The sequence below is a fragment of the Aquarana catesbeiana genome, linkage group LG13 (genome assembly GCF_042186555.1).
Source record: "Aquarana catesbeiana isolate 2022-GZ linkage group LG13, ASM4218655v1, whole genome shotgun sequence".
NCBI lineage: Eukaryota > Metazoa > Chordata > Amphibia > Anura > Ranidae > Aquarana > Aquarana catesbeiana.
Genome location: NC_133336.1, coordinates 198,858,479 through 198,925,283, shown reverse-complemented (window position 1 = coordinate 198,925,283; position 66,805 = coordinate 198,858,479). Strand labels below are relative to the sequence as shown.

General features: G+C 43.5%; 1 protein-coding gene across 1 annotated transcript; it reads right to left on the bottom strand.

Annotated features, from left to right (window-relative positions):
• Window positions 1–19,893: 19,893 nt before the first annotated feature.
• On the bottom strand, window positions 19,894–61,595 carry LOC141116649 (uncharacterized). Its single transcript, XM_073609041.1, has 5 exons — window positions 61,496–61,595; window positions 35,284–35,592; window positions 33,556–33,873; window positions 28,206–28,271; window positions 19,894–20,069 (listed from the first exon to the last, which is right to left on the bottom strand). The coding sequence occupies exons 1-5, from the start codon at window positions 61,593–61,595 to the stop codon at window positions 19,894–19,896; spliced, it is 969 nt and encodes a 322-aa protein (XP_073465142.1).
• Between the last annotated feature and the right edge of the window lie 5,210 nt (window positions 61,596–66,805).

Genomic DNA, 66,805 nt, shown 5'->3' with positions numbered 1-66,805 from the left:
TACCTTGGTTGGAGGCTGAGCTGACGAGAGGGCTTCCCCTGTGGCCAGTGGCGGGCCGTGCACTGTAGGCGCATGGGTGCCGCCCCCCCCCATCCATGCGCCCCCTTTCAAGATGCTGGATGCATGGATTCCTATGGCAAGGGGTGGGAGGGGGTGGTAGTTTTCGTAGCACCTGATTAGAGCCAGAGGCTCTAATAGGCTTCAAAATAGGGTGGGCTCAGGGTGCAGAGAGTGCGCCCTGATCCCACCCAATCGTGCGACCATAGCAAATGAATTTTCGCTATTTTCACACTAACCTTCCTCCCCGCCAATCAGGAGGCAGGGAGTCAGACCTGTTTCCTGATTGGCCAAAGCGCCAGGCCACCCTATTGGATGCCTGGCGCTTAGGAAGAGGAGTGGAGGAGACACACTGGAGCAGAGGTCGGTAAGTCCCTTCTGTCAGAGCCGCACGCGCAGGGGGGTTTGGGGTGTCATGTCAGAGCAGCACGCACAGGGGGGTTGGGGGTGTCATGTCAGAGCTGCACGCAGGGTGGACGATAGTCACAGTGGCTGCATATACTGGGCAAGTCCCTTCTGTCAGAGCTGCACGTGCGGGGGGGGGTTGGGGTGTCATATCAGAGCTGCACGCACGGGGGGGTTGGGGGTGTCATGTCAGAGCCGCGTGCACGGGGGGTTGGGGGTGTCATGTCAGAGCCATGGAGGGGGTCGGTAGTCACAGTGGCTGCATATACTGGGCAAGTCCCTTCTGTCAGAGCTGCACACGCTGGGGGGTTTGGGGTGTCATGTCAGAGCCGCACGCACGCGCGGGGGGGGGGGGGGGCGGTAGTTACAGTGGCTGCATATACTGGGCACAAGTGGCTGCATGTAATAGGCACAAGTGGCTGCATGTGATAGGCACAAGTGGCTGCATGTGATAGGCACAAGTGGCTGCATGTGACGGGCACAAGTGGCTGCATTTGACGGGCACAAGTGGCTGCATTTGACGGGCACAAGTGGCTGCATTTGACGGGCACAAGTGGCTGCATATGACGGCCACAAGTGGCTGCATATGACGGGCACAAGTGGCTGCATATGACGGGCACAAGTGGCTGCATTTGACGGGCACAAGTGGCTGCATTTGACGGGCACAAGTGGCTGCATTTAATGGGCACAAGTGGCTGCATATGATGGGCACAGTGGCTGCATATGATGGGCACAATAGCGACAATTAATGGGCACAGTGGCTGCATTTGATGGGCACAGTGGTTGCATTTGATGAGCACAGTGAGGCTGCAATTGATGGGGGGGGTTCAGTATTTTTCCGTTTGTTTGCGAGAATTTGGAGTACCAGCCGCCACTGCTTGCGGCTCTGTTCCGAGCACCCCTGAATATGGTGACAGAAGTACAAGGCTCAAAGAAGCACGGGTGCTGGTAGCTTGGTAGCGGGTGACTGCCAAGGATAGAGACATAGTCAGGATTAGCCTGGGTTTTACACGGTGAGACAGAAGCATGGTCAGATAGCAGGCCCAGGTGAGTACCAGTGAAGCAGGCAGAGCAAGATCCAGTAGCAGGCCAAGGTCAGCACCAGAGAAGCAGGCAAAGAGTAGTCAGAGGCAAGCCAAGGTCAGTATCCAAATTCAAGAGAGCAAGGTCAGGAACTAGCCAGGTCAGCAACCGGAGATCAGTTAGCAAAAGCAGGAACACAGGAACTTAAAGTAATTGTAAGGGTTCGTTTTAAAAAAATAAAAATAACAAACATATCATTCTTATCTCCACTGCGCAGCTCGTTTTGCACAGAGTGGCCCCAAACCTGCTCTTCTGGGGTTCCTCAGTGGCTCCTGCAGCTCCTCCCCACATCAGATAGCCCCCTAGGAGAAGCGCTCTCCCGGGGGGGTTACCTTGCGGGCGTGCTCCCGAGTCCAGCATTCAGCGTACATAGAGGCCAAATGCAGGACTCGGCCCCACCCTCCAGCGCCCTTGTCATTGGATTTGATTGACAGCAGCAATGGCTGCGCTGCTATCAATCTATCCAATCAAGAGCCGATAACCCCGGGCAGAGAGACAGCGCATCCCCGCCGGGTCAAGTTCGTTGGTTCAGGTAAGTAAAATGGGGGGGCTGGGGGGTCGGTTACTGCCAGGTGTTTTTTCACATTAATGCATAGGATGCATTAAGATGAAAAAACATGAAGGTTTACAACCCCTTTTAAGTCATGGGGAAGCTGAAGAACATCCAGTGATTAGCACACACCAGGGTCTCTTTTAAATAGGTTGCGCCAATGCGTGCAGAGGTGTGTACGGATGCGCGCTGGCACACACAGATGTGTCGACGTGCCAGTGTACGCTGGATACTAGCCCAAGCTCATCTGTGGCATTAGCATTAGCTGCACAAATATTGGTTCCCTGACAGTAAGCTCACATAGCAGGAGTCCTCTCTCCTATTGTTCCTTGCTATTCCAATATTTTGCTAAACAACTGTGTATCATTAGAGTATGCATGTATAGTATTACCTGCACTAGCTTCTCTTCCTATCCCTGTTACTTTCTACATTGATTGCACTATATCAACTATAACCAGTGGCGTTGCTAGGGGGTGGCTTTTGGGGCTATAGCCCCGAATCTTGGACCCATAGCCCCGAGTCTCTGCAGGGGTCCCCAATGGGAGGGGAGGGGAGGAGAGGCTCTCTGGGGACCCTGATGTAAGTGGGGGGGCTCTCTGGGGACCCTGATTTTAAGGGAGAGACTCTCTGGGGACCCTGATTTAAGGGGAGCTCTCTGGAAACCCTGATGTAAGGAGGAGGCTCTCTGGGGACCCTGATGTAATGGGGGGCTCTCTGGGGACCCTGATGTAAGGGGGGCTCTCTGGGGACCCTGATGTAAGTGGGGGGCTCTCTGGGAATATATACACACACACGTATATTACTGTATCTACATGTGAATGCCTGCCCAAGCGTATGACTTTCTTTACTACGCTTCTATGGGCTCTAGCCCCAGATCTTTTGTAGACCTAGCAATGCCCCTGACTATAACAATATCAATACTACAAGTTCTATCACTGATCATCGTGGCTCCCTCTGTAAAGGGTCCAAGTAACCATAATATTACTTAAAATGAGGCATTCAAGGAAGATCAATGTAAGAAGGTACCATGATAGCTGCTGGTTCAGCTGTATTATCCTACAGGATCTCACTCTTCTTGTCTATCCTGGAGAAAACTCCAACATAGAATGAGCCACATTCAAGTTATCTGGGGGGACATTCCCAAGTTAACCCTGAAGATTACTCAACAAGACGCATCATTTCTGCATCAACATGCCAACAACCAGAAGCTCCAAATCCTACTGAGGACTACGATGTGGAGCAGGAGCCCTCCCTAAGCCTGGTATCTGAACTGGCCTTAGTGGTGACCACCAATAGAAAATGTCCTTGGAAAAATTGATGAATTTAGGGTGTACTCACTCGTAAGCCAATGGAAAAATACAATCTAGCCAAACAATTATATCAAGATAGGCCTCGAGCTTTGATCTTTTAAAAATCCAAGCTTAACTGTAGCCATGTTGGATGGCATGGGGAAGAGGTCCAATTTTTAGCAGGTTTAATTTCTGTGTGTGACACCACTGAGAAGATTTTCTCTTGCTTGCTGTCCGTGTGACTCCCGTACAATTAATAGGTGGGGTAGGCCACAGCAGGACAGCAAGGCAGAGAGTATTAGAAATGTTGTTCAAAGGTTTAACTCTTCTACACTCTACACAAGATGTAAATTTCCCATCATTTCCTGTCCTGTTTGTAAAAAAAAATCACCGTTATAGAGCTATGTACAAGGTGTCATCATGCCAAGCGTGAGCCCCTTTGTGAACCATGCTAGCAGTGATTTCTTCTCTCTTTGGAAGCACATATTGGACAATTTGAGAGTGCATATTTGGAGCCTTACCCTGGGATGTGCAATACCTACTTTCTAAGAAACTGAAGTTGGGTGATGTACTGTTGTGTGATATTGTGCGGAATCTTTTTGTTTTATGTCTGACAAGTATGTCTGACTTGGACATTTTTTGCCTTAACAATAGGTGAGTAATGATATAAAAATTGGATTTATTACTTTTTTTACTTGCTTGTAAGTATTTTTAATACTCTTTATTTTGGCACCTAATAAAGATATTTATTTTATACAATCCCTGTGTGTTATAGATAGTGGGTGTTTAATGATCTAATGTCGATATTTTCATTATAGTTTAAGCAAACCTGACAAGTCACTTCTATATACAGGTAAAAGGATCATTCCAGGCAGTTCAGTGACAAGGTCATCCAGTGCCCAGGGAAAGGAAGATGCCAAACCGCCCAGCTTTGTAACAGAAGGAAGGCACCCCCATCCCTACAGTAAACCATTGCACCCAGGGCAGCCACCCCCTTTTGCCCACCCCTTGTCCCAGCCCTGATTTCAGGTGCCACAAATCGAACAAAATCCATAGGTCAACCTCCATGACTAAGCCCCATGGGTGCAGCATTACTCATGGGGGGCTGGCCTGGCTAGAGTCTGCCTGAGGCTCCTTCCTAGCCTGCACCCCCCAATGGCTTTTCACAGCACTTGGACCGACAGGAGCATGGAGCGGCACCCTATGTCTTTTTTGTGTGGGTTCAAAGCAATGCATAAGTAGGTCAAAGTACATCCATACCTTTTTAGCACCTACCCAGTACTTGAAGGGAGCGCAATGCATCTAATAGGTAAGGGGCAAACCAGCTTGCTTATTAACCTCTTGCCACCCATGTAATGCATGTGTTTAGCAGCAAAGAGGGTGGGCCTTAACGCCCCATAATGCACTGCGAGATCGCAGTGCATTGCTGTATGATGATTCTCCAAAGCATGCACCTGACCTGCATGCTTTGGCCAATCCCAATGCCCTCTGATAAGAGAGCCATAATTGGCCAAAAGCAGAGTGCCTTTGGCCAATCATGGTTCAGAGGGACTAAGTCCATGCCCCACACTATATAAGGCTGCTTTCACGGCGGCCCTGTGTAGTGTTGTTGGTGTGGCTGGACAGATAGCTTGATTTAGATTAAGCAGGCAGGTTATTCAGTTAGTGGCAGTGTATTTGATATATATGTACAGTCAGTCTAGTATATATATACTCTGCATCCAGTGTAGCCTATATCTACAGTGCATTCCGTGGTGGACTGTTTCTAATAAACTTCAGGCGGCGTCTTAATATATATATATATATATATACTGTGTATATACTCTGCATCCAGTGTAGGCTATATCTACAGTGCATTCTGTGGTGTACTGTTTCTACTACACTTTTGGTGGTGTACACAATACAGTGCAGCCGTAGTGCAATTTTTGATCTAATTTTTCACAACAGGGCCTGTTCCTGTGCCCAGCACGAGTATCTGTGAGGGGTTACAGTATTGTGGCACCACCACCACCAAAGGCCCAATTTTTCTGCCCCTGTTTAACGGGGGCATGTTATTAGAATTTTTGATATAGTATTTTTACAGCAGGGCCCATTCCTGCACTCACCAAGAGTAACTGTGAGGGCTTACAGTGTTCTGGTACCACCAACATCCAAGGCCCAATTTTCTGCAGAGTATATAGGGCAGGCCGTATAGTATATATACTTCTGTTCAGAGTATGTAGTGCCTGGGGGACCCCCACGCCATTTTTTAAAAAGATTTTAGTGCGGGGATCCCCTTAATATCCACACCAGACCCAAAGGACCTGGTAATGGACTGCAGGGGGGGGGGGGGACCCATGCCGTTTTTCTCAATGATTTTCATGTATATTGCTGGGACCCGACATTACATTACAGCCGCAAGCAGTATTGAATGACTTTTTTTCCCTTAGAAATGTCATTTTGCTGTGGTATTGTTTTACACACGGAAAAAATGCGGCACTTTACAGGCATACTATAGACACCCCCCAGGCACAATATTTAAAGGAATATTTCATTTTTATTGTTTCCTTTTAAGCATTATTAAAATCACTACTCCTGAAAAACGTCCCTTTTTAAAACTTTTTTTTGCATTGATACGTGTCCCCTGGGGCAGGACCCAGGTCTCCAAACACTTTTTATACTTATACTTTACCGAAATGTATTTGTGCAGAAGTAGCACTGTCACAGAAGATTGCTGGGAAAGCCACCATTTAGAATATCAGGCTAGCGCACAGAAAGTAACAAGCACACTGGATACATGACAGAATTAACATGACCTTTTTCTGTACCTTACCTAAAAAAAGGAAAACTAGCCATATACTACATGATTTTTTTAAATTCAGCCTGTGGCCCAAACAAAAAAATCAGCATACCCCTTCAAATTTCCCCCCAATTTTTGAAAGGCACATGACCTGGTCTGGTACAAGGGCGGGCACATACTCACTGTCCTCCCTTTCTTGGCCGTCCATGCTGAATGCCTGAGTAAGGGTCTGGGTGGAAATTCAAGGGCAGCCCCATGCCACTTTTTTTCCTGTTTTTTTTTATTTAATGCCACTGACTACATCATACTGTTCTGTAGCACCATGTACAGCTTGTACAGTGATTATAAAGTCTCGTTTAAAAAAAAATAATAATTAAAATAAATATATAAAATACATAATTATACTTACCTCTGCTCTGTAATCGGTTTTGCACAGAGCAGCCCGGATCCTCCTCTTCTTGGGTGCCTCTTCAGTGCTCCTGGCCCCTCCTTCCTGTTGAGTGACCCCCACAGTAAGCAGCTTGCTATGGTGGCACCCGAGCCAAGCTGCAGCTCCGTCGGTCCATTCAGACAGGGAGCTGCAAGTCAGCCTTGCCACCTCTCTACCCTGATTGGCTAACTGACTTTGATCGACAGCAGCGTGAGCCAATGGTGCCGTTGCTGTGTCTCAGCCAATCAGGAGGGAGAGTCCCGGGGTGGCTGAGGGACTCATGGACACCACTGGATAGAGATGAGGCTCATGTAAGTATTAGGGGGGCTGAGAGGGGAGCTGCTTTTTATCTAAACAATTAAGATCTGAACAAATTAATGGGGTGGGCAACTACATGGCAAATGAGGTTTAATGTAGAAAAATGTAAAATAATGCATTTGGGTGTCAAAAATATGAATGCAATCTATACACTGGGGGAGAACCTCTGGGGGAATCTAGGATGGAAATGGACCTGGGGGTTCTAGTAGATGATAGGCTCAGCAATAGCATGCAATGCCAAGCTGCTGCTAACAAAGCAAACAGAATATTGGCATGCATTAAAAAGGGGATCAACTCCAGAGATAAAACAATAATTCTCCCACTCTACAAGACTCTGGCCTGGCCGTACCTGGAGTATGCTGTCCAGTTCCGGGCACCAGTCCTCAGGAAGGTTGTACTGGAAATGGAGCGAGTACAAAGAAGGGCAACAAAGCTAATAAAGGGTCTGGAGGATATTAATTATGAGGAAAGGTTGCGAGCACTGAACTTATTCTCTCTGGAGAAGAGACGCTTGAGAGGGGATATGATTGCAATATACAAATACCGTACTGGTGACCCCACAATAGGGATAAAACTTTTGCGCAGAAGGGAGTTTAACAAGACACGTGGCCACTCATTAAAATTAGAAGAAAAGAGCCTTAAACCACGTTGAGGGTTCTTTAGTGAGCGCCAAGAAACTATTAGATAAGCCCCTGAACGACCACAACATACAGGGATATACAATGTAATACTGACATATAATCACACACATGGGTTGGTCTTGATGGACTTGTGTCTTTTTTCAACCTCACCTACTATGTAATCTTAATCCATAGATAAAAAACCTTCTGCCTTTACAACTCCTTTCAGTCATCTCATATGCAAAGGATTTGTGTATCGTCAACGATTACCTTCAAGTCTAATGCCGCGTACACACGACCGGACTTTAAGGCAGACTTTGTCCGGCGGACTTTTCTACCGACTTTCCGAAGGACTTTCCGAATGAATGGACTTGCCTACACACAATCAACCAAAGTCCGATGGATTTGTACGGAATGACGTACGATCGCACTAAAACAAGGAAGTTCATAGCCAGTAGCCAATAGCTGCCCTAGTGTCTATTTTTGTCCGTCGGACTAGCATACAGACGAGCGGACTTTTCGACCGGACTCGAGTCCGTCGGACAGATTTGAAACATGTTTCAAATCTAAGTCCGTCAAACTTTTGAGAAAAAAAAGTCAGCTGGAGCCCACACACGATCGAATTGTCCGACGGACTCCGGTATGCCGGACCAAGTATGCCGGCAAGTACGCTCGTGTGTACGCGGCATAAGAAAGACTATTTCCCTGCTGAACAGTATTTGTAAAAGATCATTTTTGCATTGGTACATGTCACCCATGGCAGTGCTCAGCTTCCCTTGTCATTTTTCAACAATAGCAGAAGTGTTGCGCTAAACAAAAAAAGTATATATAAATATACATATAAATATAAATGTAAAACAATGAGTCCATGTGTCTTCCAACTGACATCAATATAATGCCTTCACTTTTGATAAAAAGTGCATGAACGATTGTTCATTCAATTCTTCCACCCTGTGATAACCACCACCATAATAAAGGATGTACTCTTATCAGAGTGTATTGACCAACTATTATGGGGGGGGGGTATCAAATAAGGCTTGTGTATCTTATATGTTTCATCCACACTTGCTGTTCCACATCAAAGAACAAGAGGAATCGTCCAGCGGTCACCTCTGAGCGATACTCCTCCGGTCCCAAAGCAAGATGTCCAGTGGGATGTGTCAAAATAAAGATAAACCTTTATTTATGTATTTATGTGTATTTTGAGAAATGTTTTGTATTTTTATGAATGATTTGCAGATTGTCTGGTAAAAGTATGTAAGAATTTTTGATCTGTAAAAACTTAATAAAAACAATTTAATCATAAAATAAAGATAAACGCCAATAGTGTAAAATCCTTAAAAATCGGCTTTATTTAAGTAATGCATAGCATGCCATTACATGGGTACAATCTTCCTCGGTCCAAAGATAAGGACGTTGGTTCAATTCAAAAGCGATGACAGGAGACAAACCTTTAAAAGGTGTTTTTTTTTTCTTATTTATTTTATTTTATTTTTTTACACTGTCTCTTTAAATTTTTTTGATCACTTTTATTACTGTCACAAGGAATATAAACATCCCTTGTGACAGCAATAGTCACGTGTCAGGTATTTTTTTTGAGAGATAGGGGGTTTATAAGACCCCCAAATCCCTGCTTTGCACTTAAAAGCATTCAAAACGCCAAGTTTGGCTGTTTTTAATACTGACATTTTTTTAAATTTAGTGCCTTTAAGGTTCCAGTAGACCGCAATTGGTGTCATGACATCGCTTCATGGTTACTTGCCGGCTGTTCGCTTGGGCCTCTCGGTGGGACAGAAGGCGGCGGGAGGGACGGGAAGGGGGGGAACATATCCTCCCGCTGCTTGTAATAACGATCAAGAGGCTGTTTAGACACATCGGTTGTTATTACAAGAAAGCCGACCGTCAGCTCTAAAAAACGGTACTGGGGTGAAGCCCGTAGCTGCAGGCATTATCCCGGTACAACCACTTGAAGCAAAATCATGTACAGGTATGTGATTTTGCACCAAGTGGTTTTTAGACGAAATCTCTCTAAAACTGAGCTGATGATAATCTCCCCCGCCCATGCTCCCCTCCGTGACTTTTCCCATCAAGATCAATAATGCAACCATCGTTCTGTCCACCAGATGTCTTGCTGATTATTTGTACTTGTGTTGTTAAATTTACATGCAAAATGTGTAATTCACTTAAGATAATCATATGTGGTGTGCAGGCTCCATCTAGTGTTCTTTTTTAGTATTGCTGCAGTTCTGTTTATTTGTTTTACTGTATGTGTAATTAAGGAAGTTGTCAGCAAGCAGGGAATTCTGGGTAGAATCTTAACAGGAAGTGAACCAGCCACCATTCTTTTCAACATATTGCAGGAAGCAAGACATGTCTTTCTCAATCTATCGCCATCACCCCTTAGAGAACCTAAAAAGTAAGTTTTTATTATCTCATCTTGTACTGTATATCGTTGTTTCTGCAATGTATGCTGTATTGTACACAATATTGTACTTATTGAAGTCTATTTCTGTTATTTGTAGTTTCACCTGGCTTGTTCTAATAAAACTGAGATCAAAGAAATATTGTATCTGAAGTTATTGGGACAAGCAGGTTTAGCTATCTGCTCCTTGAGACAGAACAATGAAATTTTTAAGCTGACCTCTAAAGGAAGAAAAGCTGACTTCGGAAGTCTGTACAGCCCGGGGCTATGCAGTATCCATACAGTCAGAAGCCTTAAACATACAGTCCTGCGGCAGGCGAAGCAAGCAGCCACGCTACACAGAGACGCACTCTGTCAAGCAGCATCGACACTAGAACAGTCTCTATACAGCAAGACAGCTTCTTCCCCGCAGCCATGTCTCACAGTGGGACATCTTGTTGCAAAACACGTTCACGAGCAAGCTCATCTAAGTCATCTGTCGCAAATGCAGCAGCTGTCGCCTGTGCAAAAGCTGAAGCAGCAAAAGCCAGGGCCGCATTCGCAGACCAAGAGTTGCAGATGAAAAAAGAAAGGGCCCACCTTGATGCAGAAAAGGTGAGACAGGAACAAGAGAGAGAGAAGGAAAGAGTACGCTGGGAGCAAGAGAAAGAACAAGAAAGAGTACGCATGGAGCAAGAGAGAGAGAAGGAAAGAATACGCCTGGAGGAAGAGCTAGCCCAGCAGGAAGCATCTCTGAGATTGCTAACATGGAGAAGCTAGCAGTGGACCGAGACGCTGCCGTAGCCATTGCAGAAGCAGAAGCTTTAGAAGCAGCCGTCTACGATGAGCCAAGAGTAGGCAGCAGCATACCGGGTCTAGAGGAGGACCAACAAGATTCTTCGCAACGCACGTCAGATTATGTCCACCAGCACTGTGACCCAAGCAGCATCCCGCAGCAAGAAATCAAACATGATGTCAGTGAGCCACATCAAATAAAGCAGCAACAAGATGACCTTGGACCCCAGTGCTACAAGCAAGAAACATCTGACAGAGTTCCAGACTTTCCAGTCCCTACCAAACCTTCTACTCCACAAGGTACCCAGCCTTCATACAAACATCAAACACCAGTCTTCACTCCAAAGGTGTATGCTAGGAGTCGGTATGAACTGCCAACCTTATGCAAGTTTGAACCCAGCACGCCTAAAGAAAAGACTTTTACCAGGTATGCTTTTACACCACACCACAATACACCAGCAGCCTACCCCAATGCCAATCAGGCTACTGTAGACTTTGCCAAGTTCCTGGCCAAAAGAGAGTTAGTTACACAAGGACTTGTCAAATTCAGTGATTGCCCCCAAAACTACAGGGCGTGGCGATCCTCTTTCCAGAGTGCCATTCAAGGTCTAGATCTATCCTGCAGGGACTAGATAGACCTCGTAAAGTGGTTTGGAAATGATTCTGTTGAACATGCCAAAAGGATCAGAGACATTAACATAAACCTCCCTGAGATAGGCTTTACAAACATCTGGAACAGACTGGATAGATGTTATGGCTCACCAGAGGCTATAGAGAGTACACTGTTTAAAAGGATAGAAGACTTCCCAAAAATACCTAGCAGAGGTTACCAAAGACTCAGAGAATTCAGTGACCTGTGTATAGAGTTACAAGTGGCTAAAGCGGAAGGGGACTTACCTGGCCTTTCTTATCTTGACTCTGCTAAAGGTATTAACTCCTTAGAACAAAAACTTCCTTATGAGTTACACGAAAGATGGATTACTCATGGCTGTAACTACAAATGAAAACACAATGTGCCTTTTCCACCCTTTAGTGAGTTTGTGGACTTTGTAGACAGACAAACAGGAATGAAAGATGACCCCAGCTTCATTTTTCCAGTGTCTTATACCACTTCTTCTGGCCCTAAACAACTCAGAGCTCCAGTAGCAGTGCACAAAACTAACATTTCTTACCACAGATTTGCAGAGTCTCAGCCAGAGGATCAAGAAAGCGACCCTACCAAGTTCTGCCCTCTACATAAGATGCCACATCCTCTTCTGGATTGCAGAGCCATCAGGACAAAGACCATCCAGGATTGCAAAGCTTTCCTCAAACAGAACAACATCTGTTACAAGTGCTGCTCTACGTCCACACATTTCGCCAAGGACTGTAAGGTCATTGTAACTGTGACTGTAAGAATGTGACAGCACAGAGCACAACACAGCTCTACACTTAAGGCCTGCTCCAAGAACTTTCCCATCTGTTCATAGGGACAAGGAGCAAGGCGGGGAGACCAAAGACTCTAGTACAGACGCCATAGCAATCACTTCATAGTGCACTGAAGTCTGCAAAGGAAGTACAGATGGCAGATCCTGCTCTAAAATCTGTCTCGTAAGAGTTTATCCAAAAGGACGCAGGAACAAAGCAATCAAGCTCTACGTCATCTTGGATGATCAGAGTAACAAGTCACTAGCTAGATCTATGTTTTTTGACATTCTAAATCTTAAAGACCCCAGCAGTCCTTACTCCCTTAGGACTTGTGCAGGTACAGTGGAAACGGCGGGGAGAAGAGCTGACGGCCTACAAATTGAAACTATGGATGGTAAGACATGCCTACCCTTACTGACCATAATAGAGTGCAACCAGATGCCAGACAACAGATCAGTGATTCCTACACCAGGCGCTGCAGCTCACCAGACTCACTTGAATCACATAGAACATCTCATACCAGAACTATATGATCAGGCTCAGATAATCTTACTCCTAGGGAGGGATATCTTGCAAGTCCACAAAGTAAGAAAACTCATCAATGGTCCTCAAAACGCCCCATATGCCCAAAAACTGGATCACGGGTGGGTCATTATAGGTGATTTTTGCCTGGGAGGTGCACACAAACCGGCATCTGTTAATAACCTGCTAGTACCCCTCAAGAATGGTCGTCCTTCTCTTTTCCAATCCTGTCAAAATCGCATCCTCATAAAGGAGCTACCACACAACAACCCTGTACCTCTTCCCCTGATAAGTCCCCTCTGTGACAACAATACCTATGACGAAGACCAAAGCGACTTAGGAAGCACAGTGTTCAAGAGAACAAAGGAAGACAACCAGGTAGCAATTTCCATTGAGGATAGGCTCTTCCTAAAAGTTATGGAAGAGAGTATGGATAAAGACGAGACTAATAGCTGGGTTGCACCTCTTCCCTTTAGACCACAAAGACGACGTTTGTCTAACAACAGAGAACTAGCATATAAACGTCTCACTTCCCTAAGACACAATCTTCAAAGGAAACCAGAGATGAAAGAACATTTCCTTTCCTTCATGGAGAAAATATTCCAGAATGGTCATGCTGAGATAGCCTCAAACCTCAAAAACTCAGAGGAATGTTGGTACTTACCCATATTTGGAGTCTATCACCCTAAGAAGCCAGGGCAGATTAGAGTGGTGTTCAATTCCAGCGCCAAGCATGAGGGTGTCTCTCTAAATGATGTCCTTCTCTCTGGTCCTGACCTTAACAACAGACTATTAGGAGTACTTCTCCACTTTTGCAAGGATTCAGTCGCATTCATGGCAGACATACAGCAAATGTGGTATTGCTTTCTTGTTAAAGAAGAACACCAAAACTTTCTGAGGTTTCTCTGGTTCAGGGACAACAACCCCTCTGGAGACATCACAGAATACCGCATGAGGGTGCATATATTTGACAACAGTCCTTCCCCTGTGGTTGCTATATATGCCCTCAGACACTCTGCTAGAGTGGGAGAGTTAAGCCCTGTACACTTGATCAGACATTCCGACAACAAAATCCATGGATTTTTTCCGACGGATGTTGGCTGAAACTTGTCTTGCATACACACGGTCGCACAAAGTTGTCGGAAAATCCGATCGGTCTGAACGCGGTGACGTAAAACACGTATATCGGGACTATAAATGGGGCAGTAGCCAATAGCTTTCGTCTCTTAATTTAATCTGAGCATGCATGGCACTTTGTGTGTCGGATTTGTGTACACATGATCGGAATTTAACCGATCAGATTTTGTTGTCAGAAAATTTTATAGCCTGCTCTCAAACTTTGTGTGTCGGAAATTCCGACGGAAAAAGTCAGATGGAGCCCACACACAATCGGAATTTCCGACAACACAATCCGATCGCACTTTTTCCGTCGAAAAATCCGACCGTGTGTACAGGGCATTAGAGTATGGGTCAGATGACAGACAGTTTGTGGACAAGGATTTCTTTGTAGACAATTGCTTGAAATCACTACCCACAAATGAAGCCGCAATCAGTCTCCTCAAAAGAACTCAGGCAATGCTTGCGTGTTCCAACTTAAGACTCCACAAGATTGCTTCCAACAGTAGAAAAGTTTTAGAATCCTTTCCTGTCCAAGATCATTCTAACGAGTTAAAGGACTTAGATCTAGGTACAGACTCACTTCCCATGCAACGCAGTCTTGGTTTTCTTTGGGACTTAAGATCTGACACGTTTACTTTCCAAGTAAACACAGAAGAGAAACCTTTTACCCGTAGAGGTCTCCTGTCTACCATAAACAGCCTATATGATCCCTTAGGCTTTGCAGCACCTGTCACCATCCAGGGTAAGGCACTACTTAGAGACTTTACCTGTGAGTCCCTAGATTGGGACCACCCTCTCCCCACCGACAAGAAGAACCTATGGCTAGAGTGGAAGGAGTCACTAACAGCTCTATCCAACCTTAAAATTCCACGCCCATATGCTCCTCTGCCATCTGCAGACATTCAGATGCAAAGACTTTGTGTGTTTTTGGATGCTTCTGTTAAAGCAATTGCTGTTGTAGCTTACCTGAAAACCATAGACACTAAAAGACAATGCCACATAGGGTTTGTAATGGGGAAAGCAAAACTTGCACCACTTTCCAAACACACCATACCCAGGCTGGAACTTTGTGCTGCAGTATTAGCCATAGAGCTAGCTGAACTCATTGCAATCAGAGGCTCAGTGAAACTCATTCGCCCCCGACAGAGGGTCTAACTTTGTGGGCGCAGTAAAAGAACTGCAAATTCCTTCTAACTTGGATGTTCTCAGAGTAGAAAGATACTTGAGTGAACAAGACTGCACATGGATCTTCAACCCACCTCACTCTTCTCACATGGGAGGTGTTTGGGAGAGGATGATAGGCATAGCCCGCAGAATTCTTGACTCTATCTTCCTATAAGTAGGAACTGCAAGGCTTACTCACAAATGTTTAGTGACATTTATGACAGAGGTTACAGCTATCATTAACGCCAGACCTTTGACATCAATTTCAAGTGACTCTGAAGATCCAGTGGTCCTCACACCTGCTATGTTACTCATGCAAAAGACTAGTCTTGCCGGTGCTCCAGCTGGAGAGTTTTGTGAGAAGGACCTTTACAAACGTCAATGGAGACAAGCACAAACCCTTGCCAATACCTTCTGGAACTGGTGGAGGGAACAATATATATCTAATTTACAAGTAAGGAGAAAGTGGCACACTGAAAAGCCTAATCTTAAACCTGGTGATGTTGTGCTCATGAAAGATTGCCAGGCACTAAGGAATATGTGGCCTTTAGGTTTGATCACCAAAGTACTGCCAAGCAAGGATAATCGTGTCCGTAAGGTCGAGGTCAAGATCTTTCAACAGAATGAGGTTAAAGTATTCTTGAGACCAGTGACTGAACTTATTTTGTTGCTTTCTACGGAGGACTCCGTTAGTGACATCACTTGATGTCAGGCGGGGAGTGTTCTGTCCACAAGATGTCTTGCTGATTATTTGTACTTGTGTTGTTAAATTTACATGCAAAATGTGTAATTCACTTATCATATGTGGTGTGCAGGCTCCATCTAGTGTTCCTTTTTGGTATTGCTGCAGTTCTGTTTATTTGCTTTACTGTATGTGTAATTAGGGAAGTTGTCAGCAAGCAGGGAATTCTGGGTAGAATCTTAACAGGAAGTGAACCAGCCACCATTCTTTTCAACACATTGCAGGAAGCAAGACATATCTTTCTCAATCTATCGCCATCAGCTCTTAGAGAACTTAAAGAGGGAGTCCACCTAAAAAAAAAATATTAAAAGCCAGCAGCTACAAATACTGCAGCTGCTGACTTTTAATAAATGGCCACTTACCTGTCCCAGGGTCCAGCGATGTCGGCAGCCGACGCCGATCACTCGCTCGACTCTCGGCAGCTTCTGCCCCCATCCTAGGTGAGGGAATCAGGAAGTGAAGCGTTGCGGTTTCACTTCCCGGTTCCCTGCTTCGCATGGGACCTGTGTGTTTCCCAGGAGACAGCACGGAGGACAGGAAGAGGCATTGGCTCCCGTGAGAGTCTATGCCAGAAGTGGGTGCAAATACCTGTCTTAGACAGGTATCTGCACCCCCCTCCCCCCTGAAAGGTGCCAAATGTGACACCGGAGGGGGGGAGGGTTCCGAAAAGCGGAAGTTCCATTTTTGTGTGGAACTCCGCTTTAAAAAGTAAGTTTTTATTATCTCATCTTGTACTGTATATCGTTGTTTCTGCAATGTATTCTGTATTGTACGCAATATTGTACTTATTGAAGTCTATTTCTGTTATTTGTAGTTTCACCTGGCTTGTTCTAATAAAACTGAGATCAAAGAAATATGGTATTTGAAGTTATTGAGACAAGAAGGTTTAGCTATCTGCTCCTTGAGACAGAGCAACCATCAATTCCTCCCCCAACGCCAGGATACTAGGTGTAATCTTAGACTCTGTCCTGTCCTTTCAGCTCCAAATCCAATCATTGTTAAAACCTTGTAGAATTCACCTCCGTAACAGCTCTGAAATTCTCCCCTTTTAAACTAACAAAACCACCAAGCTCCTCATTCACTCCCTTATTATCTCTCACCTTGACTATTGCAACTCCCTCCTTTTAGGTCTACCTATAGGTAGATACTGATAGGCTTCTCCCCTCTTCAGTCTATCATGAATTCTGCTGCCAGACACATCTACTCTACCAACCGCTGAGTGTCTGCCACCCCTCTCTGCCAATCCCTACATGGGCCTCCGATTGCCCAGCAAATTCAATTCAAAATATTAACTAAAACACTCAAAGCCATTCACAACTCTGTCCCGAGCTATCACCAATCCTGTCTCCAAATATCTGCAAAACTGTCCTCTCCGCTTCTCTCAAGACCTCCTGCTCTCAAGCTCCCTTGTCTCCTCCTCACACGCTTGTCTCTAGGACTTCTTTAAAGCCTCTCCCATCCTTTGGAACTCCCTACCCCAATCTGTCCAGCTATCTCCTACTCTGGCTGCCTTTAGGCGATCCCTGAAAACTCACTGCTTCAGGGAAGCCTATCAGGCCTGCAACCAACCTTTTATCACTTCTATCAGCTCATCCCCCACAGTTATAACCTTTTGTACCACCTGCCCCACCCTATTAGATTATAAAATCTCATGAGCAGGGCCCTTTTAACCCTCTTGTATTGTAATTGTGCTGTCTCCCTTTTAGATTGTAAAGCGCTGCCTAAACTGTTGGCGTATAAATCCTGTATAATAGCAATAATAATCACTCAGAGTCATTCAACCTGGAAGATTCAACATGACATTTTGAGTGTAGGGACTCATGGCCTCACCACTTTGACCTTGAAGACTATATTGAGATGTACTGAGCCCTGGGAGGAGGCGAGGATGAAGATGATTTATTTAATATTAATTTTTACTTTTTGGGATATTTAGCAATATATGCTTTTTCACTTTTTCTCTAGTCACGTCTGTAATCAGCTCACTGGCTGGATAAGAGTGTCTGGCATCTCCCCACCTGGGGATTAGCGCCACTATTTCATCTATAATTTTCTTGAGGATGAAGAGGAGCCTGCATCATTACATGATCAGCCTGCAGACTTTGAAAAAGGAACGTATTAGAATAAAGAAATGTAAAAAATGCTGCCAGTAGGGGCCACAAAGAAGGGATTTATTGGGAAGACCATAGAGCCAGGAGTTGAACTTTAAATGAAAGTACCAATGTTGTATGTATGGTTATTACAATTTCCAGTGTGGTTGTGTTGAACGGTTTATTCTGATGTAGGATTAGGTTGGTGAAGTGTATTAGTCGATGGTCCATGTAGTCTCTTGTTGTGGGTTAGCAAAAAAAAGAACTGCGCTATTAAATAAAATGCTAAAGCTGCAACTCAAAGTGATCATACAACACAAACGAAACAATGGAACAAAGGGAGCTGCGCTATGGTAAAACAAAAAATTGTGATAAAAACATCAAAATGATGTCAAAAATCGTGATATAAAAAACAAAAATAATTCAAAGGAATATATGCTGCAAAGTAAATAGAACATATATGTTGTGCATCACACCAAAATACTCATAATGTGAATAAACCCTCCGGACCCAAAGTCTATGATGCTAAATGCTCATAATAAATGTGCACAAACACAATAAACAAAAAGTCTGCAATGCCCTGTACACACGACCGGTTTCGCCGTCGGAATAAACTCTGAGGGTTTTTCCGACAGAGTTCAGACGGAATTCCACCCAAGATGTCTTGCATACACACGGTCACATCAAAGTCCGACCGTCCAGAACGAGGTGATGTACAACGCGTACGACGGGACTAGAAAAAGTAAGTTCAATAGCCAGTAGCCAATAGATCCGTCTCGTACTTGCTTCAGAGCATGCGTCGTTTTTGGTACGTCGGAACAGCATACAGACGAGCGGTTTTCCCAATAGTAATTAGTTCCGTCAGAAAAATTTAGAACATGTTCTCTATCTAAGTCCGTCTGAATTTTCGACGGAAAAAGTCCGATGGGGCATACACACGGTCGGAATATACGATGAAAAGCTCCCATCGGACTTTTTCTGACGGACATTCCGCTCGTGTGTACACGGCATTACAGTTGAAATCAGCTCAATGGTAAAGTTGCAACACCCTGTGACAAATCTTCATGGGATAAAGGACTGTGTGATTCCACCACCTTAAGGAATGCAGGCTTACCAGATAGCCAATATGATAGGCTTGTCACCCAATCCTGGGTAATGGAGATCTGCTGCTGTAAACGACCACTTAGGAACGATTCACAGACCCGGCGTTCTCCTGGCGTCCCAGCTTGGAAGATCCAGTGATCACAGTAGGTTAGTAGCAGCTGACACACTCACTCGTTGGTCATGCGGCACTCAGTCCAGCAGATGGAAAATAGTGAAGGTGGAAAACCAAGCACATATGAATGACCATGGAAAAAAAACAGAGAGAGTACCGCCATAGGTAAAATCCGATGGTTTAATGGTAAATAAAAAAACTGATCAGTGTCATTTAATACAAGTATATATAGACTAGTGCACAGTGAAGCCCGGCCTGGCAAGTTTAAAAAACAGAAAAAGAACAACGCGCTGACGTCCCGCTCCGTATTGCATGGGTGTGTGTTGCTCTTTTTCTGTTTTTTAAACTTGCCAGGCCGGCTTTCACTGTGCGCTAGTCTATAGTGCTTTTTACTTGTATTGACCTACACTGATCAGTTTTTTTATATACCATTAACCTCCCTGGTGGTATGATTATTTCAGATTTTTGGTGCTGAAAGCGTTACCATTATTTTGCATGGAAATTTAGCGTTTTATATTGTAGGCCTTTAATTCTTAGGACTGCCATTGAGCTGATTTTCAACTGTCACAGACTTTTTGTTTATTGTGTTTGTGCACATTTATTTTGAGCATTTAGCATCATAGACTTTGGGTTTATTCACCTTATGAGTATTTTGGTGTGATGCACATACATATATGTTCTAACTACTTTGCAGCATGTATTCGTTTGAATTATTTTTCTTTTTTATATCACATTTTTTTACATCATTTTGGTGTTTTTATCGCAATTTTTTTTTTTACCATAGCACAGCTCCCTTTGTTCCATTATCTTGTTGTGGGTTGCCCTCCAGGAGAGTTTCCTACTTACAATATTCTGTAAGACATTTTTTTGTTGTACAAAAGATGATATAATAATGAGGAGAACGCTGGTCTAAAGGACTCTAGTAGATCTCCAGTGCCTTTGTGTATTGGTAGAAGGACTCATCACTTCGGTCTTCATGTGATGGGTAAACACACAGCAAGCGATCAATAAAACACAACCAGATATCACCAGTCGTATTGTGTTCTCTGTTGTGTAATCAACTCGAGTTTGCATCTGGGTGAATCCTGAAAAAAACAAAAACATTAAAGCCCAATTCCAGTATTTTTTTATTACATCTATCCCAGCCCCTGGTAAAACAGAAATTGTAATGCTCCCCTTATCTCTGGGCCTCTCCCCCCGCATACTCACAGTTCTGTCATCAGCGTCAGCCATCTTCTGGGCTAAATGGGGCTTATTGTCATTCAACCCACTTCCTGTGTGCCCAGGGAAAACAGCTGGCCAAGCACCTGTAGAACTTTGTTTGAACACTTGTACACAAATTTAATGTTGTGCCAACAATGCCGGGACAAGGTCATCTAGAGCCCAGGGCGAACAAACTGTGCCCCCCCAAAGATGTATGAGCATTATATGTCAGCAAACCCCCCTCTCCACAAAAAAAATTGGGGACTAATCTGCATGCTTACCCCTAAGCATAAATTCCCCTTCTTGTAGACCAAATCAACCCCCCTGCTGAAATTTCCCCTCCCAGCATAAGTCCTTTGTCCCCCCCCTCATCTCAAACACTCTCTCTCTCTGAAAATCACCCCTGCACAAATCTCCCTCCCCCAAAAAAATCACTCCTCCTAGCACAAATCCTCTGCAAATCCCACCTCCCAGGGAAAATTCTCCACCCTCCTAACACAAATTTCTCCCTCTCCAAAATTCCCCACTTAGCACAAATACCTCCCAATCATCTCCACTAGCACAAATTCCCCCCCCCCACAAAAAAATAACCCTCCTAGCACAAATTCCCTACCCCCTCCACCATATCACCTCTTCTAGCACAAACCCACCAAATCCCCCCTTCTAGCACAAATCCTTATCCCAACACAAATCCCCCCAAATCACAACTCTTAGCCCCCCCCCCCCAATTTGGCTCCTAGAACAAGCCATACCCCATGCCAACCCCAAATTCCCCCTCCCAACACAAATCCCCTCCCCCCAATCTCCTTGAGGTACTACTCCCCCCCCAAGATACCACAGTGCCCAGGGCAGCTGCCCCTCCTTCCACACCTTGTCCCGGGCCTGCATGCCAAGGTTTCATATTTGAACGTTTAATTTCAATAAGTGATGTATTGCCCCTGTGGTGCTTTCAATTTGTAAGACCAAAATCCAAATTCTCTGTTAGAATTTTGTTCCTTAAGATAAGAAACTAGAAACATTTTCTAATCTGAGCCTTGGAATGTTCTATGAATGGCTATGAATGGCTATGAACTTCCTTATTTTAGTCCGGTCGTACGTCATCACGTACGAATTTCGACGGACTTTGGTGGATTGTGTGTAGGCAAGTCCGTTCATTCAGAAAGTCCGTCATAAAAGTCAGTCGAAAAGTCCGCCGGGCAAAGTCTGCCGTAAAGTCCGCTCGTGTGTACGCGGCATAAGTCTCCAAACTACATAAACAAAGGGCCAAGTAAGTGTCCTCGAGACTTTGGCCTGTGGCCAGTAGGAACAGACAATGGGGGAAATTTACTAAGACTGGTGCACATAAAATCTGGTGCCACTGTGCATAGTAACCAATTAGCTCTTAACTTCAGCTTGTTCAGTCAAAGAGAAGCTACAGCCCCCCCCCTCCTCCCCCACACACCCAAAAAAATCCTCAAAAAGACCCAGCAATGTCGAGACCCGAGCGGATTCTTCAATCGGCTTCAGTTGCAGGCGCTGGCATCTTAAAGTGGTGTTCCACCCAAAAAAAAAAACTACATGAAAAATCCTAAAAAAAAATACAAAACAAATTTGGATATTCTTTTTTTTTTACTCACCTCTAAATGCCTGTTGTTAGGGGGTCCCTCGTAGTCTGCCTCTTTCAGTGCCTGGGCTGGTGACATCACTTCCGTCTCGGCACAGGAAGGGCTCAGTTCTGCTCCCTCCCTCCTGTCAATCATCTGGGACCCATTACAGGTCCCAGGTGACTGAGCGGCCAATCACGGCGCTCAGCGCCGCTCGCGCATGCGCAGTGGGTGTCAGGCTGTGAAGCCACAGCCCGGCGCCCACAGTTGCAATGCTGGCGCTGCCAAACGGAGGGGTAGACGAGTGGGGCTTCGATCCCCCGCATCGCTGGACCCAGGGACAGGTAAGTGTCCAATTAAAAGTCAGCAGCTGCAGTATTTGTAGCTGCTGACTTTTAATTTTTTTTTTTTTTTTTTAGTGGCCCTCCTCTTTAAGTAAGAGAAGCTGGCAGTGAAGCTTTCGGGCTGCGCTTTCTGAAAGGTCCCACAGTCTTCTGGGACCTGTGTGTCCCCCAGAAGGCTGCAGGGGGAAGGAGGAGGGGCCAAACATTCTTGTAGATCTTCAAAACCAGGTACCTCTCCCCCTTCCCCTCAAAAAGTGCCAAATGTGGCAGTGGAGGGGAAGGGGGGGTGCAAACAAGCGGAGCTTCCCCTATTGGGTGGAGCTCCACTTCATGCTTTGACAATAAAACCTAAAAGCTGATTGGTTACTATGCCTAGCTGCACCAGATTCTTTGTGCACTGGTTTTAGTAAATCTTCCCCAATGTTTCAGGTTTGGTGGTCAGCGGGAGTAAAAAAACATTTCATTGTGCCTGTGGTCAGTGGAAGGAGGAATAGTGCCCAATCATTGGTATCAGTGGGAGGAATAATGCCCCATCATTGGTATCATTGGGAGGAATAGTGCCCAATCATTGGTATCAGTGGGAGGAATAATGCCCCATCATTGGTATCATTGGGAGGAATAGTGCCCCATCATTGGTATGAGAGGGAGGAATAGTGCCTCATCATTGGTGTCAGTGGGAGGAATAGTGCCTCATCATTGGTTATCAGTGGGAGGAATAGTGCTCCATCATTGGTATCAGAGGGAGGAATAGGGACCCATCAATGGTATCAGAGGGAGGAATAGTGCCCCATCATTGGTATCAGTGGGAGGAATAGTGTCCCATCATTGGTATCAGAGGGTGGCATAGGGACCCACCATTGGTATCAGAGGGAGTCATAGGGACCCATCATTAGTATTAGTGGGAGAAATAGTGTCCCAAAGTTAGTGTCAGTGGGAGCAATAGTGCCCCGTCATTGGTATCAGTGGGAGGAATAGTGCCCCATCATTGGTATCAGTGGGAGGAATAGTGCCCCATCATTGGTATCAGTGGGAGGAATAGTGTCTCATCATTGGTGTCAGTGGGAGGAATAGTGTCCCGTCATTGATATCCGTGGAAGAAATATTGTTCCAGCATTGATGTCAGTGGGAGTAGTAGTACCCCATTATTGGCATAAATGGGAAAAATAGTGCTCCACCGTTGGTGTTAGTTGGAGGAATGGCGCCCCATAGTATGTGTCCTTGGAAGGGTTAGTGTCCAGGGATGGACTGGCCATCGGGACTACCGGGAGATTCAGCCGCATCTGAGGTGTGCGGCGATCTACCCGTCAACCCGTCGACAGCTGTCGCCTGACGGGTAGATCGAGATTAGCCAGTATGCAGAGTAGCGCAGGAAGCGTGTGTAGTAAGTTCTCTCTCTCATGTCACGCGCGGCTGCTCCCCGGCGGCCCCTCCTCTCTTCTCGTCTATCCCTATTGGCTTGTAAGATCATCTGGGATAGACGAGAAGAGAGGAGGGGCCGCCGGGGAGCAGCTGCGCGTGACGTGAGAGAGAGAACTTACTACACACGCTTCCTGCGCTACTCTGCATACTGGCTAGTAAGATGCTGTTTTCCCCCATCATGTGCCCTGATGATGTGCCCTATAATAATGCCCATCATGAGACCTGATCATGTGTCCCCTGATGTGCCCTATAATGTGCCCCATCATGTGCTCCCTGATGTGCCCCGATGTGCCCCATGCCCTGATGTGCTATGTGCCCTGTGGCCTGATGTGCCCCATGCCCTGATGTGCGATGTGCCCTGATGTGATATGTGCCCCGATGTGCCCCATAATGTGCCCTGATGTGCCCCATAATGTGCCATGTGCCCTGATGTGCCATAATGTGCCCTGATGTGCCCGTGCCCCATAATGTGCCCTATAATGTGCCATGTGCCATAATGTGCCCTGACGTGCCCCGTGCCCTGATGTGCCATAATGTGCCCTGATGTGCCCCATGCCTTGATGTGCTATGTGTCCTGACGTGCCCCGTGCCCTGATGTGCTATATGCCCTGATGTGCTATATGCCCTGATGTGCCATGTGCCCTGTGGCCTGATGTGCCCCATGCCCTGATGTGCCATGTGCGATGTGCCCTGATGTGATATGTGCCCCGATGTGCCCCATAATGTGCCCTGATGTGCCCCATAATGTGCCATGTGCCCTGATGTGCCATAATGTGCCCTGATGTGCCCGTGCCCCATAATGTGCCCTATAATGTGCCATGTGCCATAATGTGCCCTGACGTGCCCCGTGCCCTGATGTGCCATAATGTGCCCTGATGTGCCCCATGCCTTGATGTGCTATGTGTCCTGACGTGCCCCGTGCCCTGATGTGCTATATGCCCTGATGTGCTATATGCCCTGATGTGCTATGTGTCCCGATGTGCCCCATAATGTGCCCTATAATGTGCCATGTGCCATAATGTGCCCTGATGGGCTATGTGCCCTGATGTGCCCCGTGCCCTATAATGTGCCCCATAATGTGCCATGTGCCCTGATGTGCCATAATGTGCCCCGTGCCCTGATGTGCTATGTGCCCTGATGTGCCCTGATGTGCTATGTGCCCTGATGTGCCCCATGCCCTGATGTGCTGTGCCCCGATCTCCTATGCCCTGATGTGCCTTGTGGCCCGGTGCCCCGTGCCCTGATGTGCCCCGATGTGCTGTGCCCTGATGTCCTGTGCCTCAATGTCATGTGCCCTGATGTCCTGTACCCTGATGTGCTGTGTCCTGATGTACTATACCTTGATGTGCTGTGCCCTGTACCCTGATGGGATGTGCCCTGATTTGCGGTGTCCTGTACCCCGATGTACTGTGCCCTGACATGCTGTGCCCTGTACGCTGATGTGCTGGGCTCTGTACCCTGATGTGCTGTGCCCTGATGTACTGTGTCCTGTGCCCTGATGTCCTGTGCTCTGATGTCCTGTGCCCTGATGTGCTGTGCCCTGATGTGCTGTACCCTGATGTGCTGTACCCTGATGTACTGTGCCCTGACATGCTGTGCCCTGTACGCTGATGTGCTGGGCTCTGTACCCTGATGTGCTGTGCCCTGATGTACTGTGTCCTGTGCCCTGATGTCCTGTGCTCTGATGTCCTGTGCCCTGATGTCCTGTGCCCTGATGTGCTGTACCCTGATGTGCTGTACCCTGATGTCCTGTACCCTGATGTGCTGTGTCCTGATGTGCTGTGCCCTGTACGCTGATGTGCTGGGCTCTGTACCCTGATGTGTTGTGCCCAGATGTGCCCTATACGCTGATGTGCTGGGCTCTGTACCCTGATGTGTTGTGCCCTATATGCTGATGTGCTGGGCTCTGTACCCTCATGTGTTGTGCCCTGATCTGCCCTATACGCTGATGTGCTGGGCTCTGGTGTGCTGTATCCTGATGTGCCTTGTGCCCTGATGTGCCTTGTGCCCTGATGTGATGTGCCCTGTACCCTGATGTGGCTTGATGTGCTGTGCCCTGATGTGTTGTGTTGTGGGCCGGTCTGGATGAAGTCCAGGGCCACATTTTTGTCCCAGTCCAGCCCTGTTAGTGCCTCATAGTTGGTGTCAGTGGGAAGAATAGTGTCTCATATCAGTGGAAGGAACAGTGCCCCAAGGGCCAGATAGGAGCAAGTAAAAGGCCGCATGCGGCTCATGGGTCACAGTTTGGAGACCACTGCTCTAGGATTACAGCACAAGGACGGAACAACTTTGAGGCATGATTTCAGTATGGCTTTTGGCATATTTTAGGACCACCAGAGAACAGGTGAAGAAGACGAGAGCTCTGCATATCCTGTGACCAGCCAGAATATTTTTAAAAAAAAGTATTGCAAAAAATGATCACAAGAACATTTGAGGCCTCGACGTTGAAGGGGCAGAACTGAGATTAGGGATTATTATTTTGTGGTTATATTGAAATAATAACAATGATCCATTTTGACAAATGGTTCCTTTGGGTCACCACACCCTACACATCTCTTTTATTTTTTGCCTTGTCTTACTGAATCGTTTCAAAGTTCATGAAGGTTGCCAGGAAATGTTTCTAACGTAGGGTGTATTTCCTTCAGGAAGCCTTAATAACACTTGGCCCTGTGGCTTTCTGCAGCACTAAAGTCAAGCTCCTGTTTCTAAGCAAACTTGTTTATTTCTCAAATGTCTTATAGCATTGTTCATCTCGTGGTAAACCACAAAGAATGAGGCCATGCAGATATCTGTACACTATGTGGAGGGTTTATAAAGTTTGCCCCTGCCCTACCTAATCATTTTTTTTTCTTATTATTTAAATAAAAATGAAAAAAAAAACATAAAAAATTACCTGAATCAACTGTCACATGATCTCCAGAGCTCCTCAGGAGGAGCCTAGTGATTTTAAAGTGTCACTAAACCCACAACAATAAAATCAGTCTGTATATGCAGTAAAGCGTGCTTGTTATACTCACTGTGTAACTTAAGGGGTTAATCCTCCACATTGTGTAAAAAGGTTGTTTTATCATGTATGTGCAGATCCCACCCCCTCCCTGCAATGTCTATCTTGTGAAAAGCCAGCTAACAAAAGCAGGGTAGCCGACCTGCACATGCTCAGTTGGGTCTTTTATGCTGGAGAGAACATTTCCTTGTTCTCAGAGATAGCCAGGTCGCATGATATTGGCATCACACATGTGGGCGTGTATACAGGCTGCAGTGGAAATCTCCTCCTTCCTAAACTCTCAGCACTAGAGAAACTGTGTAGTTTATCACTTACCTTGGTATACAGATCAGCCAAAAAGGTATATAGTGGCAGTATTTTAATGTAAAAGGAAGATTTTTAAGCTGTGGGCACTGTGTGTGTGTGGGGGGGGAGAGATAACTATTTTCATATTACTGAGTTTAGTAACACTTTAAGCTGCCCTCTGTTCTTTACAATGGTCCAACCAGCTGGTCAGGTGTCCTCCCTTGTTTGACATCGCTGGACCATGTGACCAGGGCCAAGGGGTGGGCAGGAGGGGCGCTGTGTTATCATGAGAGGAGGGTGGGTACCAAAAGGAGATTGGGGGGAGGGGATTTGTGTTGAGAGGGGGAATTTGAGGGGCGGCAGGGGAGTGTGAATTGTTCCAGGAGGCGAAATTGGGCGGGGGGGATTTGTGCTAGTAGAGATGATTGGGAGGTATTTGTACTAGGATGGGAAATTGGGGGTGGGGGGAGGAACTTGTGCTTTGAGGGTGAATAATTTGTGCTGGGAGGTGGGATTTGCAGTGGGGGGAGAGGATATATACTGGGAGGGGAAATTTGAGGGGTAGAGGATTTGTGCCAGTATTTTTTTATTTGGGGGGGGTCGATTTGTGCAGTGGAGAGAGAGTATATGAGTTGGGGGGGCAAAGATTTATGCTGGGTAGGGCAATTTCAGCAGGGTTGTTGAGTTGTGCTGCGAGGAGGGGGAATATATGCTTAGGGGTAAGCATGCAGGTTAATCCCCAGTGTCTTTTGAAGGGGGAGGGTGGGGAGTTACTGACATATAATGCTCATACATCTTGGAAGGTTGGGGGCACAGTTTGGCATGTTCGCCCTGGGCTCTAGGTGACCTTGTCCTGGCACTGCATGTGAGTATTCAGTGATGGGCCCTTCTGACAGCCTATGGGCAGTGCCCACATCTTTCTTGTACCTCTCAAACAACAGAGCAGACGAAAGAAGGCTTAGGACTGGTGTACCATATCACCAGAGTTTAGGATATTTGGGAATTTTAGATACTAAAAAAACTATAGAGTGGGCACAGGGTATTGAATGGGAGACTTTTTTCTTCTTGAGATGGGCTAGATGAGACACTATTATTAACCGCAAATGTTAACAAAGGCAGAAAAGGAGAGAACAGCTACAATACTTATTAATACCACCTACGTTGAAGCCATCGTTGCCTCTGTTGCAGAGCTAAAAACACCAGAGGAATATTCAGTATCCAACACTTCAGAATGAGTTGGGTTCCTACGTTTCTCCTCTTTGATCTACGGTTTCCTCATTTCCTAAACTATGTCATTAGTATATCACTTCAGGGCTGCAGGCCCACAGCTCATAAATGTTTATTCATCGTTTTAGTATTATTTAATTGTTCAGTTTTTCTCACCTTGGCTCGTGAACTCCTTTCCAACAGAGGCAGCATGCGTGACATAACTGTCCCGACTTTGAGTATCTGAAAGTGTTGTGACAATGTAAGGATGTGGCTTATATTTTTTGTAGTCTAAACGTAAAGCTTCAATTTGACCTACACTATATTGTCAAAAGTATTGGGACACCTGCCTTTACACGCACATCAACTTAGTCTTATGCCCCGTACACATGATTGCACATTCCGACAAAAAAAATCCATCATATTTTTTCCAACGGATGTTGGCTCAAACTTGTCTTGCATACACACGGTCACACAAAGTTGGTCGGAAATTCCGAACGTCAAGAACGCGGTGACGTACTACACATACGAGGAGCTGAGAAAAATGACGTTCAATAGCTAGGGCTGCTCTTCTGCTTAATTCTGAGCATGCGTGGCACTTTGTGCATCGGAATTGTCTATACACGATCGGAATTTCCGACATCGGACTTTGTTGTCGGAAAATTTTAGGTCCTGCTCTCAAACTTTGTGTGTCGGAAATTCTGATGGAAAAAGTCCGATGGAGCCCATAGACGGTCGGAATTTCCGACAACAAGCTCCGATCGCACATTTTTTGTCGGAAAATCATATCGTGTGTACAGGGCATTAGTCCGTAGGGTTCAATATTGAGTTGGCCTGCCCTTTGCAGCTATAACAGCTTCCGGTTGGTAGATACTGTATTCTTGGAACTTTATAAAATTGGACTTTTTTTCTGTTAAATTCTGCTAAATTTTCCACAGTTAGAGATGATTTGGGGAGCCATGTCATCTGCTGGTGTTGGTCCACTGTGTTTTATCAAGTCCAAAGTCAGCGCAGCTCTCTTCCAAGAAATTCTGGAGCACTTCATGCTTCCCTCTGCTGACCAGCTTTATGCAGATGCTGATTTCATTTTCCAGCAGGACTCGGCATCTGCCCACGCTGCCAAAAGTACCAATACCTGGTTTAATAATCATGGTATCACTGTGCTTGATTTGCCAGCAAACTTGCCTGACCTAAACCCCATAGAGAATCTGTGGGGTGTTGTCAAGAGGAAGATGAGACACCAGACCCAACAATGCAGATGAGCTGAAGGCCGGTATCAAAGCAACCTGGGCTTCCATAACACCTCAGCAGTGCCACAGGCTGATCCCCTCCATGCCACATCGCATTGATGCAGTAATTCATGCAGTGCATACTATACTGTACATACTTCTCAGTAAACCAACATTTCTGTATTAAAAATCTTTTTTTTTGTTATTGGTCTTATGTAATATTCTAATTTTGTGAGATACTGAATTTTGGGTTTTTACTATTTGTAAACCATAATCATCAAAATTAAAAGAAAGAAATGCTTGAAATATATCACTCTGTGTGTAACACATCTATATATAATATAGGAGTTTCATTTTTTGAATTGAATTTCTGGAAAAAAATTACCTTTTTGATGATATTCTAATTTTATGGGATGCACGTGTATATAAATATAGGTATAAAAATCCACGTGTATAATGTACCACTAATAGTCAGCACATGTTTGTTCAAACAGCTAAGATAACATATCAAAAGAAAAAAAAAAAACAGTCCACGTGTCAGCAGTGCAAAGGAATGAATGTCCACTTATGGTATCATTCCCATAGGTTATAAAAATGATAATCAGATGTTTTTTCAAAGCTTTTCTTATTTTTTCCACACTACACCGTTAGCGTGCCCACCACCAAGACCCCTTTGGGTATCTTCTAACCTTATTGAATGGACCCTAATGTTTCCATGAGGCTCAAACAAGCTTTATGTCACTTTGTCTGCCAGCAAAATTCCTGGTTTAGTTAAATGCCCTCTCCACTCCTCCAGCGGACAAAGGACTTACCATATTTATCGGCGTATAACACGCACTTTTTTTCCCCTTAAAATCAGGGGAAAATCGTGGGTGCGTGTTATACGGCGATCCCCGCTAATTTTGATCGATCGGGGCAATAGCAGCGATCGGCGCCGACATACACATAGCGTGTAGATTTAAAAATGGCGCCGCGGAGTTCGCAGGGACTCGGCGGAGCTGAACGATAACACAGTGATAACACAGTCCCGCCATTGGACCTGTGTTATGTCCATCATAGGACGGGACTGGGCGTGACTGTGAGCGGCGCCGAGAAAAGCCGAGAACACTCGGCTATGTGTATCTTGGCTCCGCCCAGTCACTGTGATCTCGGCGGCGCTCGTTCAGCTCCGCCAATTTCCTGCGAACTCTGCGGCGCCATATTTAAATCTGTAATGGACACTGGGGGCAAGGCTGAAATGACAAGGCTGCACTGACCACTGGGGCAAGGCTGCACTGGGGCAAAGCTGCACTGACAAGGCTGCACTGGGGCAAAGCTGCACTGACAAGGCTGCACTGACAAGGCTGCAATGGACACTGGGGCAAGGCTGCACTGACACTGACAAGGCTGCAGATGGACACTGATAACGCTGCATTGATGGGCATTTTAATGTAAGTTTTTTTCCTTAAACTTCCCTCCTAAAAGTTTTTTCCTTAAAATTCCCTCCTAAACTTGGGGTGCATGTTATACGCTGACACGTGTTATACGCCGATAAATACAGTATTTAACCACTTTCCTACCGGCCTATTGTGGAAGGACTTCCATAGGGTGGCTCAGCTATCCTGACTGGGCGTCATATTACACCCAGCAGGATAAGCCGCTTGTGCGTGCCCCCGGGGGTACGCAGCGCGGCGATCGGTGGTACTGTGTGTCGTTCCAACACACCGCATCTGCAATCGTGGTAAAGAGCCTATGACATAGGCTCTTAACCACGTGATCAACTGTGACCAATCACAGCTAATCACAGTGGTAACCAGGAAGTGCCGGTAATCGGCTTTCCTCGGTTCACGCTGACAGGGAGAGCCGATCGGTGGCTCTCCTGACAGGCGGGGGGTCTGCGCTGATAATCAGTGCATTGATTATCAGCTCAGCCCCGATCAGAGGTGCCCACCACAGATGCCATTCAGTGCCCATCAGATGCCAGTCAGTGCCCATCAAAATGCCAACCAGTGCCCAGCAGTAACACCTGTCAGTGCATATCACAGATGCCAATCAGTGCCCATCAGTAATGACAGTCAGTGCTGCCTATCAGTGCTCATCAGTGCCGCCTATCAGTGCTGCCTATCAGTGCCCATCAGTGCTGCATGTCAGTGCCGCCTATCAATGCTGCATATTAGTGCCTCCTCATCAGTGCCCATCAGTGCAGCCTCATCAGTGCCCAGAGAAGGAGAAAACAACATTTTCTAACAGAAACGGAGAAAAACTTTTCAAAATTTTTGGTCTTTTTAACTTGTTTAGCAAAAATGAAAAAAAAAAAAACGTGGTAATCAAATACCACCAAAAGAAAGCTCAATTTGTGGGATAAAAATGAAAAAAATTTAGTTTGGGTACAGCGTTGCATGACCGCGCAATTGTCATTCAAAGTGTGACAGCGCTGAAAGCTGAAAATTGGCCTAGGTAGGAAGGGGGTGAAAGTGACCTGTATTGAAGTGGTTAAAAAAGAAATCCACTCACATGTAGATTCATAAAAACTTGCATTGAAATGCATCAGGATATGCATATGCATCTGCCGGGCTTCAGCAAGATGGCGTCTAGGTCCCGCCCTATGTGATGACGTCACTGTTCCACTCATGCGTTGCGCCAATCCTGCCTTTCTCAAAGGCTGGGAAATTGTCAGCATCATCACATATTTATTCTAAGCCCGCTCCCGGTTACCGCAGCAACCAGTAAACAAGTCAACCATAATGTTGAAGGCATGCCAAATTGAGAGCCCATATCCTACAAACCACCATTTTGCTGAAGTCCATGCAATAAAAAAATATCAAATATCAACATTACTGCTGTCTGCCGAATTCAAATAATTAAACCAGCACCTACCCAAAAGGTGTCTTGGTGGTGGGCATGCTAGCGGTGTAGTGTGTAAAAAATAAGAAAATCTTTGAAAAAACATCTGATTATCATTTTTATAACCTATGGGATTGATACCATAATTGGACATTCAGTTTTTTGCTCTGCTGACAGGTGGACTGTTTTTTTTTTTCATATATTATCTTAGATGTTTACGCAAACATTTGCTGACTATTAGTGGTACATTATACACATGGATTTTTATACATACATATTTATATATATTTTTTATTGTTCTCTTATTTTTTTGCACAAATGTTAGTCAAGTATTACGTTTTTTGCACATGAAGCACATTTGGGCACAATGCACATGGAGATTTCACACTTGTCCGTCTTTAGATTAATGAAATTTGATTAATATTTCTCTTATGCCGCGTACACACGAGCGGAATGTCCGACAAAAAAAGTCCGACGGAATCTTTTCATTGTCTATTTTGATGGTGTGTATGCCTCATCAGACTTTTTTTTTTAAAAAATTCTGATGGACCTAGAAATGGAACATGTTCTAAATATTTCCGACGGAACCAATTCCTTTTGGGAAACCCGCTCGTCTGTATGCTGTTCCGACGGACCAAAAACGACGCATGCTGTGAAGCAAGTACGAGATGTAAGCTATTGGCTACTGGCTATTGAACGTCCTTTCTCTAGTCCCGTCGTACGTGTTGTAAGTCACCGCGTTCTGGACGGTCTGACTTTGGTCAGACTTTGGTTTGACCGTGTGTAGGCAAGACCGCTTGAGCGGAATTCCGTCATAGTTCTGTCGGAGAAACCTTTATTCCGACGGCAAAATCGGTCGTGTGTAAAGGGCATAAGAGCGCTTCACTACTTTGTTGTCTGTTACAGTATCTATCTCTAGTGTGGTGTACGCGCTATTTTAAGTAAAAGTAGCTCTTACTTTAAATTATTTGCCTATTTAGCTATTAATGATTTTGTCTATTTTTACACATAATTAGCACAGGGATTTGTTAATATTTTTCTTTATATATTTTTAAAGTTGTACTCCAAAGGTGCGCGACTTTGGAGTCGTACTAGTGTAAATGGAGCCTAAAGTGTAAAAAAAAAAAGATTAATATATACAGTATACCAAAAATGAATAAAATGATTCTCTCCCCATATTAAGCCCTGGGGTAAGTGTAATCAAGAGTGCTCACATTCCCTGAGAAGTAATTGTTGGAGGTTTGGACAAGGAGCATATCGGACCACTGGAGAGCCGGGCCACTGAGTTGTGTGTGAAAGCAGCGGTCCGACTCTCCTACATGCTGCCAGCACAGGGTATTTTAACCCTTGCTGCAGCACTAAGCATCAAAGCGAAAATAAACCTACTTATATAGTGTATATGCAGCCTAATTGCATTACATCAAATGATTCATTTGGTATAAGGACCTACCCTATACTGAATTGCAGTAACTTACCCAGTACTGTGAGGTTGTAGAGCTGTGCACATTGCAGTGATGTTGGTGTCACCGTATAGCTTCCATATGTTCCTTGGTCTTTTTTGGTTAGTCCAGTTATAATTAATGAGCCATTGGTGGTGACATTCAGACGTCCTTTGTACTGATCATCTTGAATTAGGACAGGTTTACCCAGTTCTGTTACTGCAAAATGTACCAAATCATTGACAGTCACCCAGGTGATGGATGTAAACCCAGTCAGGTCCAATGGAAGAGTGGCCTCTCCTCCCTTCACACCAGATACATTGATCCACTCTGCACAGGACTCATTTAAAACACCTGGCAAAGGATCAAAATGGTATTAGCGATAGAGTTAAGTTGCATTTCATTAGGCATGGCAACAATATTCAAAAGCAAAAGTTTAAAATATATTTAAAGCCAAAACTTGTTTTTTAGATTTTTTAGATTTTGATTTTAAGTTTTAGATTTTAGATTTTGGTAGAGCCAAAAAAAACTTATAAACCCTGTCATCTTTTTTATTCTGCTTTTATACAGTTGGTGAGATTTCCTTTTACTTCCTCTCCAGAAGACTCAACAGGAAATAAGATATCTCTCCAAAGTTATGGGAAAAAACTTTCTGAGACTGTCACTGGAACAGGCATCATGCCCAGTAGAAGATTTCCAACTCCTCCGATTGTGGTGATAAGTGACAACTGAAAAATGTTGAATTTTCCATATTTCCTGTTCCAGTGACAATGGTCATCATTAGTCAACAAGGCAAATAACGAGGGTGAACACCCATGTGACGGGAGTCACTTTTGGGCACAGGGTGACTGAGAAAATATATCTAGTATTACTTAAAATGGGTCAGTAATATTTGTCTACAATATCTCCCAGGATATATGTAAAGACTATTGGTTTGTTTGAGTCTGAACTCAACATGTTAGTTGAGAGAGCTGATCACATTGGCCTCTAGAACTGGGTAGGAGCTGGACAGTCTACTCATACTAGTTTGTTGCCTACTAGGCTGAGGAGAGGGGGAGATCACTGTATGTATTGTTAATTGTAATTAGCTCCTGCCATTGTGAGAAGGTGTCCTGTGTGTGAGGCTCGGTGACAACAAGTCCGAACTGTAGTGAAATCCTGATTAATCATACAATGCTCAGGAGGGCACAAAGTCACATCGGCTACTTTAAGGGATAAGTTAATTAGTTCATGTTAATTCTGTTACTGGTATTGTTAGAGTAATATGAGCAGGAGGGGGGGGGGCCTCCTCTTCTACTGTATATAAACACTGTATTCTGGTTCTAATAAAAAGAGTCTGATTCCTGTTTGACCCTCCGTACAGAGCCTCATCTCGTATTTGGGGGGAAGAATTATTCGTATGGATTTCTTGTTCAGCTGATTGGAGTGTTCGGTAGCTGCCTTTGTGTTCGGAAATGGAATGTCCTAAACGGCTTTAACCCCTTTCATACTCGGGGTGTCGTTACAACCCCCAAATAAAAATATGACAAAGGTACTAGCTCTTTCCTTGTCCACCCAAAAGTAAGTTAGATGCACTTTAGCTAGAGATCCCTAATATAGCAGATCATGATGTTATCAGGAGAATTCCAGGAAAGGACCTTCAAAAGAATATAGGACAATACCTGGAACAGAGTATAGTGATGGTCTAAGCTGCAAATGGGTAGGCTGTAGGGGAAAGAGGGAAAAGATCTTAGAATTCAGTCATCAGCAATGACAATCACTTACCGAACACTCTAAGATGGAACTTCAGAAGACATTGTCCTAATTCGAATCTCTGCACATTAGCGGTGAATTGTCCTTCGTCTTTTCTGGTCAGACTAGTTATAATTAAGGATCCATCAGCTGTGGCTTTCACTCTTCCTATATATGCTGAATGTCGTGTTACAACAGGTTTACCTGGTTCTGTTTTAGCCAAAAATTGTATACTAGTGGTAGCAGCTACCCAAGAAATGTACTCGATATCAGCCACATCCACACGTAGAGTTACACGTCCTCCGATTGTACCTGACACCTGTTTCTCCCCGCAAGTTTCACCTGATAAAGAATAACGTATGATATAATAATTATAATAACCAAGTGGTTATAAAAGTGAAAAATATTACAAACAAAAATTAGGGTAATGTCTGATTTTAGTTCTGTTGAAGTGTGTTTGCAACGTTATCTGCGAGGTCAGAGCGCTCTCTCGACGGGACAACACTGCCAACATCCCCATGCTGGGAAACTGCTTCATCCCCAGCCCAGCTTGCCTTTAGTATCTATGTCTTCAGACAGTGCAGCCCCAGCAGCAATGAGAACAAGAGAGGAGAGAGCCGGGACAAACTGCTGCCATCCAACAAAACAGGGCAGCTAGCAGCTCCTGTGAATGGGAAACTGGACGCTTCCCCCAGAAGCTAGAGAGAGCTACACTGGGCAGACTGGGGACAGCACAGTGGGCACTAGGGATGAGCTTCGAATTCGAGTCAAACTCATGTTCGACTCAAACATCGGCTGTTCACCAGATCGCCGAACAGCGAACAATTTGGGGTGTTCGCGGCAAATTCGAAAGCCACGGAGCACCCTTTAAAAGTCTATGGGAGAAATCAAAAGTGCTAATTTTAAAGGCTAATTTGCATGGTATTGTCATAAAAAGTGTTTGGGGACCCGGGTCCTGCCCCACGGGACATGTATCAATGCAAAAAAAAGTTTTAAAAACGGACGATTTTTCGGGAGCAGTGATTTTAATAATGCTTAAAGTGAAACAATAAAAGTGTAATATTCCTTTAAATTTCGTACCTCGTCAGAAGACGAGAAGCATCACACAGCGGGAGCCTCCCATCATGGATGCGGAGCGGCCCAAGGAGAAGAAGGGAAGAAGATGCCGTGGAGGAAGATGCCGGAAGAGAACACCGGAGGAAGAACCAGAAGAAGAAGAAGATGGAGGAAGAAACCGAAGGAAGATAGAAGATAGAAGAAAGAAGATAGAAGAAAGAAGATAGAAGATAGAAGAAAGAAGATGGAAAGAAGAAGCATTTAAATAAAGGGATTGTCAAAAACTGTCTCTTGTGAAATGGTGAGGGGGTACTTTTGTACCCCCTTACCATTTCACACAGGGGGGGGCAGGGATCTGAGGTCCCCTTGTTAAAGGGGGCTTCCAGATTCCGATAAGCCCCCCCGCCCGCAGACCCCCACAACCACTGGCCAAGGGTTGTGGGGATGAGGCCCTTGTCCTCATCAACATGGGGACAAGGTGCTTTGGGGGGCCGCTACCCAAAGCACCCTCCCAATGTTGAGGGCATGTGGCCTGGTATGGTTCAGGAGGGGGGCTGCTCTCTCACCCCCCCTCTTTTCCTGCGGCCTGCCAGGTTGCATGCTCGGATAAGGATCTGGTATGGATTTTTGGGGGGACCCCACGCCATTTTTTTTTAAATTTTAGTGCGGGGTTCCCCTTAAATCCTTCAGGTCTGGTATGAACTTTGAGGGGGACCCCTGCGTCATTTTTTTTTTTAATTTTGGCGCGGTGTTCCCCTTAATATCCCCTTAATATTCCCCTTTGGGGTCTGTACCAGGCCACATGTTAGGGCATGTGGCCTGGTATGGTTCAGGAGGGGGGGCACTAAGGGGGGTGCTCGCTTATCCTTGATGATCGGTGGAAACAGGAGGTTTCTACAACTTGATTGGAGTCCACCTGTGGTAAATTCAGTTGATTGGACATAATTTGGAAAGGCACATACCTGTCTATATAGGGTCCCACAGTTAACAGTGCATGTCAGAGCACAAACCAAGCCATGAAGTCCAAGGAATTGTCTGTAGACCTCTGAGACAGGATTGTATGAAGGCACAGATCTGGGGAAGGGTACAGAAACATTTCTGCAGTGGTTTGGAACCACCAGGAATCTTCCTAGAGTGGGCTGCCTGGCCAAACTGAGCGATCGGGGAGAAGGGCCTTAGTCAGGGAGGTGACCTAGACCCCGATGGTCATTCTGACAGAGCTTCAGTGTTTCTCTGTGGAGAGAGAAGAACCTTCTAGAAGAACAACAATCTCTGCAGCACTCCACCAATCGGGCCTGTATGGTAGAGTGGCCAGACAGAAGCCACTCCTTAGTAAAAGGCACATGACAGCCTGCCTGGAGCTTGTCAAAAGGCACCTGAAGGACTCTCAGACCATGAGGAACAAAGATAAAACTCTTTGCCCTGAATGGCAAGCATCATGCCTGGAGGAAACCAGGCACCACTCATCACCTGGCCAATACCATCCCTACAGTTAGCATGGTGGTGGCAGCATCATGCTGTGGGGATGTTTTTCAGCGGCAGGAACTGGGAGACTAGTCAGGATTGAGGGAGAGATGAATGCAGCAATGTACAGAGATATCCTTGATGAAAACCTACTCCAGAGCACTCTGGACCTCAGACTGGGGCAAATGTTCATCTTCCAACAGGACAATGATCCTAAGCACACAGCCAAGATAACAAAGGAGTGGCTACAGGACAACTCTGTTAATGTCCTTGAGTGGCCCAGCCAGAGCCCAGACTTGAACCCGATTGAACATCTCTGGAGAGATCTGAAATTGGCTGTGTACCGACGCTCCCCATCCAACCTGTTGGATCTTGAGAGGTCCTGCAAAGAAGAATGGGAGAAACTGCCCAAAAATAGGTGTGCCAAGCTTGTAGTATCAAACTCAAAAGACTTGAGGCTGTAATTGGTGCCAAAGATGCTTCCACAAATTATTGAGCAAAGTTCCCCATAAACGTTTACTGTACAAAATAAGGTCCGTTGGCATGGACCATAGGGTGAGTACATGGATTGAAAACTGGCTACAAGGGCGAGTTCAGAGGGTGGTGATAAATGGGAAGTACTCGGAATGGTCAGGGGTGGGAAGTGGGGTCCCCCAGGGTTCTGTGCTGGGACCAATCCTGTTTAATTTGTTCATAAACGACCTGGAGGATGGGATAAACAGTTCAATCCCTGTATTTGCGGATGATACTAAGCTAAGCAGGGCAATAACTTCTCTGCAGGATGTGGAAACCTTGCAAAAAGATCTGAACAAATTAATGGGGTGGGCAACTACATGGCAAATGGGGTTCAATGTAGAAAAATGTAAAATAATGCATTTGGGTGTCAAAAATATGAATGCAATCTATACACATGGGGGGAGAACCTCTGGGGGAATCTAGGATGGAAAAGGACCTGGGGGTCCTAGTAGATGACAGGCTCAGCAATGGCATGCAATGCCAAGCTGCTGCTAACAAAACAAACAGAATATTGGCATGCATTAAAAAGGGCATCAACTCCAGAGATAAAACGATAATTCTCCCGCTCTACAGGACTCTGGTCCGGCCGCACCTGGAGTATGATGTCCAGTTCTGGGCACCAGTCCTCAGGAAGGATGTACTGGAAATGGAACGAGTACAAAGAAGGGCAACAAAGCTAATAAAGGGTCTGGAGGATCTTAGTTATGAGGAAAGGTTGCGAGCACTGAACTTATTCTCTCTGGAGAAGAGACGCTTGAGAGGGGATATGATTTCAATATACAAATACCATACTGGTGACCCCACAATAGGGATAAAACTTTTTCGCAGAAGAGAGTTTAACGAGACTCGTGGCCACTCATTAAAATTAGAAGAAAAGAGGTTTAACCTTAAACTACGTAGAGGGTTCTTTACTGTAAGAGCGGCAAGGATGTGGAATTCCCTTCCACAGGCGGTGGTCTCAGCGGGGAGCTTCGATAGTTTTAAGAAACTATTAGATAAGCACCTGAACGACGGCAACATACAGGGATATACAATGTAATACTGACATATAATCACACACATAGGATGGACTTGATGGACTTGTGTCTTTTTTCGACCTCACCTACTATGTAACTATAAAAAATAAGGGGATATTTGCGCTAACCAATCAATATATACAAAAAATATGTGCACAAGTGATATAACTAAATAAAGCCCGATTAAATGCTGTACCTCTATAGGTCAAATACCAAACCTAAAACCAATATTAAAAAAGAAAAAGATGCGCAAAGAAACCGCTACAAATAACAATAAATATTGCTGTAAACAAATTCTCTAAAACATGATAATATGAAAAATTTAGTGGTGTATCAAAAAACAAATAGTCCATGTGATATAAAAAATAAATGAATAAAAACAAAAGTGAATTTATCAAAAACAGAATATCCCAAAACGATCCTTCAAAATTTAGGAGATGCAAAATTTCTTCACTTAATCTCGAAAAGCAGGACACATATTCATTCGAATCATCTGGAATACGGAGCATAAATGCAAATACAAACTGCTTACCAGATCTGTTGGATCTCAAATGATAGAGATCAGAAGCGCTTGTGCATTAGCCTGCCAGCAGGTGAACTCACAGTGATTGAAAGCAGAGAGGAATCCACCTGTTTATCCAGGAATCAGCAAGGACAAAACTTCACTCTCTGGGACACTCTCATAAAAGCCAGGACCTGGGTATTCTCATGTAAGGAGGAATACAAGAGGGCTTCATGGTGCAGTATATTCTGGGATATTCTGTTTTTGATAAATTCACTTTTGGTTTTATTCATTTATTTTTTATATCACATGGACTATTTGTTTTTTGATACACCACTAAATTTTTTATATTATCATGTTTTAGAGAATTTGTTCACAGCAATATTTTTTGTTATTTGTAGCGGTTTCTTTGCACATCTTTTTCTTTTTTAATTTTTGTAACTATGTGAATACTTATGTACATGGGATTTTTAAAATTTTTTATTTTTAATACATTTGCAAATATTTCAAACAAACTTCATTTTTACGTTTTCATTATGGGGTATTGTTTGTAGAATTTTGAGGAAAATAATGAATTTAATCCATTTTGGAATGAGGCTGTAGAATGACAAAATGTGGAAAAAGTGAAGTGCTGTAAATACTTTCTGGATGCACTGTATTTGCGCAAATATCATGCAACATAAAAGGTGCAACTGGAGCCTCTGCTTTCAGAAATTATATGTTTTTTTTCTTAGCAAACAAATGCAGATTTTAACTTGTGCACAAAAAACAATAAAAAATTGTACTGGTGGCAAACTAGTTAATGCAAAGCAAGAAGAAAAGCAATTGCAATTGCACTCGCAAATAAAAAAAATTAAAAAAACATGTGCATAAGTATGAACAGAGCCTGAGATAAGTGGACATTCTCTGATCATCTAGTAATTCAACCCCACCAAATTCACAACTTTTTGAGCTACGTATTTTAGCTTCTATATAAGGTAACAGGAAACAGCAAAATTACAGCAGTGTTTTAGTATGGAATCTTTAGACAGGAAACCAGCTCATAAACCCTTGTAGATTTATTTGTTACAAAAAAAAAAAAGTTTTTTTGGTCAACTAGTCATTTAAAATGTGAAAATTTGAAAATATGTTGCAGACATTTGTTACTTCTCATTGGGCAACTAGAAGTGAAACTCTAGTAAGGAACAACCACCCTGATTACAGTATACACTATATTACCAAAAGTATTAGGATGCCTGCATTCACACGCACATGAACTTTAATTGCACCCCAGTCTTAGTCCGTAGGGTTCAATATTGAGTTGGCCCACCCTTTTCAGCTATAACAGCTTCAACTCTTCTGGGAAGGCTGTCCACAAGGTTTAGGAGTGTGTCTATGGGAATGTTTGACCATTCAATTTTCCGCGGATAAATGTGTGTTGTCGGATTTTCCGATCGTGTGTACACAAGTCTGTCAGACAAGAGTCCAAAGTACAAACACGCATGCTCAGAAGCAAGGACGAGCCAGAAGCGGTCGGTCTTGTAAATGCAGCGCACATTCTCTTCTTCTTTAATGTGATAATAATGAAGCTGCTTTGCTGGTGATACTGATGGAGTTATTGCAAACTAATTTTCAAAGGCTTTTTTTTTTCTAGTGATAAAGAATAATATTATTATGCTTTTTTTTTTTTTTTTGGGCAAATTACCACAACACCATTATCTCATAGTTTTTAAGAACAAAGATACAACTATGTTGGTGTCCCTTGTTAATTTTACATTCTATTTTTCTATATGTAACTGCCGACTCCCAAACTGTCATTTGAAGTAAAACACATAGCCAAGTATTATTCTCCACAATTTTTTTATTGGGCATTAAAAAAAGAAAACAAATAAAATTAGACATGCTATCTGCCAATAGAACTTAACCAAAAAGTGCATTCTATGCATCCAAAAATATAGAAAATATAACAAATAAAATCATTATTGTTCAATCAAAAAATAAAATAAAAGCCTCATGCATGTGTCCTGCTTCTTAATATAGGGGGTCAACAATGCCAAAAGTTGGTGAAACCAGGGATCTGTCATTCGGAAATAATTCCAAAAATCATCTGGATTATTCTCCTGGAGCTCCCGCAGCAAAGGCATATGACATAATTGGTCACGATTACTAAAGCAATCAATTTTTGGTCCAATAAATCCTCCTCCTCCTGTTCCTGGACTGGACTTGGGTCAAAGCAATAACTCCAAGGCCAATAATAAATAACACGTTATCTCCTCCGATTCCACAACATGTCTGGTTGACGAATGGCCGTTCAGAACTGAAAAGCGCGAAATGAAAAAGCGCGAAATGAAAAGCGCGAATCCACACTCACCAAACTTCTACTAACATGAAATTAGCAGAAGGAGCTCAAAGGGTGGCGCTAAAGAGCTGAAAAACCAGGTAGTACATCACTACATTCGTGTTTGTTGGCCGACAATTCCTTGCTGTTTGTATGCAAGACAAAATCCAGGCACACGCCTTCGGACAAAAGTCTGAGGTTTTGTCCGCCGAAATCCGATTGTGTGTACAAGACTTAACTCTTTATATTTTGTTCTTCAAGGGACACACCCAACCCCCTTTCTATGAAACAATTTCCTGAGTCTGCTGCACCCGTTTCTGTGGAGAAGTATTCAAGCATTGAGTTTATGAAGAATCAGTCTTATAGAACTGCACTATTCTGGATAAAATGAGAATCACAAATTTTTTGCTTAGAATAAAGATCACGATTCTCTTGTAATTCTGAAGAACATTTTTATTTTTAGGATTTACAACCACTGAACATTAGGTTGTCAAACAAGATGGCAATAAAATAGGACATAATACTCTTTGCTTCAATCAAATTTAAAGAAATGTAGCGAAAAATAATGTAATATCTAAAAAAATTACCATTAATTTATATTGGGGTCTTTTTTTTTTAGTACTCGCCGATACCAATTACCGATACCTACCACAACATTTTTGTTTAAACTTCAGCTGTCAGCAATGGTACAAAATCCTCCATTCCCAGAAATAGCCTATTAAGGGGAAACATGTTGGAAGGAGATGGGAGCTGAGATGTGATTGCCTATACTTGTTGATGATCTCTTGGTTGGATTACCCTCTCTATTGCCTAAATTTATCCTAGTTGCTGTAAGTGCATTATTTTAGCTTTAACCTCTTCCCGCCCAAGTTATGTCATATGACGTCCAAACGAAAAAAAAGCTATGAGTAAGCGCTCCGCAGAGCGTGAAACGCGTTAGCTGATTATCTGTACATTCTATCCATGGTGCTTTGTACATGATTTGTTCCTGATTTTACAATAAAGAAATTTCATTGGATTATATTCTCCTGGTGTGCGGCTGTCCGGACTTTTTTCTTCCCTCACAACAAACGGAAAAAAAGTTTTAATTATTAATAGTTTATAAAAAAGAAGTAAATAAAAAAAAATCAGCAGGAAATCCATAATTGAATGGAGAGGGAGGAATAGGGAGTTAATAAGGATGATTCGAGTAAATTAAGGGTTAATAAGGGGTTAAACAAAGGAACAATTTAATAAAATAAAAAATAAAAAAAATTCTTGACAAGGTTGCTTTAGACTGACTTCATTTGCAGATCAAAGTTCATCCCTGATCTGAATAAACAGAAGGACAGATAAGATACAATGTTTCCTTTTCTCTGTCTCTTTCAGAGCTGAGCGATGTTGTTTGTAAAACATTGCCAGCTGCTTTTTTTTTTGACAGCTGTGAGCAGGGAACGGCTCTGCACTTTCTACATAAAACGTGGAGATTCTAGATTAAGATCGTGTGGGGGTCGAATCGAGATTGCGATTTTTTAATGATTAATTGTGCATCTCTGCTTTCTTACCAGACCAATCTTTTAACATTCTATAAAAAATTGAGCTGTAATTTGGCTAGAGGAAGGCCTGTGGATGTAGTGTATCTAGATGTCACTAAGGCATTTGATACAGTACCCCACAAACAATGAATTTACAAATTATGATCTTTTTGGCATTGATGAGATCGTACTGTATGTACCTGGATAAAAAAAATGGTTGTAGGAGTGTGTCCAGAGAGTAGTGATTAATGACGTATTTTCTATAAGGTCTGGAGTTGTGAGTTGGGTGCCCCAGGGCTCTGTCCTGGGACCAATTCTGTTTAACCACATGCCGACTGCCCCATAGCAAATTTACTGCTACAGGGTGGTCGCGCTGCACAGGATCACGTGTAATTATATATAACAGTCCCTGCACAAAATGACATTTTTAAAGGAATAAGTCATTTAAAACTGCTTTCGGCTGTAATGTAGTGTCGGGTCCCGGTAATATGGATGAAAATTATTGAGAAAAACTGCATGGGTACCCCCCAGCCCATTACCAGGCCCTTTGGGTCTTGTATGGGTATTAAGGGGAACCCCGCACCCAAATTAAAAAAAGGAAATATACAGGTCATTCAAACAAGACAGGGACTGTAGGTTTGTTCTTAAGTAGAATCTGTTTGTAATTTGGAACAAGTGTAGCTCCAGCCAAAAAATCTATTTTTAAGCTTTTTGGAAAACATAGGGAAGGGTTATCACCGCTGTAACATTTGTTTTGCTTTCTGTGCACCTCTTCAGAAGATTTCACCTCACTTTCTGTCCCAATGACAATTGGATTTTGAAAATTTGGGTTTTTTAGGGAAACAAGGATTGGTGATAATGAAGCATCAGTGGAGACACCTTTTTCCCATATTAACTCTTACAGGAGAGAATTTCCCTTCCTAGGAGTAGATTTCCTCTCACTTCCTGTTGTCTCCCTCCGTTTGTAGGTAGGAGTCGTTTGTAAGTCGGATGTTTGAAAGTAGGGGACCGCCTGTATGTACTATATGGCCTGCCCTATATACTCTTGTAATGGAAATTTGTAAGTTCTGTATATATAATTGTATTCTATTTTGTATGTATTGCACACTGCCCTCACTATGCACACGGCACTAATAATGTTTTCATTACATGTTTACATTCTTTCGAGTCCTGATTAGAATTAATCTGCCTATGTTATGCCCCTTGTTACCATAAACATACAATTGTAATATTAATGTGATACCTACGTAATCATGTGTATAAAAACCTTCAATTGCGTCATAATAAAGCAGAACAGTTATTTGGAAAGATGCTGAGCGTATCTTTTGTGTCTGTTCCCTACTGCAGTAGTTATTAATTTGGAACCGTTAGGCCCCTTTCACACTGGGGCGGTGAGGCGGTAAAACAGCGCTATTTTTAGCGCTGTTTTACCGTCGTTTTTGCGGCTGTATTCGGCCGCTAGCGGTGAGGTTTTAACCCCCGCTGGCGGCCAAAAAAGGGTTAAACCCGCTCGTACAGCGCAGCTATAGCCGCGGTATTACCGCGGTATAGCCGCGCTGTCCCATTGATTTCAATGGGCAGGAGCGGTTTAGGAGCGGTGAACACACCGCTCCTTCACCGCTCCAAAGATGCGGCTCGCAGGACTTTTTTTACCGTCCTGCCAGCGCACCGCTTCAGTGTGAAAGCCCTCGGGCTTTCACACTGAACAAACAGCGGAGGCTGTTTAGGGGCGGTTTGCAGGCGGTATTTTTAGCGCAATAACGCCTGCAAACCGCCCCAGTGTGAAAGGGGCCTAAATCAATATGAGGATAGGAGTTGCCTATCATCAATTTAACCATGTCAGGTGGTGAGCTTTGCCTAGGAGGGGTTTCCAGGTGACCCTGAGTATCCAAAACGAGAAGCTTGAGACGATCCGGGAATTTCTGATAATCAGCTGGCTGAGGTAAGCCTTTTGCTTACATTTGAGTTATCAGACTTCCTTGATCAGTAAGGCATTTTCGGGACAAATGGTACCTATTTTACTCCCCTTAATCAAACTGTATTGATTGGTGGTTATATGTTATGTTGTCACTGTCTACTGTCCATCCTGATAAGAAAGGGAAGAATAGTGCTGTTCACAGGTATATGTAGTACATCTGCTAGCCACTTGCCGACCGCCTAACGCACATATACGGCGGCAGAATGGCACGGGCAGGCAGAATCACGTACCTGTACGTGATCTGCCTCCCGCGGGCGGGGGGTCCGATCGGACCCCCCCCCGGTGCCAGCGGCGGTCGGCATTTGACTGGGAGCGTTGGGAGGCGAGGGGGAGACCATCCGATCGTGGCCCCCCCCTCGCGATCGCTCCCAGCCAATCGGAATCCTCCCCTGCCTGTGTGTAGTTTCACACAGGCAGAGGATGTGATGTCATCTCTCCTCGGCTTTGGCAGTTTCCGTCCCAGCGCCGAGGAGAGAAGACATGTAAGTGCACAACACACACACACACACACAGTAGAACATGCCAGGCATACTTTACACCCCCGATCCCCCCCGATCGCCCCCCGATCCCCCCCCAATCACCCCCCCCTGTCACAAACTGACAGCAAGCAGTATTTTTTTTTTTTTCTGATTACTGCATGGTGTCAGTTTGTGACAGTTACAGTGTTAGGGCAGTGAGTATTACCCCCCTGTAGGTCTAGGGTACCCCCCTAACCCCCCCTAATAAAGTTTTAACCCCTTGATCACCCCCTGTCACCAGTGTCACTAAGCGATCATTTTTCTGATCGCTGTATTAGTGTCGCTGGTGACGCTAGTTACTGAGGTAAATATTTAGGTTCGCCGTCAGCGTTTTATAGTGACAGGGACCCCCATATACTACCTAATAAATGTTTTAACCCCTTGATTGCCCCCTAGTTAACCCTTTCACCACTGATCACCGTATAACCGTTACGGGTGATGCTGGTTAGTTCGTTTATTTTTTATAGTGTCAGGGCACCCGCCGTTTATTACCTAATAAAGGTTTAGCCCCCTGATCGCCCGGCGGTGATATGCGTTGCCCCAGGCAGCGTCAGATTAGTGCCAGTACCGCTAACACCCACGCACGCAGCATACGCCTCCCTTAGTGGTATAGTATCTGTACGGATCAATATCTGATCCGATCAGATCTATACTAGCGTCCCCAGCTGTTTAGGGTTCCCAAAAACGCAGTGTTAGCGGGATCAGTCCAGATACCCGCTAGCACCTGCGTTTTGCCCCTCCGCCCGGCCCAGCCCAAGTGCAGTATCGATCGATCACTGTCACTTACAAAACACTAAACGCATAACTGCAGCGTTCGCAGAGTCAGGCCTGATCCCTGCGATCGCTAACAGTTTTCTTGGTAGCGTTTTGGTGAACTGGCAAGCACCAGCCCCAGGCAGCGTCAGGTTAGCGCCAGTACCGCTAACACCCACGCACGCACCGTACACCTCCCTTAGTGGTATAGTATCTGATCGGATCAATATCTGATCTGATCAGATCTATACTAGCGTCCCCAGCAGTTTAGGGTTCCCACAAACGCAGTGTTAGCGGGATCAGCCCAGATACCTGCTAGCACCTGCGTTTTGCCCCTCCGCCCGGCCCAGCCCAGCCCAGCCCACCCAAGTGCAGTATCGATCGATCACTGACACTTACAAAACACTAAACGCATAACTGCAGCGTTCGCAGAGTCAGGCCTGATCCCTGCGATCGCTAACAGTTTTTTTGGTAGCGTTTTGGTGAACTGGCAAGCGCCAGCGGCCTAGTACACCCCGGTCATAGTCAAACCAGCACTGCAGTAACACTTGGTGACGTGGCGAGTCCCATAAATGCAGTTCAAGCTGGTGAGGTGGCAAGCACAAGTAGTGTCCCGCTGCCACCAAGAAGACAAACACAGGCCCGTCGTGTCCATAGTGCCCTTCCTGCTGCATTCGCCAATCCTAATTGGGAACCCACCACTTCTGCAGCGCCCGTACTTCCCCCATTCACATCCCCAACCAAATGCAGTCGGCTGCATGAGAGGCATTTTCTTTATGTCCTCCCGAGTACCACTACCCAGCGAACCCCCCCAAAAAAGATGTTGTGTCTGCAGCAAGCGCGGATATAGGCGTGACACCCGCTATTATTGTCCCTCCTGTCCTGACAATCCTGGTCTTTGCATTGGTGAATGTTTTGAACGCTACCATTCACTAGTTGAGTATTAGCGTAGGGTAAGAGCATTGCACAGACTAGGCACACTTTCACAGGGTCTCCCAAGATGCCATCGCATTTTGAGAGACCCGAACCTGGAACCGGTTACAGTTATAAAAGTTAGTTACAAAAAAAAGTGTAAAAAAAAAAAAAAAAAACACAAACAAAAATATAAAATAAAAAAAATAGTTGTCGTTTTATTGTTCTCTCTCTCTCTATTCTCTCTCTATTGTTCTGCTCTTTTTTACTGTATTCTATTCTGCAATGTTTTATTGTTATTATGTTTTATCATGTTTGCTTTTCAGATATGCAATTTTTTATACCTTACCGTTTACTGTGCTTTATTGTTAACCATTTTTTTGTCTTCAGGTACGCCATTCACGACTTTGAGTGGTTATACCAGAATGATGCCTGCAGGTTTAGGTATCATCTTGGTATCATTCTTTTCAGCCAGCGATCGGCTTTCATGTAAAAGCAATCCTAGCAGCTAATTAGCCTCTAGACTGCTTTTACAAGCAGTGGGAGGGAATCCCCCCCCCCAACGTCTTCCGTGTTTTTCTCTGGCTCTCCTATCTCAACAGGGAACCTGAGAATGCAGCCGGTGATTCAGCCAGCTGACCATAGAGCTGATCAGAGACCAGAGTGGCTCCAAACATCTCTATGGCCTAAGAAACCGGAAGCTACGAGCATTTTATGACTTAGATTTCGCCGGATGTAAACAGCGCCATTGGGAAATTGGGAAAGCATTTTATCACACCGATCTTGGTGTGGTCAGATGCTTTGAGGGCAGAGGAGAAATCTAGGGTCTAATAGACCCCAATTTTTGCAAAAAAGAGTACCTGTCACTACCTATTGCTATGATAGGGGATATTTACATTCCCTGAGATAACAATAAAAATGATTTAAAAAAAAAAAAAATGAAAGGAACAGTTTAAAAATAAGATAAAAAAATAATAATAATAAAGAAAAAAAAAAAAAAAAAAAAAAAAAAGCACCCCTGTCCCCCCTGCTCTCGCGCTAAGGCGAACGCAAGCGTCGGTCTGGCGTCAAATGTAAACAGCAATTGCACCATGCATGTGAGGTATCACCGCGAACGTCAGATCGAGGGCAGTAATTTTAGCAGTAGACCTCCTCTGTAAATCTAAAGTGGTAACCTGTAAAGGCTTTTAAAGGCTTTTAAAAATGTATTTAGTTTGTCGCCACTGCACGTTTGTGCGCAATTTTAAAGCATGTCATGTTTGGTATCCATGTACTCGGCCTAAGATCATCTTTTTTATTCCATCAAACATTTGGGCAATATAGTGTGTTTTAGTGCATTAAAATTTAAAAAAAAGTGTGTTTTTTCCCCAAAAAATGCGTTTGAAAAATCGCTGCGCAAATACTGTGTGGAAAAAAAAAATGAAACACCAACCATTTTAATCTGTAGGGCATTTGCTTTAAAAAAATATATAATGTTTGGGGGTTCAAAGTAATTTTCTTGCAAAAAAAAATTATTTTTTTATGTAATCAAAAAGTGTCAGAAAGGGCTTTGTCTTCAAGTGGTTAGAAGAGTGGGTGATGTGTGACATAAGCTTCTAGATGTTGTGCATAAAATGCCAGGACAGTTCAAAACCCCCCCAAATGACCCCATTTTGGAAAGTAGACACCCCAAGCTATTTGCTGAGAGGCATGTCGAGTCCATGGAATATTTTATATTGTGACACAAGTTGCGGGAAAGAGACAATTTTTTATTTTTTTTAATTTTTTTTGCGCAAAGTTGTCACTAAATGATATATTGCTCAAACATGCCATGGGAATATGTGAAATTACACCCCAAAATACATTCTGTTGCTTCTCCTGAGTACGAGGATACCACATGTGTGAGACTTTTTGGGAGCCTAGCCGCGTACGGGACCCCGAAAACCAAGCACCGCCTTCAGGCTTTCTAAGGGCGTGAATTTTTGATTTCACTCTTCACTGCCTATCACAGTCTCGGAGGCCATGGAATGCCCAGGTGGCAAAACCCCCCCCCAAATGACCCCATTTTGGAAAGTAGACACCCCAAGCTATTTGATGAGAGGTATAGTGAGTATTTTGCAGACCTCACTTTTTGTCACAAAGTTTTGAAAATTGAAAAAAGAAAAAAAATTTTTTTTTTTCTCGTCTTTCTTTATTTTCAAAAACAAATGAGAGCTGCAAAATACTCACCATGCCTCTCAGCAAATAGCTTGGGGTGTCTACTTTCCAAAATGGGGTCATTTGGGGGGGGTTTGTGCCACCTGGGCATTCCATGGCCTCCGAAACTGTGATAGGCAGTGAAGAGTGAAATCAAAAATGTACACCCTTAGAAATCCTGAAGGCAGTGATTGGTTTTCGGGGCCCCGTACGCGGCTAGGCTCCCAAAAAGTCCCACACATGTGGTATCCCCGTACTCAGGAGAAGCAGCTAAATGTATTTTGGGGTGCAATTCCACATATGCCCATGGCCTGTGTGAGCAATATATCATTTAGTGACAACGTTGTGCAAAAAAAAAAAAAAAAAATTTGTCACTTTCCCGCAACTTGTGTCAAAATATAAAACATTCCATGGACTCAACATGCCTCAAAGCAAATAGCTTGGGGTGTCTACTTTCCAAAATGGGGTCATTTGGGGGGGGTTTATGCCATCTGGGCATTTTATGGCCTTCAAAACTGTGATAGGTAGTGAGGAGTAAAATCAAAAATGTACGCCCTTAGAAATCCTGAAGGCAGTGATTGGTTTTCGGGGCCCCGTACGCGGCTAGGCTCCCAAAAAGTCCCACACATGTGGTATCCCCATACTCAGGAGAAGCAGCTAAATGTATTTTGGGGTGCAATTCCACATATGCCCATGGCCTGTGTGAGCAATATATCATTTAGTGACAACTTTTTGTAATTTTTTTTTTTTTTTTTGTCATTATTCAATCACTTGGGACAAAAAAAATGAATATTCAATGGGCTCAACATGCCTCTCAGCAAATTCCTTGGGGTGTCTACTTTCCAAAATGGGGTCATTTGTGGGGGTTTTGTACTGCCCTGCCATTTTAGCACCTCAAGAAACGACATAGGCAGTCATAAATTAAAGGCTGTGTAAATTCCAGAAAATGTACCCTAGTTTGTAGGCGCTATAACTTTTGCGCAAACCAATAAATATACACTTATTGACATTTTTTCTACCAAAGACATGTGGCCGAATACATTTTGGCCTAAATGTATGACTAAAATTGAGTTTATTGGATTTTTTTTAGAACAAAAAGTAGAAAATATCATTTTTTTTCAAAATTTTCGGTCTTTTTCCGTGTATAGCGCAAAAAATAAAAACGGCAGAGGTGATCAAATACCATCAAAAGAAAGCTCTATTTGTGGGAAGAAAAGGACGCAAATTTCATTTGGGTACAGCATTGCATGGCTGCGCAATTAGCAGTTAAAGCGACGCAGTGCCGAATTGTAAAAAGTGCTCTGGTCAGGAAGGGGGTAAAACCTTCCGGGGCTGAAGTGGCTAGATAAAGTTTAGAGGCAACAGGGTATAGGCACACGTAGAGAAGATTGAAGACTGGCCAGTCATTATGGGCATTAAATTAAGTAAGGGAATGAAGGGTAAGAGACCCTCAAAAATGCCCAGCGCAAGAGGAGCGCTATATATGAACCGAAGGTGCAGTTCCGCCTATACTGAGCCCCTAGATTAATGGTTAAAGTGGACAGGGATCCACAGTGGGTAACTGGGTTACCAAAGTTCACAGGGACTAAAAATCATGCAGAGTAAACAGCAAGAGAAACAACTTTCTATGTGAGCAGGATGGATCAAGGGTGACAGTTAACACTAGAAACAAAGGGACATTTTCATGTTAAGTAGTGGGATGAATTTGGGGTCAGGTACTACAACTAGTAAAGTCAAGAAACAGAGAAATGAGAATTAAAACAGAATACTTTATATGTTGGCAGAGAGGGAAGATGGGATGAGCACTATGGCTGTCCGTCTGATCATAAAAGGTAGAGTATGTAAAGTATGGTATTACAATACATTGGATGCAAAGGATATCAGAACAAAATAAGGAAAGCAGAAGTTAAGCAGGGAAATAAAAAGAGTTAAAATAAAGTGAGAGAATGATATGCATGTGTTGTGTACAAATGGGAAGAATGTAAGAGATTTTAGAGAGATATTCGTGTATGTGTGTGAATGCTGGGACCTTTAGTTCTATCTCTTGCGTGTGTCATGTACACAGATGTGACCCCCTCCTTTGCACTCTCCTGAAAGAATGTGGCTGGGATGAGAGGTCAGTGATAAGCTGGAAGGACACCATGCCAATTTCAGTTTTTTAGACAAAACATTTATAACAAAATGTGCCGGGTTAATTATTCTAATGATAAACAATGTGATCACAATTATTTTTGAATCTGTTTTCCAAACATGGTAAAATGAAGGCTACATTTAACCGTTTATTACACAAATTGAATTTTCCTTTGATAGTGGAAACAGTGCTTTTAAAAAAGGGAAATTAAGTAAAATTAAGTAATATGTCCCCCTTTAAGGAAATGTATCTGTGGATATATATCAGTGTGTGATATTGAAATTATCATTTGAGTATTAATTTCTGATATGAGTTTTATTAATAATATAGATATATTAAAACTGGTTTAGACAACCTTTGGTTAGAAATGAAATCCAGGTTAATGGGGAAATTTGTACAAATGGGATTAGTTTAGATTAAGATAACAATTTTGTAATTTTACATTTATTGAGTGGAAAACAAAAAAGATTAAGATGAAGTTGTTAATTGGAATACAGCTGCCATAATCTTTAACAAAGCCAAGATGGATGGGATACATAAGAGGTTTTTCTACAAAAATGAAATCTTAAGGTTTGATAATAACTTGATGTGCGGTCCATGATGTGAGAGTAATAATAAATCAAATTGAAATATAACAGACCCATCACATCAAGTCCACACACCCTGTTAGGATACATGCCACCTGCAGCCAGTTGTTTTATAGTTTTTGATGTGGCTGAGCGTTTTCTGGTCCATCATACAGATTGTTGGTCGTTTTGTTTTATTTTATTTTTATATTTAAAATCCAGAGCAGAATGGACCTCTCTGCATGACCGCAGGGTATTGTTATCATTTATTATAATATTGCCAGGAAAAATTTGTCTTTTTGAAACATAAAACTGGAGTTCTTACACAAACAGCATGATAGAAAACAAGCCATTGTTATAGCTATGCAAGCTGGACCCTGTAATGAAGGGTTCACCCCAATATATCAGAGCTGTAGCTTTTATGCAAAGGTGCTATTAGACAAAGTTACAGACATTATTTTAGTCAAATATTTAATTTTTAACGGTCCCACATTCTGCGCAGCAAATATACAGCTAACTAAATGTTTGTCTAATGAAAGGTTTAAAATATGAATTTTTTTGTTTGTTTATGTACAAATATAACAATGAAAAATGTGTACATTTGAATTTAGCCACCTTATTGCCTCTATTGGAGGAGGCTGGAGACAAAGAAAAACCACATGTGTTAAATTGATGATGTAGGGATCAGCTGCTGTGAGCCCAGTGCAGGACACACTCCCTGAAGACCCAGATATTTTATTATTTGTAGAGTTGATCCCGGTTTTATACTGAGTATGCAGTTTATCATCCAGAAGGATACTCTGTATTCAGAGTCATTGGATCCTTTTTCCCCAGCTCAAGAAGCAGAGCTCCATGTTTTAGCAAAGCCTGTGAGCTATAAAAAGAATGTATATTTATATAGATAGTCGAGATATAGAGAGATTTTGGTTCCATTTGAAGGGCCAGAAGTTTGTTTTTACTTCGGCAGGTAAACTATCCAAGCATGCCAATTTAGTTTGATTGGCTGTTTTCAGCCTTCCAGGTTCTTGCTGAGGTAGCCATACTAACATTAAAACTCACACATGGAAGCAGACCAGGTGACTAAGGATACTGCATTACAGCCCTAGACACTTGCTGGGTCTGTGCAACTCACAGATTCCACCCTAATTCTGGCCCAGTATAGCTGGGATTAATATTTCAACTTTAAGGACCCCAGAACGAGAAGAACAAGTGGTCCACAGGGGGCAACATCTTATGAAACAGGACTTTGGAAAAGGTGATCATTTATGTCTGCCAGTCACTCTTTTCCCTCCAGCTTGACACATGGACCGTGTCATCAGTCACAAGCAGTTATGGCTGCCTTAGTAAATGAGCGTGGGATAGAGCCAGGGTTCACCACAGTTGTTTTTATAACATACCACTTCTTGTTTTACCTGTTACCAAAGGTGTTACCAAAAGCTGAACATCCCTTCCAGAGATTACAAAAAGATATATCCAGGTGCCCAAGTCAGGATCTTACGAGTATGCATTTTGTCTGTATGGACATGTTTTCTGGATGTCCAGTGGCAAATGCTACTGCAAAGGCCACAGTAAAAAGTGTTATCAGAAGTAGTTTGTAAGTACAGAGTAAAACAATGTAAGTGCAGCGCAAATGGTAAAAGAAAAAGTCCTTATAATCTCATAAACAAAGCAATTCGTCTTGGTAGAAAAAAGCTGATGTTGTTCCCTCGAGCACCAATGATCGCCAAACCAGTAAATGAATGTGCTTACCGGACAAGGTGGACCCCTTAATTATAGGAGGTCATATGAGCCTGGGTTCCTTAGGAACTGGTTGAAGCTTGGATCTCATAAAGGACACCGATCATCATAATCCCCCAGTAAACACACAAGAACTGGATCTGGTCAGTAAAATCTCTCTCTAAGGTTTCCAGATTAGAATCTTCCAATGCGATATATCATGAGGTGATCCCAAGCAAAAAAGAATCTCAGCACATACTTGGTCCTGCTCAGCTCACAATAGCCTGGCTATTGCTGCTTGTTTTTTAGGGGCGACATGAGGATGTGGTCAGCTTCAAAGATCGAGCCCACTCACTTGCCTGCCTGGAAAAGGGAAATGTGAGCTGAGACAGAAAATGTACGTCTTCCATTTTATGTAGAATTGTCTGTGTTTACATATGCTGATAAGTCAGCATGCCAACAATTAAGCTAGAAGGCCATTCTGGCCATAGGAGTGTACAGCCAGTACTCTGTAAATATGTCTTTTCAATCATTTGTTTTTCACATTGAAAAGTCATTTTGTAATGACAAAACTGCTCAGCTATTATTTTTCTCCACAAGGTTAAAGGTGATAGCAGGTGTGGTTAGTGATCAAAATATTTATCAAAAGAGGGGAGACTGTAATGGAAATTTGTAAGTTCTGTATATATAATTGTATTCTATTTTGTATGTATTGCACGCTGCCCTCACTGTTCCCTACTGCAGTAGTTATTAATTTGGAACCACTAATCAATATAAGGATAGGAGTTGCCTATCATCAATTTAACCACGTCACTCTACAGAAATTTAGAAAAAAGGGGGAAGGGGGAAGTGGGACTTTAAATGAGGCACCGGAGGTGCCTCCATCCCTGTATTCGAAAAATAATAATAAGAGTTGGGACTTTATATGAGGTCATGGAAGAAATGTAGGTACCAGGGGTAATAATGCAATTTTATTGGTCAAGTAACATGCATAAAAACAATACAAACCAGGACCACATCATGTAAAGAAAGACATTGTAATAAATATCATTCCAAAATCACAGCACATGTATTTGTGCATAGGCGATCGGCATCAAGGATACACTCAACTTGGCGCCACACGGTGATCTTGTTGAGCGATTAAATACATGTACAGAGATTGCATAAAATATACAAATAACGATACCACAGCACAACAAGAAAGACAATTAAGTAAAAACCATGTAGATTGTTCCTGAGAAGTTGCAATGTAAACATATGTTGGTGTCCTACAGAAATTTGGGTCTTAGGTGTTGGTGGTACCGGAACACTGTAAGCCCTCACAGTTAATCTTGGTGGGCGCTGGAACAGGCCCTGCTGTGAAATATTATATCAAGAATTGTAATTACATGCCCCTGTTGAACAGGGGCAGAAAAATTGGGCCTTTGTTGGTGGTGCCACAACACTGTAAGCCCTTACAGTTGCTCTTGGTGGGCGCAGGAATGAGCCCTGCTGTGAAATATTAGATCAAAAATTGTAATTACGCGCCCCTGTTAAACAGGGGCAAAAAAATTGGGCCTTAGGTGGCGGTGGTGGTGACACAACACTTTAAAGCCTCACAGATACTCTTGTTGAGCGCAGGAACGGGCCCTGCTGCAAAATATTACAGCAAAAATTGTAATTACACACCCATGTAAAACAGGGGCAGAAAAATTGGGCCTTAGGCACTGGTGCTGGTGCCACAACACTACAACCCCTCACAGATACTCTAGTTGAGCACAGGAACGAGCTCTGCTGCAAACTATTACAGCAAAAATTGTAATTACACGCCCCTGTTAAACAGGGGCATAAAAATTGGGCTTTAGGCAATGGTGCTGGTGCCACAACACTGCAGCCCCTCACAGATACTCTAGTTGATCACAGGAATGAGCTCTGCTGCAAAATATTACAGCAAAAATTGTAATTACACGCCCCTGTTAAACAGAGGCAGAAAAATTGGGCTTTAGGCACTGGTGCTGGTGCCCAGAACCAAAAATGTTCTTAGAAGCTATCAACATGAACAGTGAGGAGGAATAGGATAGTAATTCTTCAAGGGATCTCACATTCATAAAAAAATGAATTGGTTACATCAGCATCAAGTGCTTGGTAGCTGGTGATACAAGACTGATTCATTTTTATGAAGGTGAGCCGATCAACCGAGTCTGTGGACAGGCGCACTCTGTGATTGGTTACAAAGCCTCCAGCAGCACTGAATGTGCGTTCAGATAGAACGCTGGATGCAGGACAGGCCAGTAGCTCAATTGCATACTGTGCAAGCTCTGGCCAGTGATCCATTCTCAAGACCCAGTAACCCAGTGGATTTTCAGTTGGAAAGGTCTCCAAGTCTGATCTTGCCCCAAGGTATTCCTGCACCGATCAGACCTTGGGGTTGCGGACTAAAAAATTGTCTGAAAGCATCGGTCAGAAGGACACCTTCTCCACCGCTCCTTCTGTGACTGACCGAAGCCTCAGGAACACGTTGTCCAGAAGGACCAGGAAATTGTAACCTCCCAGGCTCTGGAAACGCATTGCACAAACCTTTCTGCAAGGCCTCCCAAAGATGTTTCATCCTCTGCTCCCTCTGCGAACTCTGGATAAGTTACGCAACCTTACCCTTGTAACGTGGATCAAGAAGTGTTTCCAGCCAGTATTTATTATTATTATACGAGATTTATATAGCGCCAACAGTTTATACAGCGCATTGTACTGATGCCTCTGCTTGATACCACAAATTCGAGGGTCCATTCGCTGGATTTCCAGGATCAGGGAGGCCATGCAGCGTAGGTTTGCTGAGGCATTTGGTCCGGAGTCCTCTGGGTCACTAAGGATGACATGATCCGCAGCCACCTCCTCCTAGCCACGTACAAGTCCATGGGTTTCTGGGGACTGAAAACGATCCCTTGAAGACTGCTGCTGATGCTGAGTGCCAGGCTCCACCTCCGTGCTGACACAATCCTCCTCCTCCTCCTTTTCCTGTGTTATAGGCGGGCCTGCAGGAATACTGTCTGGATAAAGGGGGTCTTGAGAGGTAAGGAAAAAATCAAAAAGAAAGCGCCTCTTGAGTATCAGGATTTATTGTAGTATAAAAATCACATCAAAGCACTTACATGTAAACTGGTGAATGTAGACTTCCAAGAAGAACTATTCCCATTGTCATCAACCATCCAGGTGTATGTTTGAATGGATAGAAGCCGGGCGGATGGCCGCGGACCTCCGCTCGGAGACGCCGGCTGTTGTGCGGTAGGCAGGGGGACACTTCCGCGTTCCAACAGGGTCACGTGGTCGGTGACGTCAATCGGGCAGTTCTAGTAGCTGGGATCCACTACGCATTTCTGAGCATGCGCGAAGCTCACAACGGGCATGCGCGCTCCTTTCTCAAGTGTACTAAGGTCAGGAAACAAGGAAGCTAAATAGCTCTATGTGAGGGACAAGCGATTATTATGGCCAATCAGGGAAATGGGGCGTATATGTAAAAAGAACTGGATAACGATAGGAGGGATGAGTTCTTGATGGAAAACATAATAAAATACTTCTACAAATATAATGAAACTCATAAAGATAAATCATATTAATAATAATAATGGCGAATAGATGAGAAAATTATTAATAATGATGGGTAAATGAAAAAAATATTATATAACGAAAATAATAAAAATAATAAAAATTAATGGATATGAAAAATAAATATGAAAAATAATAATAAAAAATATAATAATAAAATAAAATTAAAAATAATAATAATAATAATATGAAAATATAAGAATAATAAAATACAAAAGGAAACTACATAATAATGAATGGTGGCTAAGAAGCGATTCTATCTATCGCTAATATAACAAATGCTATAATTGGATGTATGACAATAATTTATCTCAAAGGATAGGGTAAAAGACTAGGGATATGAAAGATATATACATATATGTATAATGTACATATAAAAACACACATACATACATGTATACTAATAAAAGCAATTATAAAAATAGATAAAAATATACCAAAATCACATGTAACAAAAGAACCCTCAATTACAATAGGAAGGGAGAGATGGGGGCGAACTGGGGAAACTATCATGAGAAAAATGATACCAGATGTTATAAATAAAAATGAAAATGAAAATAGCAATGATAAAAATTGGGAGGGAGAAACATGACATGTGCTTGGACTAAAAAGCGCATGTATATGGGCTAAAAGCACAGGGAAAAAAATATATATACATAAATACAGACAACAGCCATTCGGCTATTGTAGTGGTATACAGACTTGTTTTATGACTCTTTTTTATATATTTATATAATGGTATTAACCTCTAATTCCTCATTTAACCCATTAGGTGCCAAAGTGTCCAAAATAAAAATCCAAAAAGTTTCACGCTCACATAATTTAGAGAAGCGTTCAGCCTCAGATAGTTTGCGTGGTATGGATTCAATTATCCACACCCGTAGGCCCGCAGTGGATTGATGGTGGTGTTCCAGAAAGTGTCGGGGTACGCTGTGTTCGTCACAGCCTTTTTCTATGAAACGGCGATGTTTGCCGAACCGTTGTCGCAGAGGACAGATGGTACGTCCAATGTACAATAATTTACAGGGACATGTGAGGCAATACACAACGTAGTCAGTCGAACAATTGAAAAAACCTTCAAGCTGGTATGTTTTGTCTTTATGTTGGAAGCTGCGTTGGCCATGTGTAACAAAGGCACAGGTCTTACATAGCGCTTTATTGCACCTATACATTCCAGTAAGTGGGATAAGACAGAGAGAGTTTTCTGGTGTAGTAGTTTTGAATCTGCTAGGTGCTAATTTGTTTTTTAGTGTAGGGGCCCTTCTGTAAGTGACCTTTGGTTTGTCACCAAGATCCTTACTTAAAAAGGGATCCTGTTTGAGGATATTCCAATGTTTTTGGAATATGGATTCCATTCTTTTGTGCTTGTTGTGGTATCTGGTGATAAAGCGAACAGTGTCTTGGTCAGTCTGTTTAGATGTTTTGGGCTTTTTTCCTGTAAGGTAAGTAGCATGTGCTTGATCCATCAGCCTCTCAGGAAACCCTTTTTCTAGAAATTTATTTTTGAGATGAATACTCTGGGTGATGTAATCGGAATCTCTGGTGCAGTTCTGTCTTAATCTACAATATTGCCCCTTAGGAATATTGTTTATCCATAAAGCATGATGACAACTATTGAAATGTAGATAAGAGTTCCCTGCCGTGGGTTTGGTATAATTACGTGACAATATGAAGTGCCGATTATGAAAAAGTTCTAGATCCAGAAAAGGGAGACTCTCCTCATTATGTTCGAATGTAAAGGATAAACCAAGATCATTGGTGTTGCAATGAGAAACAAATTTATCAACTGAGGGAGGTGGACTGTCCCAGATGACAATAATGTCATCTATATATCTGCCAAAGAAAATGATATGTCGAGCAAAGGGGTTATTGTTCCATATGTATTTCTCTTCCCACAGACCCATGGTCAGATTCGCATAGGAGGGGGCAAAATTAGTGCCCATAGCTGTACCATGGGTCTGTAGGTAGAAGTCATCGTTAAAATGGAAATAATTATGGTTTAAACAAAATGAGGTAGCTTCAGAGATAAAAATAGCCTGTTTGGTATTGATAGAAGGGTCAAGGGACAGAAAATGTTGGACTGCCATAAGGCCTATCGGATGGGGAATGGACGTATACAGGGAATTTACGTCCAAAGAAAGCCAGGAATAACTGTCTTGCCATCTGTAGGGTACCAGAAGTTCCATTAGGTGTATCGAATCTCGAACATAGGATGGAAGACCCTGCGCAAGAGGCTGTAGAAAAGAATCTACATATTGGGAGAAACCACTAGATATGCTGTTCATAGAAGCTACAATAGGTCTACCAGGGGGATGAGAAGAGTTTTTATGAATCTTGGGTAGATAATAAAAATAAGGTGTATTGTAAAATTCTTTCTGCAAAAATAACGCCTCATTTTTAGTAATAACACCATCTCGTAAAGCAGAGTTGATCAAGGTTTCTGCTTCCAATTTGAAGTGGGGCAAGGGATCAGAAGAGAGTTTCTTATATGTTAAGGTATCTGACAATAATCGGGATGCTTCTGTAATATAGGATGATCGGTCTATGATAACAATTCCGCCGCCCTTGTCCGCTGGTTTGAGGATAATCTCGGAATTGTTGGAAAGGGAATGGAGTGCAGCTTTTTCTCCAGGGGTGAGGTTGTGAGATTGATATTTATATGTATTGTCTGTGTGTTCACACAATTTCTGGAGTTCAGAATATACGACCCTATAAAATGTCTCAACATAGGGACCTTTGGATCTGGTGGGGTAAAATACTGATTTAGGTTTAAGATTGGTATGTTTCACTGGAGGTCAGGATGTTGAGTCAGTAACTCTAAATCTATATCAATGTCTGGGGGGTCTAATTCTAGATCCAATTCATAGACACTGATAGAACTATCAGCTCGCTAGTGATCTCGCCGGAAGTGGCTCCGAGAGAGGTGGTGTGAGAAGTATTCTCAACGGGTTTATTCTTGGTGGATTGAATATTAAAAAATCTTTGGAGAGTAAGTTTCCTGATAAATTTGTTGAGATCTTTAAACAGGAGGAAATAATTAGGATATATGGTGGGTGAGAAGGAGAGTCCTTTACTGAGTAACGAAATTTCATCTGAGGATAAAGTATGTGAGGATAGGTTGAATAACTTTATCGTTTTTGGAGTTTTGTGTTGGATTTTAGATTTATTACGTCCTCCTCTAATCCATATTCCAAAAACATTGGAATAGCCTCAAACAGGATCCCTTTTTAAGTAAGGATCTTGGTGACAAACCAAAGGTCACTTACAGAAGGGCCCCTACACTAAAAAACAAATTAGCACCTAACAGATTCAAAACTACTACACCAGAAAACTCTCTCTGTCTTATCCCACTTACTGGAATGTATAGGTGCAATAAAGCGCTATGTAAGACCTGTGCCTTTGTTACACATGGCCAACGCAGCTTCCAACATAAAGACAAAACATACCAGCTTGAAGGTTTTTTCAATTGTTCGACTGACTACGTTGTGTATTGCCTCACATGTCCCTGTAAATTATTGTACATTGGACGTACCATCTGTCCTCTGCGACAACGGTTCGGCAAACATCGCCGTTTCATAGAAAAAGGCTGTGACGAACACAGCGTACCCCGACACTTTCTGGAACACCACCATCAATCCACTGCGGGCCTACGGGTGTGGATAATTGAATCCATACCACACAAACTATCTGAGGCTGAACGCTTCTCTAAATTATGTGAGCGTGAAACTTTTTGGATTTTTATTTTGGACACTTTGGCACCTAATGGGTTAAATGAGGAATTAGAGGTTAATACCATTATATAAATATATAAAAAAGAGTCATAAAACAAGTCTGTATACCACTACAATAGCCGAATGGCTGTTGTCTGTATTTATGTATATATATTTTTTTCCCTGTGCTTTTAGCCCATATACATGCGCTTTTTAGTCCAAGCACATGTCATGTTTCTCCCTCCCAATTTTTATCATTGCTATTTTCATTTTCATTTTTATTTATAACATCTGGTATCATTTTTCTCATGATAGTTTCCCCAGTTCGCCCCCATCTCTCCCTTCCTATTGTAATTGAGGGTTCTTTTGTTACATGTGATTTTGGTATATTTTTATCTATTTTTATAATTGCTTTTATTAGTATACATGTATGTATGTGTGTTTTTATATGTACATTATACATATATGTATATATCTTTCATATCCCTAGTCTTTTACCCTATCCTTTGAGATAAATTATTGTCATACATCCAATTATAGCATTTGTTATATTAGCGATAGATAGAATCGCTTCTTAGCCACCATTCATTATTATGTAGTTTCCTTTTGTATTTTATTATTCTTATATTTTCATATTATTATTATTATTATTATTATTTTTAATTTTATTTTATTATTATATTTTTTATTATTATTTTTCATATTTATTTTTCATATCCATTAATTTTTATTATTTTTATTATTTTCGTTATATAATATTTTTTTCTTTTACCCATCATTATTAATAATTTTCTCATCTATTCGCCATTATTATTATTAATATGATTTATCTTTATGAGTTTCATTATATTTGTAGAAGTATTTTATTATGTTTTCCATCAAGAACTCATCCCTCCTATCGTTATCCAGTTCTTTTTACATATACGCCCCATTTCCCTGATTGGCCATAATAATCGCTTGTCCCTCACATAGAGCTATTTAGCTTCCTTGTTTCCTGACCTTAGTACACTTGAGAAAGGAGCGCGCATGCCCGTTGTGAGCTTCGCGCATGCTCAGAAATGCGTAGTGGATCCCAGCTACTAGAACTGCCCGATTGACGTCACCGACCACGTGACCCTGTTGGAACGCGGAAGTGTCCCCCTGCCTACCGCACAACAGCCGGCGTCTCCGAGCGGAGGTCCGCGGCCATCCGCCCGGCTTCTATCCATTCAAACATACACCTGGATGGTTGATGACAATGGGAATAGTTCTTCTTGGAAGTCTACATTCACCAGTTTACATGTAAGTGCTTTGATGTGATTTTTATACTACAATAAATCCTGATACTCAAGAGGCGCTTTCTTTTTGATTTTTTCATGTCTGTAATGGAGAGCTGACTTCGCTCAACAGGAAGCTGCCCTGGGTATTGGATGTACAGAGATCCATTTGACTCCCACATCCATTAACTACATCGATGAACTATAACTATAGACTTTATTTTGTTCTTTTTACATAGCATTGGACTATTTTTACTGGACATTGTTTCCACTTGTCTGTTTACCCTAACAAAGTGAATTCTCATTGATCGATTATACACACATATGTGTGTTTATATATTTGTACATTATCCCTTTATACACATGGACTGAGCGCTGCTACATTATATATTTTATTTGAGAGGTAAGGAAGTCCACCTCTTCCTCCCTCTGTTCTGCCTCAAGTGCCCTGTCCATTATTCCACGCAGCGTGCGCTCCAACTGGAAGACAAGAGGGACAGTATCACTGATGCATGCACTGTCACTGCTCACCATCCTCATGGCCTCCTCAAATGGTGACAGGACATTGCATGCATCCTTGATCCTTCATTAGCCACTGGCGTGGCGAAAAAAAGCCAAGCTCCCCTGACCCTGTCCTGGTGCCATACTCACACAGGTACTCATTGATGGCCCTCTGCTGCATGTGCAACCGCTGCAGCATTGCCAATGTTGAGTTCCACCTGGTGGGCATGTCACAGATGAGGCGGTTCTTGGGCAGGTTGCATTCATTTTGAAGGTCAGCCAGCCGAGCACTGGCATTATATGACCTGCGCAAATGCACACAGACTTTCCTGGCCTGCCTCAGGAGATCCTGTAAGCCCGGGTACCTGCACAAGAAATGCTGCACCACCAAATTAAGGACATGAGCCAAACAGGGAACATGGGTCAAGTGTCCCTGTCGGAGGGCAGAGAGGAGGTTGGTGCCATTGTCGCAAACCACCATTCTTGGCTGAAGCTGGCGTGGCGTCAACCACCTCTGAGTCTGCCCCTGCAGAGCTGCCAGAATCTCTGCCCCAGTGTGGCTCCTGTCCCCTAAGCAGACCAACTCAAGTACCGCATGGCATCTTTTTGCCTGAGTGCTTGTGTAGCCTCTAGAATGCCTACGAAGCACCGCTGGTTCCGAGGACAAATCTGCACAGGAAGAGATCATAGAGGAAGAAGAAGAGGAGGGGTTGGAGGAGAGAGGTGTGGCAGAATCACCACTACCAGCATTTTGGAGGTGTGGTGGCGGAACAACCTCCAACACTACTGCACCTTGTCCTGCATCCTTCCCAGCTGCCAGCAGGGTTAGCCAGTGTGCCATGAAAGAAAGGTAACGTCCCTGTCCATGCCTGCTGGACCATGAGTCAGTGGTAATATGCACCTTACCGCTGACCGCCCTGTCCAACGAGGCCAAGACATTGCCTTCCACATGACGGTAGAGAGCCGGAATGGCCTTCCGAGAAAAATGGCGTTTGGGAACCTGCCACTGAGGTACTGCACATTCCACAAATTCTTGAAAGGGGGCAGAGTTTACCAGCTGAAAAGGCAGCAGTTGAAGTGCTAGCAATTTAGCCAAACTAGCATTTAGCCGCTGAGCATGTGGATGGCTGAGACCAAATTTCTTTCAACGGTTTATTAGCAACTGGGGTAGGGAAATTTGCCTGCTACAATCGGATTTAGGTGTACCATTATCAGATTGCCCGCAAGTGCTTGGGACACCTAATTTTACACCTTCATTCCTCTTAGTGCAGGTCTCTGAGGTGACTGAAGGTATAGTGGGGTTGGAGATCCCAGCTGATGAGGAGCAAGGAGAGGCCTGCCTTGTTCTTTGGTGTGGGTCTTTTAAGTACTGTTGCCAACGGACTGCATGGGAGCTCCACATATGTCTGGTCAAGCATGTGGTGCCCAAGCAGCCGCTGTTTTGGCCACGCTTGATACGCTTCAGACATATGTTGCAAACAGCAATGGTGCGATCTGCTGCACACGTCTCAAAAAAGGCCTACACCAAAGAACTTTTGAAAAAACGCGCAGAGTCAGCAGCGCCCTGCACATGCGGAGCTCTGCGGTGTGATGCAGTCGGTTGGCTGTCCTTAAGATGGATCCTCAACCAGGGTACCATCATCGGAGCCTTCAAAATGCTGCGCATCCCCCTGCAGCATGTACCCAACACTGTGGTCGAAAAGTTCAGGGGACTCATCAGCACATGATGTTGGGGCTAGGGAAGGAGTGACTGATGCCATTGAGCCGATGGAATAGGCCGCTTTGGCAGCTGCATTGGCAGACAAACTTCTCTTAACCTGGGTGACAGAGGATGAGGAGGATGAGGACAGTTTTGTGATCCACTCTACCAACTCTTCTGCATTTTGTGGCTCAACGCGGCCAGCTATCAAAAAAAAGGACAAGCGTGCCGCACCGCACTGAGGATGCACTGTGTCCATGACCAGCACTGTTGGCTGTAGACACAGAGCCTGCTTGCCCTCTTTTAGTGGCCTGTGAGCCTCTGCCTTTCCTTGGTGGCCTTCCAGACATGCTGTAAAATTGGATTAGCAAAACACCACCTGAAGTTTACTAGAAAAATTACACCAGGAATAGCCTGCAGTCAGGTATAGGCTTGGCTAGACTAGAATACAGTAGATATATATGTAGGAGACTGTGTATATATATCTTTATGCACTGCAGATCACTGAATCACCTGTGTGCCTGCCTGAAAGTGTTGTTGAAAACGTACACCAGGAATGGCCTGTAGTCGGGTATAGGCTTGGCTAGACTAGAATGCAGTGGATGTATGTGTAGGAGACTGTATATATATCTTTATGCACTGCAAATCACTGAATCACCTGCCTGGCCTGCCTGCCTGAAAGTGTCTTTCAATACGTACACCAGGAATGGCCTGTAGTCAGGTATAGGCTTGGCTAGACTAGAATGCAATGGATATATATGTAGGAGACAGTATATATATTTTATGCACTGCAGATCACTGAAACACCTGCCTGCCTGCCTGAAAGTGTATTTGAAAACGTACACCAGGAATGGCCTGCAGTCAGATATAGGCTTGGCTAGACTGGAATGCAGTGGATATACATGTGTTGGAGACTGTATATATATATTTAATGCACTGCAGATCACTGAATTATTTGCCTGCCTTCCTGAAAGTATATTTGAAAACATACACCAGCAATGGCCTGCAGTCACATATAGGCTTGGCTACACTGGAATGCAGTGGATATATACAGTCAGGTCCATAAATATTGGGACATCAACACAATTCTAATCTTTTTGGCTCTATACACCACCACAATGGATTTGAAATGAAAGGAACAATATGTGCTTTAACTGCAGACTTTCAGCTTTAATTTGAGGGTATTTACATCCAAATCAGGTGAACAGTGTAGGAATTACAACAGTTTGTGTATGTACCTCCCACTTTTTAAGGGACTGGATTGGCTGCTCAGCTGTTCCATGGCCAGGTGTGTGTTATTCCCTCATTATCCCATTTACAAGGAGAAGATAAAAGGTCCAGAGTTCATTTCAAGTGTGCTATTTGCATTTGGAATCTGTTGCTGCCAACTCTCAATATGAGATCCAAAGAGCTGTTACTATCAGTGAAGCAAGCCATCATTAGGCTGAAAAAAACAAAACAAACCCATCAGAGAGATAGCAAAAACATTAGGTGTGGCCAAATCAACTGTTTGGAACATCCTTAAAAAGAAAGAACACAAAGGTGAGCTCAGCAACACCAAAAGACCCGGAAGACGACAGAAAACAACTGTGGTGGATGACCAAAGAATTCTTTCCCTGGTGAAGAAAACACCCTTCACAACAGTTGGTCAGATCAAGAACACTCTCCAGGAGATA

What these genes read in the sequence shown, in the direction of transcription:
- LOC141116649 (XM_073609041.1), bottom strand. Translation starts at nt 61,595, where the DNA reads ATGGTGGTGTTCCAGAAAGTGTCGGGGTACGCTGTGTTCGTCACAGCC. An exon ending in GTTGTCGCAGAGGACAGATG is followed by an intron (nt 35,593 to 61,495) that starts GTACGTCCAATG and finishes ATTCTTTATCAG; the next exon opens with GTGAAACTTGCGGGGAGAAA. An exon ending in GTTCCATCTTAGAGTGTTCG is followed by an intron (nt 33,874 to 35,283) that starts GTAAGTGATTGT and finishes ATCCTTTGCCAG; the next exon opens with GTGTTTTAAATGAGTCCTGT.